The sequence below is a fragment of the Triticum aestivum genome, chromosome 5D, assembly GCF_018294505.1.
Source record: "Triticum aestivum cultivar Chinese Spring chromosome 5D, IWGSC CS RefSeq v2.1, whole genome shotgun sequence".
Lineage (NCBI taxonomy): Eukaryota > Viridiplantae > Streptophyta > Magnoliopsida > Poales > Poaceae > Triticum > Triticum aestivum.
Window position 1 is genome coordinate 563,910,047 of NC_057808.1, and position 72,089 is coordinate 563,982,135.

At 44.3% G+C, this 72,089-nt stretch overlaps 1 protein-coding gene across 2 annotated transcripts; it reads right to left on the reverse strand.

The window, feature by feature from the left end:
- Positions 1–23,617: 23,617 nt before the first annotated feature.
- Positions 23,618–27,809, reverse strand: LOC123123942 (probable WRKY transcription factor 14). 2 transcript variants are annotated; one of them, XM_044544596.1, is made up of 3 exons: positions 27,055–27,809; positions 26,405–26,590; positions 23,618–24,279 (listed from the first exon to the last, which is right to left on the reverse strand). In XM_044544596.1, exons 1-3 carry the CDS (start codon positions 27,486–27,488, stop codon positions 23,799–23,801), a joined length of 1,101 nt encoding a protein of 366 aa, XP_044400531.1. In that variant the 5' UTR covers positions 27,489–27,809; the 3' UTR covers positions 23,618–23,798. The 2 variants fall into 2 exon arrangements, with proteins under 2 accessions (XP_044400531.1, XP_044400532.1); XM_044544597.1 differs by having other exon boundaries at positions 26,405–26,551; positions 27,055–27,808.
- Positions 27,810–72,089: the final 44,280 nt, after the last annotated feature.

Genomic DNA, 72,089 nt, shown 5'->3' on the forward strand with positions numbered 1-72,089 from the left:
AAAGGTGTGCCTATATAAGCCAACACTTAAAAAATTGTATGTATGTAGATGTTCAAAATGTATGAATATATATGTCAAAAATGTTTTTTTGTTCATAGAAAGTTTTTTGTTCATATATAGAAAGTTTTTATATATGACAATGGATATATATTCGATATATATGAGAAATGATGATCCATGGAAAAGTTTTATATATGCAAAAGTTACAATTTTAGAAAAGTTTTATATAGCTAGGAAGGGAAGAAGAAGAAAAAGAAGGATAGGAAAGAAGAAAATAAGAAGAGGAAAGAAAGAAGAAGAGGAGAGGAAGAAGAGGAGAAATAAATAAGAAGAGGAAAAAAGAAGAAAAAGAAGAGGAGAAGAAGAAAGGAATAGAGGAGAAGAAGAAAAAATAGATATTCTATTTTTTCTTCTTCTCCTCTATTCCTTTCTTCTTCTCCTCTTTTTTTTTCTTCTTTTTTTTTCTTCAATCCTCTCCTCTATTCCTTTCTTCTTCTCCTCTTTTTATTTCTTTTTCGTTTTCTTATGTTTTATCGGGTCTGTCGTCATCGATATATACCCCTCCCGATAACTTCAACACGAGGGGGGATAACTTCAACACGAGGGGGGTCGATATACCCCCTCCCCGATAACATTATTTTCCCGTGTATATATGTCATCGTTGTCGATATAACCCCCTCCTGATAACTTCAACACGTGGGGGGGTCGATATACCCCCTCCCCGATAACATTATTTTCTCGTGTATGTATGTCGTCGTTGTCGATATTACCCCCTCCCGATAACTTCAACACGAGGGGGGGTCGATATACCCCCTCCTCGATAACATTATTTTCCCGTGTATGTATGTCGTCGTTGTCGATATAACCCCCTCCCGATAACTTCAACATGTGGGGGGGGGGGGGTCGATACCCCCTCCCCGATAACATTATTTTCCCGTGTATGTATGTCGTCGTTGTTGATATATATAACTCCCTCCCAGATAGCTTCGACATGATGGACGGTCGATATGTATACCCCGTCTCGACCGTGATAACTTATACCACGGGAGCACCCCCCCGGCCCTCTCGCTCGACCAAAACTCTCGAGGACACCCAAACCCTAGAAAAAAACGATGTCGGTCTCCTACCCCCTCCCGCCGCGCCCCTACCCTTGAAGCGTTGCCTAGGCCACCCCAAACCCGGAATAAGCTAGGTCTACGTTTGCACTAATATATCCACCTGCTGTCATGTTTGTGTAATAATTGCCATGTTGTAATATTTGCAGAAACAATGGAGCACGGACGAGATGAGCAAGCAGAAGAGGTGTTGGGGGACATAATCTTAGCCGGAGGTGATATCTTGTCGTATCTTAACGACAATGATGGTCTGGAAGAACAGGGTGAAGACGCAGGCTACGGTGATCGAAGAGTGGAGGAGGAAAGACATGATTATGATGGCTCCGGTGACCCAATGCTGGTGCAAGAAGGAGCCCGTGGTGACGGCTCCGGTGACCGAACAGAGTCTGGCCAGGTAAATATATTAGTTAAGCCTGTGCTGACTAGCTAATTGATGCATTCATTGTTTTGGTATGTACACATATTAATTAACACTCGTCTTTCTTCTTTTTTCTAGCCCTTCGGATCGAGCACAACTTTGGTAAAGAGACGAGGCCTGAAGAGAAAGTTGCGCTCGGATGAAAGGTTTGAGATCACAGCAATCGCGCGCGACGGCCAACCGATTGAACCCCTCCGGACAAAGGATGCTTTTGCTGCTCAGTGCGGGGTTCTAGTTAGGGACAAGATCCCGATCAGCATCCACCAATGGTATAAGCCTAAGAAGGAAGACCTTGAGGTGTCTTATGTCAATGATATGCAGAAAGATGATCTTTGGACAGAGCTGAAGGCAAATTTCACCCTACCGCCAGAGGAGGATCCGGAGAAGCCAGTTATAGAGCAATTAATCAAGTCTCATGCTCTTAAGAAGATGGCAGACCTATTCAGGAGGTGGAAGAATGAGCTGAAAACGTTTGTCGACAAAGAAGAGACACCAGAATTCATCGGCCGGTATGAGAAGATCAGAGATCACTGGCCAGCATTTGTGGCCCACAAGACATCGGAAAAGAGTAAGAAGATGTCAGCGACAAACAAGAAGAATGCTGCGAAGAAGAAGCTTCACCATCCCACGGGGTCAGGTGGCTACCTCAAATCCCGGCCTAAGTGGGCCAAGTCTGAGAGGGATCTGCTTGATAAAGGGATCGAACCAGAGACAGTGAACTAGCCAGACCGTTGCCGGACTTGGTTCTTCGGGGCTGGCGGAACCTTGGACCCTGTATCAGGGAGGTGTCGTTGGACGGACGAGCAACTTGCAATACCCATCAAGAAGCTTAAGCACTATATCGATGCAGCGCAGCAAGGGACGTTCGTTCCAGACAGAGAGAACGACGAGCTCACAATGGCCCTCGGGAATCCTGAGCACCCTGGACGGACACGAGGCATGCCAGGCTCCGTTCCGTGGAAGGCTGGTTTTCCGGACGCGGGCGGTTACAAAACCCAGGAGAGGAGGAAAAAAGTGGAGCAGATCCAAATTCAGAAGCTGCACGAAAGGGTTCAAGCGCTAGAGGAACGAGACGGCAATCGAGATGCCGAAACTGCCCCCGAAGCTACACCGCCATCTCAGCGGAGAAGCAGCGTGGCTTCCACCGAGCTGCTTCGGCTAGAGCATGCGGCTCCTGCTAGCTACCCCGTGGATGCTATCACGGAGTCTCAACATTGCCACCTTATGGCGGAATGGCAGAACTTCAAAGTCAAGGCGGCTGTTGGCTCTGTTTTACCTACTGAACCCGGCGCAACCTACTGTTGGTAATCATAGCATAATTTTAAAATTTTCCTACGCTCACCAAGATGCATCTATGGAGTATACTAGCAACGAGGGGAAAGGAGTGCATCTACATACCCTTGTAGATCGCGAGCGGAAGCGTTCCAATGAACGTGGATGACGGAGTCGTACTCGCCGTGATCCAAATCACCGATGACCGAGTGCCGAACGGACGGCACCTCCGCGTTCAACACACGTACGGTGCAGCGACGTCTCCTCCTTCTTGATCCAGCAAGGGGGAAGGAGAGGTTGATGGAGATCCAGCAGCACGACGGCGTGGTGGTGGATGTAGCGGGATGCCGGCAGGGCTTCGCCGAGCTTCTACGAGAGGGAGAGGTGTAGCAGGGGAGGAGGGAGGCGCCCAAGGCTGAGATGTTCCTTCCCTCCCTCCCCCCTTTATATAGGCCCCCTGGGAGGGGGGGGCGCCGGCCAAGATCCCATCTGGATGGGGGGCGGCGGCCAGGGGGGGTGCCTTGCCCCCCAAGGCAAGTGGGAAGCCCCCCCACCATAGGGTTTCCAACCCTAGGCGCATGGGGGGGCGCACAGCCCACTAGGGGCTGGTTCCCTTCCCACTTCAGCCCATGGGGCCCTCCGGGATAGGTGGCCCCACCCGGTGGACCCCCGGGACCCTTCCGGTGGTCCCGGTACAATACCGGTACCCCCGAAACTTTCCCGGTGGCCGAAACTTCACTTCCTATATATAATTCTTCACCTGCGGACCATTCCGGAACCTCTCGTGACGTCCGGGATCTCATCCGGGACTCCGAACAACTTTCGGGTTTCCGCATACACATATCTCTACAACCCTAGCGTCACCGAACCTTAAGTGTGTAGACCCTACGGGTTCGGGAGACATGTAGACATGACCGAGACGCCTCTCCGGTCAATAACCAACAGCGGGATCTGGATACCCATGTTGGCTCCCAGATGTTCCACGATGATCTCATCGGATGAACCACGATGTCGAGGATTCAATCAATCCCGTATACAATTCCCTTTGTTAATCGGTATGTTACTTGCCCGAGATTCGATCGTCGGTATCCCAATACCTTGTTCAATCTCGTTACCGGCAAGTCTCTTTACTCGTACCGCAATGCATGATCCCGTGACTAATGCCTTAGTCACATAGAGCTCATTATGATGATGCATTACCGAGTGGGCCCAGAGATACCTCTCCGTCACACGGAGTGACAAATCCCAGTCTCGATCCGTGCCAACCCAACAGGCACTTTCGGAGATACCCGTAGTGCACCTTTATAGTCACCCAGTTACGTTGTGACGTTTGGCACACCCAAAGCACTCCTACGGCATCCGGGAGTTGCATGATCTCATGGTCTAAGGAAAAGATACTTGACATTAGAAAAGCTCTAGCAAACGAAACTACACGATCTTTTATGTTATGCTTAGGATTGGGTCTTGTCCATCACATCATTCTCCTAATGATGTGATCCCGTTATCAATGACATCCAATGCCCATAGTCAGGAAACCATGACTATCTGTTGATCAACGAGCTAGTCAACTAGAGGCTTACTAGGGACACGTTTTGGTCTATGTATTCACACATGTATTACGATTTCCGGACAATACAATTATAGCATGAACAATAGACAATTACCATGAACAAAGAAATATAATAATAATAACCATTTATTATTGCCTCTAGGTCATATTTCCAACAGTCTCCCACTTGCACTAGAGTCAATAATCTAGTTACATTGTGATGAATCGAACACCCATTACGTCCTGGTGTTGATCATGTTTTGCTCTAGGGAGAGGTTTAGTCAACGGATCTGCTATATTCAGGTCCGTATGTACTTTACAAATATCTATGTCTCCATTTTGAACACTTTCACGAATGGAGTTGAAGCGACGCTTGATATGCCTGGTCTTCCTGTGAAACCTGGGCTCCTTCGCAAGGGCAATAGCTCCAGTGTTGTCACAGAAGAGAGTCATTGGGCCCGACGCATTGGGAATCACCCCTAGGTCGGTAATGAACTCCTTCATCCAGACTGCTTCCTGTGCTGCCTCCGAGGCTGCCATGTACTCCGCTTCACATGTAGATCCCGCCACGACGCTTTGCTTGCAACTGCACCAGCTTACTGCTCCTCCATTCAAAATATACACGTATCCGGTTTGTGACTTCGAGTCATCCAGATCTGTGTCGAAGCTAGCGTCGACGTAACCCTTTACGACGAGCTCTTCGTCACCTCCATAAACGAGAAACATATCCTTAGTCCTCTTCAGGTACTTCAGGATATTCTTGACCGCTGTCCAGTGTTCCATGCCGGGATTACTTTGGTACCTTCCTACCAAACTTACGGCAAGGTTTACATCAGGTCTGGTACACAGCATGGCATACATAATAGACCCTATGGCCGAGGCATAGGGGATGACACTCATCTTTTCTATATCTTCTGCCGTGGTCGGGCATTGAGCCGTGCTCAACTGCACACCTTGCAATACAGGCAAGAACCCCTTCTTGGACTGATCCATATTGAACTTCTTCAATATCTTGTCAAGGTATGTACTCTGTGAAAGACCAATGAGGCGTCTCGATCTATCTCTATAGATCTTGATGCCTAATATATAAGCAGCTTCTCCAAGGTCCTTCATTGAAAAACACTTATTCAAATAGGCCTTTATACTTTCCAAGAATTCTATATCATTTCCCATCAATAGTATGTCATCCACATATAATATGAGAAATGCTACAGAGCTCCCACTCACTTTCTTGTAAACACAGGCTTCTCCATAAGTCTGTGTAAACCCAAACGCTTTGATCATCTCATCAAAGCGAATGTTCCAACTCCGAGATGCTTGCACCAGCCCATAGATTGAGCGCTGGAGCTTGCATACTTTGTTAGCATTCTTAGGATCGACAAAACCTTCCGGCTGCATCATATACAACTCTTCCTTAAGGAAGCCGTTAAGGAATGCCGTTTTGACGTCCATCTGCCATATCTCATAATCATAGTATGCGGCAATTGCTAACATGATTCGGACGGACTTCAGCTTCGCTACGGGTGAGAAAGTCTCATCGTAGTCAACCCCTTGAACTTGTCGATAACCCTTAGCGACAAGTCGAGCTTTGTAGATGGTCACATTACCATCCGCGTCCGTCTTCTTCTTAAAGATCCATTTGTTTTCTATGGCTCGCCGATCATCGGGCAAGTCAGTCAAAGTCCATACTTTGTTTTCATACATGGATCCTATCTCGGATTTCATGGCTTCTAGCCATTTGTCGAAATCCGGGCCCGCCATCGCTTCTTCATAGTTCGAAGGTTCACCGTTGTCTAACAACATGATTTCCAGGACAGGATTGCCGTACCACTCTGGTGCGGAACGTGTCCTTGTGGACCTACGAAGTTCAGTAGTAACTTGATCCGTAGCTTCATGATCATCATCATTAACTTCTTCCCCAGTCGGTGTAGGCACCACAGGAACATCTTCCCGCGCTGCGCTACTTTCCGGTTCGGAAGGGGTGACTATCACCTGATCAAATTCCACTTTCCTCCCACTCAATTCTTTCGAGAGAAACTCCTTCTCCAGAAAGGACCCATTCTTGGCAACGAAGATCTTGCCTTCGGATCTGAGGTAGAAGGTATACCCAATAGTTTCCTTAGGGTATCCTATGAAGACGCATTTTTCCGACTTGGGTTCGAGCTTTTCAGGTTGAAGTTTCTTGACATAAGCATCGCATCCCCAAACTTTTAGAAACGACAGCTTAGGTTTCTTCCCAAACCATAATTCATACGGTGTCGTCTCAACGGATTTCGACGGAGCCCTATTTAAAGTGAATGTGGCAGTCTCTAAAGCATAGCCCCAAAATGAGAGCGGTAAATCGGTAAGAGACATCATAGATCGCACCATATCCAATAGAGTGCGATTACGACGTTCGGACACACCATTTCTCTGAGGTGTTCCAGGCGGCGTGAGTTGTGAAACTATTCCACATTTCCTTAAGTGTGTACCAAATTCGTGACTTAAATATTCTCCACCACGATCTGATCGTAAGAATTTTATTTTCTGTCACGTTGATTCTCAACTTCACTCTGAAATTCCTTGAACTTTTCAAAGGTTTCAGACTTGTGTTTCATTAGGTAGACATACCCATATCTACTTAAATCATCAGTGAGAGTGAGAACATAACGATATCCTCCGCGAGCCTCAACACTCATTGGACCGCACACATCGGTATGTGTGATTTCCAATAAGTTGGTTGCTCGCTCCATTGTTCCGGAGAACGGAGTCTTGGTCATCTTACCCATGAGGCATGGTTCGCACGTGTCAAATGATTCGTAATCAAGAGACTCCAAAAGTCCATCTGCATGGAGCTTCTTCATGCGCTTGACACCAATGTGACCAAGGCGGCAGTGCCACAAGTATGTGGGACTATCGTTATCAACTTTACATCTTTTGGTATTCACACTATGAACATGTGTAACATCACTTTCGAGATTCATCAAAAATAAACCATTGACCAGCGGGGCATGACCATAAAACATATCTCTCAAATAAATAGAACAACCATTATTCTCGGATTTAAATGAGTAGCCATCTCGTATTAAATGAGATCCAGATACAATGTTCATGCTCAAAGCTGGCACTAAATAACAATTATTGAGGTTCAAAACTAATCCCGTGGGTAGATGCAGAGGTAGCGTGCCGACGGCGATCACATCGACCTTGGAACCATTCCCGACGCGCATCGTCACCTCGTCCTTTGCCAGTCTCCGTTTATTCCGTAGTTCCTGTGAGTTACAAATATGAGCAACCGCACCGGTATCAAATACCCAGGAGCTACTACGAGTACTGGTAAGGTACACATCAATTACATGTATATCACATATACCTTTGGTGTTGCCGGCCTTCTTTTCCGCTAAGTATTTGGGGCAGTTCCGCTTCCAGTGACCACTTCCCTTGCAATAAAAGCACTCAGTTTCAGGCTTGGGTCCATTCTTTGACTTCTTCCCAGTAATTGGTTTACCGGGCGCGGCAACTCCCTTGCCGTCGTTCTTGAAGTTCTTCTTACCCTTGCCCTTCTTGAACTTAGTGGTTTTATTCACCATCAACACTTGATGTTCTTTTCTGATTTCCACCTCCGCTGATTTCAGCATCGAATATACCTCAGGAATGGTCTTTTCCATCCCCTGCATATTGTAGTTCATCACAAAGCTCTGGAAGCTTGGTGGAAGCGACTGAAGGATTCTGTCAATGACCGCGTCATCCGGGAGATTAACTCCCAGCTGAGTCAAGCGGTTGTGCAACCCAGACATTCTGAGTATGTGCTCACTTACAGAACTATTTTCCTCCATTTTACAGCTGAAGAACTTGTCGGAGACTTCATATCTCTCGACCCGGGCATGAGCTTGGAAAACTAATTTCAGCTCCTCGAACATCTCATATGCTCCATGTTTCTCAAAACGCTTTTGGAGACCCGGTTCTAGGCTGTAAAGCATGCCGCACTGAACGAGGGAGTAATCATCAGCACGCTGCTGCCAAGCGTTCATAACGTCTTGGTTCTGTGGGATTGGTGCATCACCTAGCGGATGAGGATGATCCTCAGGTTCCGGACCCAGTCCGTATAGTTGCTGCCATCATCTTTCAGCTTGGTTTTCTCTAGGAACGCGTTGAAATTGAGGACAACGTTGGCCATTAGATCTACAAGACATAGTGTAAAGATTTTAGACTAAGTTCATGATAATTAAGTTCATCTAATCAAATTATTTAATGAACTCCCACTCAGATAGACATCCCTCTAGTCATCTAAGTGAAACATGATCCGAGTTAACTAGGCCGTGTCCGATCATCACGTGAGACGGACTAGTCAAGATCGGTGAACATCTCCATGTTGATCGTATCTTCTATACGACTCATGCTCGACCTTTCGGTCCTCCGTGTTCCGAGGCCATGTCTGTACATGCTAGGCTCGTCAAGTCAACCTAAGTGTATTGCGTGTGTTCCGAGGCCATGTCTGTACATGCTAGGCTCGTCAACACCCGTTGTATTCGAACGTTAGAATCTATCACACCCGATCATCACGTGGTGCTTCGAAACAACGAACCTTCGCAACGGTGCACAGTTAGGGGGAACACTTTTCTTGAAATTATCATAAGGGATCATCTTACTTACTACCTCCGTTCTAAGCAAATAAGATGCAAAAAACATGATAAACATCACATGCAATCAAATAGTGACATGATATGGCCAATATCATTATGCTCCTTTGATCTCCATCTTCGGGGCACCATGATCATCTTCGTCACCGGCATGACACCATGATCTCCATCATCATGATCTCCATCATTGTGTCTTCATGAGGTCGTCACGCCAACGATTACTTCTACTTCTATGGCTAACGCGTTTAGCAACAAAGTAAAGTAATTTACATGACGTTATTCAATGACACGCAGGTCATACAAAATAATAAAGACAACTCCTATGGCTCCTGCCGGTTGTCATACTCATCGACATGCAAGTCGTGATTCCTATTACAAGAATATGATCAATCTCATACATCACATATATATTCATCACATCTTCTCGCCATATCACATCACATAGCACTTGCTGCAAAAACAAGTTAGACGTCCTCTAATTGTTGTTGCAAGTTTTTACGTGGTTTGTAGGTTTCTAGCAAGAACGTTTCTTACCTACGTATGACCACAACGTGATTTGCCAATTTCTATTTACCCTTCATAAGGACCCATTTCATCGTCCGTTCCGACTAAAGTAGGAGAGACAGACACCCGCTAGCCACCTTATGCAACTAGTGCATGTCAGTCGGTGGAACCTGTCTCACGTAAGCGTACATGTAAGGTCGGTCCGGGCCGCTTCATCCCACAATGCCGCCGAAACAAGATAAGACTAGTAGCGGCAAGAAGAATTGGCAAACTCAACGCCCACAACTGCTTTGTGTTCTACTCGTGCATAGTAACTACGCATAGGCCTGGCTCATGATGCCACTGTTGGTAATCGTAGCATAATTTTAAAATTTTCCTACGCTCACCAAGATGCATCTATGGAGTATACTAGCAACGAGGGGAAAGGAGTGCATCTACATACCCTTGTAGATCGCGAGCGGAAGCGTTCCAATGAACGTGGATGACGGAGTTGTACTCGCCGTGATCCAAATCACCGATGACCGAGTGCCGAACGGACGGCACCTCCGCATTCAACACACGTACGGTGCAGCGACGTCTCCTCCTTCTTGATCCAGCAAGGGGGAAGGAGAGGTTGATGGAGATCCAGCAGCACGACGGCGTGGTGGTGGATGTAGCGGGATGCCGGCAGGGCTTCGCCGAGCTTCTACGAGAGGGAGAGGTGTGGCAGGGGAGGAGGGAGGCGCCCAAGGCTGAGATGTTGCTGCCCTCCCTCCCCCCCTTTATATAGGCCCCCTGGGAGGGGGGGGCGCCGGCCAAGATCCCATCTGGATGGGGGGCAGCGGCCAGGGGGGGTGCCTTGCCCCCCAAGGCAAGTGGGAAGCCCCCCCACCCTAGGGTTTCCAACCCTAGGCGCATGGGGGGCGCCCAGCCCACTAGGAGCTGGTTCCCTTCCTCCGGGATAGGTGGCCCCACCCGGTGGACCCCCGGGACCCTTCCGGTGGTCCCGGTACAATACCGGTAACCCCCGAAACTTTCCCGGTGGCCGAAACTTGACTTCCTATATATAATTCTTCACCTCCGGACCATTCCGGAACCTCTCGTGACGTCCGGGATCTCATCTGGGACTCCGAACAACTTTCGGGTTTCCGCATACACATATCTCTACAACCCTAGCGTCATCGAACCTTAAGTGTGTAGACCCTACGGGTTCGGGAGACATGTAGACATGACCGAGACGCCTCTCCGGTCAATAACCAATAGCGGGATCTGGATACCCATGTTGGCTCCCACATGTTCCATGATGATCTCATCGGATGAACCACGATGTCGAGGATTCAATCAATCCCGTATACAATTCCCTTTGTTAATCGGTATGTTACTTGCCCGAGATTCGATCGTCGGTATCCCAATACCTTGTTCAATCTCGTTACCGGCAAGTCTCTTTACTCGTACCGCAATGCATGATCCCGTGACTAACACCTTAGTCACATAGAGCTCATTATGATGATGCATTACCGAGGGGGCCCAGAGATACCTCTCCGTCACACGGAGTGACAAATCCCAGTCTCGATCCGTGCCAACCCAACAGACACTTTCGGAGATACCCGTAGTGCACCTTTATAGAAACCCAGTTACGTTGTGACGTTTGGCACACCCAAAGCACTCTTACGGTATCCGGGAGTTGCACTTTCGGAGATACCCGTAGTGCACCTTTATAGTCACCCAGTTACGTTGTGACGTTTGGCACACCCAAAGCACTCCTACGGCATCCGGGAGTTGCACGATCTCATGGTCTAAGGAAAAGTTACTTGACATTGGAAAAGCTCTAGCAAACGAAACTACACGATCTTTTATGCTATGCTTAGGATTGGGTCTTGTCCATCACATCATTCTCCTAATGATGTGATCCCGTTATCAATGACATCCAATGCCCATTGTCAGGAAACCATGACTATCTATTGATCAACGAGCTAGTCAACTAGAGGCTTACTAGGGACACGTTGTGGTCTATGTATTCACACATGTATTACGATTTCCGGACAATACAATTATAGCATGAACAATAGACAATTACCATGAACAAAGAAATATAATAATAATAACCATTTATTATTGCCTCTAGGGCATATTTCCAACACCTACCACTGCCGGCCGATTCCAGAAGGATATGCTAGGGTGATGGTGGATGAAATAACGGAGGGATTTGAGGAGCTCCAGCTTGACCACCCTACCGGTGAAGGGGAGACTCGGCTGGGTTCTGCTCTGAAGACTCCATGCCTATGGTGGAAGGAGCTCATCAAGCTTCCGAACTGGACGGCTCCGGCGAGTAAGGGCACTCCGCCTCCTCCTCCGCCTCCTCCTCCGGCGAGTGATCAGGGCACTCAGCCTCCTTCTCCGGCGCGTGGCGGCACTCCGCCTCCTTCTCCGCCAGCGCCGGCGCGCCAGAGCAGCCAGCCTCCTCCTTCTCCGCCTCGTCAGCAAGGGCGGAAGAGACCCGCCGCCGCTGCGGCTGCTCCGGCGCGTCGTAGTCCTTCTCCTCCGCCTCGTAAGCAAGGAAAGAAGACAGCCGCAGCCGCTCCGTCTGCTCTGCCGGCGTCTAGCAGTACAGCTGCCAGAGGCAGGAGGCAATACAGATTCGGTCCTTCTTTGAAGACTCCAAAGAAGTTACCATACGAGAGGACCGAGGAGGAGAACACGAAGATCGTGCGAGCCGAAGTGAAGAACTTCTTTGAAGGGGTGAAAGCAAAGAAACATCCACCTCCGGAGGAGAAGGTAGATCCGGTGAAAGCAAAGCGCACTCTGGCTGCCCTGACAAAACCACCAAAGTCTCCGCCGAGAGGCAACTATGAGCGCGTTCTTGCAAAGACATATGCCGAAGTGGAGCTGTCGGGAAGTACTGTCAGTGATAAAAGGATGAAAGAACGACGAGCTGGGAAAAAAATTGCCCAGCTCGGCGAACAAGCGAACCAATCGTGCCCCCCGCTCAAGGTGTCAAAAGACATCGTCGCTAATGATCCGAGTATGGTGCCCGGTTATAGCAATCTTGGAGATTACCTGCCCGACGATGTACATTATGAAATCATGGAGGTGGACGAACACAAATACCATTACGGGAAGCCTCTCGTCAAAGATGAAAGATCTCTAAGCACGATGATGAGAAGACTACATGATTGGTACATGAAAACCTGCAGAGAGTCTGATGGGATGGATACTTTGACGCTGAGAGTTAAACCGGAGCATGACCTCGTTGGAATTGATCTGCTGAGTGTTCCATTTGAGGATTTCTTCCAGTTTTACAATCAAAAGGCCCTCGATAAAACAACGATCACTTGCTACTGTCTGTAAGTAGTACTACTTCTGTCATTAAGTCTCTCTATATAGGTCAGCTCTTTCATTGCATGTATTTATACTTATCCTCACTATATTATGCAGATTGAAGATCGCCGAATTGAAGAAAAGACAAATCGGTGATATTGGGTTCATTAACACAAATCTCATATATGCATATACGGTTGAAAAACATCCCAAAGAAGCCGAGGCCAACTTGCTACTATCGTTGGTATTAAATCAAAACAAAGATATAATACTCTTTCCTTACAACTTCAAGTGAGTGTTACTGTCTTGTTCATATTCGGTTTCCCTTATTAGTCCAGTTTATGGTAATGTAATTGATGACTTATGCATGCATGCGCAGCTTCCACTATATTCTCCTAGAGATTAAGCTTGAGCAGGGAGTAGTAACCGTCTTAGACTCGAGACGAAAAGATCCCCAGGACTATGCGAACATGACTCAAATGCTCGAGAAGTAAGTTAAATCGATCATTATCTACCATATCAGCAACTTTGTTCATTTCCTGATATCAAGTAATTGTTTTCTTTGTCTGGCGGGGTTTGGAGAAAATTCACCTCAAAAGCTCCGGGACTGCCGAAGAAGCTGCAATTTAATCACCCGAAAGTAAGTACTATAGTAGCATGTTCCGCGCATCTCCTAGTGATTCAAGCGCTAGTTTCATCAATACCATTTAGAATGCTTGCTTATCAGTTTGATTGACCTCTATTTCTTGTAAAGTGGTTGTGGCAGGAACCCGGGAATAATTACTGTGGATACTACGTTTGCGAGTCCATCCGCTACACGACCTGTGAGCGGGGCTACACTGAAGAACAATATGAAGTGCGTAAGCAATAATATTCACAATTTTATTTGATTACCATCATTTGTGTTGAGTTTCATTTATTCATATATATATGTATTGACCCCCTTCTTCAAATTAGATGTTTCGGAAGCGGGATGAACTCCTAGCAGAAGATCGTATGCGAGGAATTCAAGAGGAATTGGCGGCATTCTTCCTTGACCACGTGATCGCTGAAAACGGAGAATACTATGTGGACCCTGTGTTCCTACAATTTAATTAGGAGATTGTATTGTAAGAGATAATTATTGTATATATGTAGCCGGTAGTGTCGGATAGATATACGAGAACTTGTTGTTCGACCAATATCTCGGAGAAGGAGAGGTGGTCGATATCACTTCTCTCTGTATGCATATGTTCATGACGATCTTCTGTTTCCTTCATTTGATTACTAGCTAGCGTGTCTACTCCTCTCCATACGTATATAGTACGTAGCGTCGACCAAGCACGGAGATAAGAGAGGACACTTCTCTCTATTAATTAGCTAGCTAACACAATATATGAAACACCTAAATTAACATCCCAAAACCCCTAAACCACCCCCTTTCAAAAAAAACAAAAACCTCAGCTCTTGCCAGCTGCTGACGCGTGGATGCCTATTGGTCCCGGTTGGTGACACCAACCAGGACAAAAGGCCCTGCCTATTGGTCCCGGTTGGTGGCACCAACCGGGACCAAAGGCCCTCCTTCCTGGGCTCCCCGCACCGGCCACGTGGACGGCCTTTAGTCCCGGTTCGTGTAAGAACCGGGACTAAAGGTCTAGGGCATTAGTAACGACCCTTTAGTCCTGGTTCCAGAACCGGGACTAAAGGCCCTTATGAACCGGGGTAAAAGCCCCTTTTCCTACTAGTGGTTGTTTAATTTGTAGGATTAAATTGCCTTAATAGTTTTCTACTCATCAGAATACATTTTGTAGGAATTTTCTATGGCTCCGAAAGCGTTTGCGAAAAAGTGAAAACTTTGGTATATACTAAATTAATTAACCTGGTTCGTCGAGTTCAAGTGATCATCGTGTTACGGCTCCATTTTTTCTGTTTTCCTGACAGGGAATCGAGTTGGCTCTCTCGTGGGGTCGAGGTCAATCGTGACAAGGCGAGAAACTGAAACGATTCTCAAATGAGCACACACGACACGAATTACAGAGAGGACAGACGTGGTAAAGCTAGGTCGAGTCAGGCATGGCTGTTCTACAGCTTTGTCTTGTTTGGTCAATTGCATGCATGAGCGATTCCTGCACCTGTACCAGTATACCGTACGTGTGCATGCATGGCCGCTACACAGTGCAGTTCTTCCTCACATTCATGGCCTTGCCAGTTCACTGCCACTTCCTCTGACCCAAAGACATGGTTGCATGCATGCCAAAAGCAAAGCAACACATATGTGTACACAGTACCGATCTGATTCAGAGACGGCAGGAGAGAGAGAGGGGAGTGAGAGAGAAAGGAAGAGAGAGAGAGAGGGAGAGAGAGAGTGAGAGAGAAAGATATGTGAATACATGTAGAAAATGGTTAGTTGCACCAGGAAAGTGCTTGAGTTATCCTTAGAGTTCATTACGTGCAATGTTGTAGTTAAATGCAGATTAGACTCATGCCAATACTACTTTGGAGTTGAGTGCAAAAGGTTATTATCATGCAATCAAACATGAAACATCACAGAATAGCGAATAATTCATAATATCATGTACTCCCTCCGTCCCATAATATAAGAGCGTTTCCATGGGACGGAGGGAGTACTAGTACATATAATCATAATATTAGTAACTTAAAAAACATATTTTTAGTTTTGAAAAAATGTTCAAAGAATCCATGCATGTAGAGCACACCTGCATGACAGTTTTGGTAGAACACGCAAATCATTTTTGGCATTTGCTTTACTATGTGTTTATATATTGTACACATTTGGGTTTTTTCCATAACTTCTTTTGTAATTTATAGATATGATCTTCACCATGTTCATGTATCTTATCATATGATACTGGTCCGAAAATTATGTTCATCAAACAGCACCTCTGTAGAAAACTTTCGTACATATTGAAAACTAGCTACAAAATTTATTTCAAATTGAATCAAAGAGGGAGTTAAAGTTAGTGCGCACGCTAGGAAAATGAACAATGTAAACTGTAAAAAAAAGGACTTGTATTGTCACATCGCCAACCGTTGACGTGCACTTTACTCGTTTCTGTCCACTTTAGATTGATCTTGCAACCTGGGGTCTACCACAGATCTGCATGCCGGCCGCTAGGCACCAGAACGTCACTGTACATGCATGTACACATGTCTATGATGGATTGACTCTGTCGTCTCCTCAATCCTCATCATGCGGGATGCATTTGCGGCCAACAACCCAAAAGAAAAGAGCAAGAATGGCTCCTCGACATTGCTCGGTAGTAGTACTACAAGTCAAGTTTTCAACTCTCAACTCAAGGGTTATTTATCTCTAACTTTTCATTGGCTCTAAGAGCAACTTCACTCGTTCGCCCCCCCCCAGCGTATAGGCCTGCGTTATTTCGGACAGTGTATAGGCCTGCGTTATTTCGGACACTCGCCCAGCGATTTTTAGGCTCCAGGGGCGATCTAGGTCCCAGCCACGCCCCCAGGTGCCGCCCCCAAGGCGTCGTAAATTCAAACTTGTCCATTCCCGCTACCCAAAAAACGCCACAAGTCCGGCGATCAGCGCCACAAAGTCCCGGCGATCGGTGATCACCTTTCCACAGTTCGGCGATCAATAAAAAGTTCGGCGTGCAAAAGAAAAGACGCGTAGGGCAATGCATCAAACGATGGCGGCGGCTTCCGGCGTCGGAGGAGTCGGCGTGCGCGGGCTGGTCGGCGTTGGCGCGGCTTCTCAGCAGGGCGTCGTGGAGGCATCGTCGCTCGGGCTTGGCGGCGGCGTTGGGGTTGGCGTGGGAGTTGGCGCCGCCGTCGACGACATCTGGTTCAGTATGAGGCCACACTCCGCCAGGTACCACCCCTTCACCTGCTCGTCGTCGGTCCGGACCATGCCCCCCAATCAGGAAAGACAGGTCGGTGTTCCTCTTCTTCGCGGCGACGTTGGTCCGGAGCAGGTCGAGCTTGACGGCGCTGTTCGTCATCACTGCCGACCATCACGCCTCTGTTTTCTCTTCCCTCTGGGCGGCGGTCTGGGTGTCGGTGATGCAGTGTTCGATGGACTCTTGCAAGCGCACGGTAGCCGGCGCGGCGTCCTTCGCCGACTTGGCTCGCTTGTTCCCGTCCGGGCCCATCGGACGCACCCGGCATCGGCGCGTCCGGCTTGTATGTCTCCTTGGCCTTGGAGAGGGTGCGCTGGACTTCCGCCCACTTCTCGCACTTCTCGATCCATGAGAACACGTGGAGGTGCTTGAAATCTTGGTCGGTGCTGCTGTCCTGGCGATACATGGTGAACATCCGCACCATCTGTGCCAAGGAACAACAGTCGGCGGCGCACCACACCAAAATAATGAGCGAGAGAACGCCGTGTCATACCTGACCCTCGATGTTGGCGCCACTCTCCGGACGAGCCGCGGTCTCACGATCCCATGTCATTTGTTGCACGCCGTTTGGATGAGCACCCAATGATTCGCCATGGCCTTCGAGGCGCGCTGCATGTGGACGCCCTTGAAGTAGGGGTCGACGAGCTTGCGCTCGTCGAACTCGGACTTTATGCGCTCCAAATAGGTGTCGACGTTCTGGTTCGTGCCAGTGATTGGGTTGCGGCAGATGATTTTCCACGCTTCGGCGAGGCACTCGTCCTCTTTGGACGCCCACTTGACGCGCGGCTCGCCGGTCCTGGCCGCCCGCTTCTTCTTTTTCCATTTCCTCGCCGGAGCAGGCGCCGGCTCCTCATCCTCCTCCTCTGGCTCCTCCTCGCCATAGTCGAGCTCGCCGTCCATGTCGCCGTTGAGGTCCATTGTATCATCTTGGGCAGTGAACCCGGGGGAGGCGGCGATGGCGGCCGAGCCGGTCGTGATGATGTCGAACATGTCGGCCTCCATCGTGTCGGTGTCACCGAGATGTGACGAGGAGGCTTGTGAGAAGAGCAGCGCGCCACGACGCAGAGGTGGCGCCGGGGAGGATGCGTAGGCCGGCGACAAGTAGGTGTGCGGGGGGGTACAGGACGCCGGCGAAAGTGGGCGAGGGCGTGCGCTGGGCCCGGTGACCATGTGGAAAGGTGATGTTGGGGTTGAGCCCGCCGTGCGCGTCGCCGTCGGCGTAGCCCGGTGAGGGCATGCAGCCCCAGGTGTGTGGCGACGACGAGAAGCCGGCCGGAGACCCGACGCTCTGCTGGCTCCAGGACACGTACGGGCCGTGGCCGCCGGGTGGATACATTATCCCCGCGCGAGACGCGTCGGCTTGTTCGGCCGTGCGATCTGCCTGCTCCGCCACAGCCGCAGCCGCCGCCGCCGCCAGCGCCACCCTGTCCCGGGCCTTCTTGGCGTTGGCCCTGTTCGGCCGGTCGGTGGTGACAGCCTCCCGGCGTTGAACTTTCGCTTTCCAGTCGGCGTTAGACATGCCCGGGGGCTTGGACGGCGGCGCCCTCTGCTTCCTCTGCTTCGGCTGGGTGGTGGTGGTGGCGTTGGCATCCGTAGCGGCGCGGGGGCCACATACTTCTTCGGCGGCATGGCGGCCGGATGAGGGGAGGGGGAGGAGAATGGCAGGAGGAAGGGGAAATGGAGGGAAATGGAGGTGGGAAAAGCGGGGGGAAACGGCGGGAAAAGGGCCTTATCTCGCCGACAGAGCGGACCACGCCCCTTTTCGCTTCGACCAACGCCCCCAGGCGACCCCCGGGGACTTGGGTTCGGCTCGGGTTCGCCGGCTCTTATTTCGGCCCAAACCGGCGCTAAACGAGATCCTGGGGACGCGACTGGGCCGATTTTCAGGCGTTGGCGCTACAAAATCGCATTGGGGGACCTGTGGGGGCGCGGCTGGAGTTGCTATGAAGGATGCATAGGAACTCAGAGCACATCTCAAAAAGCCGGCCGGCACTCAAAGCATTTGAGATGTACGGGCGGTTCACTAGGTAAAATAAAATATTTAAAAGTTCCGTTTTTTTTACTCAAAGCACATACTCCCTCCGGTCCTTTTTACTCCGCATATTAGATTTTTGTCAAGTCAAACTTTGCAAAGTTTAACCAAATTTATATTAAAAAGTATCAACATCTACAATATTTGATAGATATACTATGAAAATATATTTCCTAATGAATCTAACAATGTTGATTTGACATTGTGAATGTTAATATCTTTTTTCATAAGTTTGGTCAAAGTAGAGATACCTTGACTTCGAACAAAACTTATATGCAGAATAAAAAGGACCGGAGAGAGTAACATGCATCAGGAAGCTGAGTCCGGTGCATCTTAGCTACGCAGACCCCGGACATGTGCTCATTGTGTTTTGTATCCTTTTGATGCTCCATTTTGAGCAAATAAAATCCAGCCTTTGTCAAAAAAAAAGTAATCTGAGTCCGGCGGACACTCGGCGCACTAGACCATTTGAGATGTACTGGGGTTCACTAGGTAAAGGAAAAACAAGATTTTGAAGTTTTGGTTTTTTTAAAATGTGACATATAGATGATGGATATGTACCATCCTACAAGATTCCCAGTCTTAACTAGATTCACAAATTGATAGGCAGGAAGAAAAAACAGGTCGTGAATAGTGTCACGTTCAATACTGAACTGAATAGTAACTCAAAACTGAATTGAATAGTATCATAATGGTACTATTCACATCAGATTTGTTTTTTGCTTCTTGAGTTATGTATTGAATTTGGACCTTAAAATTTTGTAAGGTGGTATATAAATATTGTATGAGTGTTACCGAATTTCCTTGAGATTTTGCAATCCATATCAAATTTGAAACATAGGGCTTAGTACACTAGTACACCTCGAGGTGCTATATGTCCTCGCGGACGCTCGACAAAAAGATGTCATTGCTATTTCTCTCTTGAGAACTGAAAAGCTTATATATACTATTGATGTATGGATGAGATTTTGAGCGAGAAGGTCAAAAAATATCATTATGTTCAAACATTTGAAAATAAATATACAAGGCACATGATATTTAATAATGAGTAAATAGCATAAAACTACTAGTTTACAAGCTATGGTTCCAAAAAACTACCACTTTTTAATTTTTCTCAGAAACCTACCAGTCGCGCGGTCCGCTGTTTCAAAAAACCCAAAATCTTCGTTGTTAAAAAATTAAACAGGTTTATGACAGGTCGGGCCCGCACCTAAACAATCCGTTAGTTGACCGTTTTGTTTGACCGTTAATTTATTGTGGTCGCGCCCGAGTCCGGCGGGATCTGCCGCGGCATCCCGGGGGGCACCCACACCTCCAGCCCTCCTCTCTCCTTCTCTCCCTGCTCCATGGACGAGCGCCTCGAGCCGCCTCCCTGTGGACATGGACGACGGCCGCGGCGACCCCTACCGGACGCTGCTCCGGGAGGCCACGGCGGCGCTGCTCAACGCCTACTACAACGCGCCGGGGTCGCCTTCCTGTACCCCACCACCGCCAGCGTCCTTGACCACCTCAACGGCGCGCTCCTCAGCTCCGCCCAGCGCGTGCTCATCGAGGGCGCCCGCTTCCGCCGCGCCAACACCGGCGGTGGGGGGCCTGCCGGCCGGACCAAGCTGCCGTGAGACTTCACCCCGTGCGCCGCCACCAACACCACCTCGCACGGGAGGTCGATGACAAGCCGGGAGTGGAGCCAGCAGCAGCAGGACGTCGTCGGGTGCGCCAGGACCAGGACGTCACCGGCCACCTACTGACCGGCGAGCACCACCGCCGCCTCACGCCGGCTGCTGGCGCACGGCCACGGGGAGGGACCCAATTGCTTTTTTTAAAAGTTTGCAGGGACCCGATTGCGTTTTGAAAAGTTTTGCAGGGACCTGATGGCATTTTTGAAAAGTTTATAGACACTGCCATGTGGGACCCACATGTCAGTTAACGGTCAAACAAAACGGTCAACTCACGGATTGTTTAGGTGCGGGCCCGACCTGTCATAAACCTGTTTAATTTCTTAACAACGAAGATTTTGGGTTTTTTGAAACAGCGGACCGCGCGACTGGTAGGTTTCTGAGAAAAATTAAAAAGTGTAGTTTTTTGGAACCATAGCCTGTAAACTAGTAGTTTTATGCTATTTACTCTTTAATAATAGGGTTTTTATAATTTATGCCACTAGTTGTGTCCCACTACTCAATTTTGCCATTAAAAATTACAACCGCTAAAAAATGCCATCGTTTTGTGAGATGCTTGCTCAGAAATGTCAACATTTGATAACTGTACACATGTCTATGATGGATTTGACTCTGTCGTCCTCTCACGCAGGATGCATTTGCACGCAACAACCCCAAAAAGAAAAGAGCAACCAATGGCTCCCTAAATTGTTGTACACTACAAGCCTAGTTTGTAGCTGAAGGATTATTCATCCCTAACTTTTTATTGCCCCGTGAAAATGCATCTCTAAAGCTGGTCTACACTCGGCGCACTAAACCATTTGAGATGTACTGACGGTTCACTAGGTAAAAATCAATATCTAGAAGTTCTGAATTTTTTTAATGGGACATACAAATGATGCATATATGCCATCCTACAATATTTCGAGTCCTAATTAGATTCACGAATTGATACACAACAAGACAAAACAGACTGTAAATAGTATCACATTCAAAACTATATTGAATATTATCATAATGATACTATTCAAAACAGAATTTTGTTTTCTTTGTTTCTTGAGTTATGTATTGGCAACAAGTTACATACATATTGTATGTGTGTTGTCGAATTTCCATGCATAAACCCAGAATAAAAACCAAAAAAGAAATGGCTCCTTCGAGATCACGGAATAATACAAGACCAGTTTTCAGCTCAAGGATTATTTATCTCCAACTTTTGTCATTGCCTCTACAAAATGCATGGGAACTCAAAGCACATATCATGCATCTTGAAAGCTGGCCAACACTTCGAGCACCAGAACATTTGAGATATATTGGCGGTTCACTAGGTTAAGATTCATAGCTAAAACTTCCGATTAAAAAATCAGAACATATAAATGATGCATATGTGCACTTACCATCCTACAAGATTCCAAGTCTTATTTCGATTCACAATTTCATACGCAATCAGACAATACATGGCGTGTATAGCATCATATTTATAACTGAACTGAATAGTATCTAATGGTAGTATTCACATCAAAAACTATTTTTGTATTTTTAAATTATGAATTGAATTTGCATATATTTTTTCTAGCATGGTATCATATATATACCTAAATAGTCGATCCCCACTAACTCAATTATCTTGACATGCAACTATGCAAAATCATCATGCCACCATGCATGCATGCCCCACTAAATTTAATTCTCTGAACATGCAACTATGCAAACTCATTACGCCACTATGCATGGGAAAAGATACATCTTAACATGCATCATGCATGTTACTTATATTAAATAAATTTTCTACAACTATAAAATAATCAAATATATTAAACTACATGTGCTTGAGTTTTAATTCTCAGATTGTAATTAGAATACTAGAGTTGCTACCACCAAATCTCATAGAAATTACTGCATCCAATTGCCGCTGCAACGCACGTGTATCATCTCTAGTATACATAATGTATGTGTGTTTTTGTATTTCCTTGAAAATATTCAATCCATAGTAAATTTGTAACAAAGGGCTTAGTACAATAGCACACCTTGATGTGCTAGTGCACCCTATATGCACCCGCCGACACTCGGTACAAAGATGTCATTACTATTTCTCTCTTCAAAACTGACCCTTAGACTATTTATTTATGGGTGAGATTTTGAACATTAAGCTCAACAAGCATCATTGTGGTTTAATAGTTGACCAATAAATATATAAGGAAATTCTATTTAATACTAATATAGGTAGATTTGCCAGCATTTGATAATAGACTGAGTTTAAGTGGTTAACCAATGTTGTTTACCTTATTTTAGTCTCGTTTGAGTGCAAAATTATATTTTGCTAGCAACGGCGATATCTTGCTCCAATGATGGCTAGCTTACATATACTTCACCATATGATGTTTTCGAAGGAATAAGACAATATTTGACTCATACAGGCATATAATAAGTGAGATCGTCACTTGATAGAGTTAATTAATTAATTATATTCCTACGGAATTTTCTGCAACATTGTGCTAAGATGTATCAAATAGGAAAAAAGAGATTATGACTATATTAGTGCACACTCTAAAGTTAAGTGTTATTATTATTAAAGTACATGCACACTATACAATTATAGAAATAAACCATAACAGTACAAGGATTTTAACTACATGAACAATTTTATGCATTCAGTAAAACTTGAAAATTATGAAGATCAGTATTTTCTACATTTCAAATAATATGATGAGATTGATTATATTATTAGAGTAAAATAACTAGAAGAACTGAACGGAATTGATCCACGCACATATTAAAAAGGCAGTCAGGCCAACGTACATCCTCCCAAAATTTAGGCCACTCAACCATTTCACTTCGGATCATGAATATATGCACACAGGTCCAGAAACTAAGCCTTTTTTCATCTTGTTGTAAGCTAGATCCTCCATAAAGAAATAATTACTGCTCCCTCAGTCCTAAAATAAGTGACTTGGTTTAGTTGGGACGGAGGGAGTAGCATCCACAACATCAAATGTGTATTACTAGATCTAATTCTTAAATAGTACTCTTTTTGTTTCTAAATATAAGACCTTTTAGAGTATTCGATACAGACTACATACGGATTTATACAAACACATTTTAGAGTGTAGATTCACTCATTTTGCTTCATATGTAATTTGTATTGAAATCTTAAAAAAAGCTTATATTTAGGAATGGAGAAAGTAGTTACTATGCATTTGTAATACTATCAATTAATAATATGGAAACTTTGTTAGCGATAGGAGTAGGCACATGACACATGCAGATATTTCTCATGATTAATTACCTCGTAAATATACGGATATGTACACTCTTAGTTTTATCATCATATATTGGCGGAAACAAATATATTAGTTATCCTGTTGTACAAATAAAGGAAAAAAACATGCGTTTTAAGATATGTATGATCTTCTTAGTCGAGCATGCATATATGTATCACAGCCGCCCTGATCGATTGATTAGCTAGAAGCATCGTGATTAGAATTTGTGCCACTCGTAGTTACTACTTACCCCCCTGGATCCGTAGACGTTTGCACTTGTCATCACGGGATTATTATGAGTCTCCAACTCCTCCAGCTCTGCAAAGACCTCGTCAGGCTGGATGCCTTCAAACAACAGGCCACCACCATCTCCGGCAGTGGCCGTGCTATCCGGCATCTTGCAACTGACGGGCAGCTGGTCGACGCAGATCGGATTGATCTGCTCGACGTGGAAACTGTTGATGGAGGACGAGCTCGCGGCATTATCAGCGGAGCTACTGCTGCTGATCTTCTGCTGCTTCTTGGCAGCGGCGTGCGTGTGAGCACGAGCGTATCCAGCAAGAACGTTGCGCTGCATTGGCCATGGGTGGTTGTGCTCCGCCGTGTAGGTGATAACCAGCATGTTGGGGTCGCTGCGGCTGCGCTCCACCTGCTTCCGGGCTAGGCACCCCTTGGAGCTGCTGCATCTGTAGTAACCCCTGCATGCATGCACCAAAAATATTCCATCGTCATTGTATACTTATTAACACGTATGCGTTATTTTTTTCCCTTTACTTAAGAATTGATTTCTAAGTGGATTAAGTTAATTACACAGCATAATCCTTAAGCTGCAAACTGTCCTTTTGTGTGCGTTACCGCAAAAAAAAAGACAAGTTCTGTGTTTAAATTTAATTTGGTGTGCTCGTGTGCAGGTGACAGATGCACAATTTCACAGCTATTAGCTAAGGCAAAATGTGCAACTACCCAGATAAAGAAATCAACAGCTAGAAATAGATAGCCACACAATTCAGTAATTCACCAGCCAAAAGGGAGACATCAATACATACAAATATGTTTAATTGTATATATGTGTGTAGAATGATTGTGTTTTGGTTCTTTAGTTAATTACCCCTGCAGTTTAGACGTTTTGGACATGTCTTAGTTCAAACATTGAGAATGTTAATAAAAAATATTGTCTTAAATATTTGGGTAATTGTTTTTATAAAATGATGCACGTACTATTTTAGAATGTCATCATCCCGTTGTTAGAGCCGATTGCATAATGAAACAACTCATGAACTGACCAATATTTGAATATAAACAATGCCTTGTTGAATTATGAAATAGATTATTGATTTTGAGAACAGAATGTCAAAGATGGCATATAAACCGACTCAAAAAGTCAATGATTTCTAAGTTTGACCAAGAAAATATACAAAAACATGAAGATAAATAATAACAAATCAATATCAGTATATGCACCATTAGATATATTTTCATAATGTACTTATTCAATTATTATAGTTGTTAATAGTTGTTTCCATATATTTGGTCAAACTTAGGAATAGTTGATTTTTTGATAGAATTTATACAACAAATATTTGGCCTATAGGTAACCTTATTTTCTTTGTACATACTTGTTGGGTTTGAATAAAGAGCCAAACCTGCTTGTTCCAGGTAAATGGCACCAATCTCAATTTGTCATTTATCATTTATATTCTATAACTTATCTTAGAGATACGACAGGCAAATCAACACGGCGAAGAACGAAAATCAATCAGGGGACACGAGATTTAACGTGGACAACCCCTCCAACATGAAGGGGGAAAAACCACGGGCGCCAGCCAGCAAATCTTCACTATATCGGGGGAGGTTACAAATGCCGGGGATTACAACTGATCAACTTATCCCGTGTGGTGGCTTACAAAGGATATATATAACACAGGTGATCTAGATCAAAACTGATCTGTACCACTTCGGCCCAAGCCTACCGACGACGGTCCTCGCTCCGCTCGCTCGTTAGAAGTTAGCCTTTCTCTTTATACTTGAATTTGGATCACAACATAACAATTTATATTATTGATAAATGACTTCCCTGGTTGATATGTTTTGCAGCGACAAGACCCACCTCCCACAAATTAAAAGTCAATTTATACACACGCCCTACGTCACACTTCCACACACTCTATTGCTCCGTCTCGCTGGCTCTCTAACCGGACGGCTAGGAAGTAGTATCCAACATGTTACACCATTTTTAACTTTCCCTCGCACTCTTGGTGCAACCCCAACCCATCTTACACCATTTTTAACTTTCCCTCGCACTCTGAACGTGCAATTCCACCCTCGCCTTAGTGAAGAAATTGGCAGAGGGTGTAGCATTGCGTGCTACTCTCCGCCTCAGCTTTTACCTTGTTCACCATATCATAGTAGGTCCATCCATGTATCCCACCGACCCAAATCATCCACATGTTCCTTAACATCCCTTTCCTAACATTGAAACGCTGCAACAAACACTAACGATGAGTAAACGCAACAAACACCAGTTTTAATATTGTGTTTTCCGTCCAATCCACAAGGAAGATGCTGAGATGTCGCTGTTTTTCCTTTGGTCAAATCATAAATTTCCATGTCGATCAAATGTGGAAAACTTGGCGAAATTTGAGTTGACAGCAAAACAGTAAGCTCGTTCAAATTTATACGACCAGTCGACCTAATTGGAACAACCTACTGAAAAAACCAAACGAGAGTAATTAATGTGAGGCATGTACTTATTCGGATACAGCACCAAACTAAGACATCAGGTGTTAATTATAAACTACAACTGGATCATGAAAACAATAGTACCTTGGATAAGGAGAGCCCTTGATGGGTTTCTGGCCATACTTTCTCCATGCCCATAGATCAGATGGAATCACCTCCCCTCCCCCTCCTGCCCGGTTGCTCATCACCGGTGGCGCCGGGATGCAGACCACCTTCCTCACATCGTTCTTTCTGCAGTATGGTATATGCGTGCAAGCCATGCCGCAATAACTTAATGTAGTGAATGCCAGAGCAGTTAGAGCTTTTGAAGAACAATTAAACATCATGAAAGGAATGAAGAAGCCTGATTTAATTAGAGGGGGGGGGGGGGGCATGCAGCTCTATATATTCATGCATCAAATGACAGGAATTGAAAACTATGAACTGTGGAGTTAACTCATGGTATAGCTGACACAGAATGACAATTTCACAGATATGAAGAAGTATTAAAGATGATGCTGAAATGTACCAATGGAAATGCATAGAAATAACTAAAGGTTAGATAGAATAGAACCAGAGAAAATTACATAGGAACATGCATGAACTCATGAAACTGTAAGGGAAGGGGAAATTTTAGTAGAAGAGGGCAAATGACAAATAAAATACTGAAGCAACAAAGAATAGGCCAGATCAAGTCTCTTAGCTAAGAAAGAAATTAGGATGGATCGAAGGAGAATTAATTAAGAGTTAATAACCTGGTGATCATCTGATGATGAGGAGCCGGTTGTGGTGGTGGTGGCGAGATCCTCATGGGGTCGTCGCTGTCGGCGGCGGCGCAGCACGCATGCTCAGAGATCTGGAAAGCGAGCAGTTGCTGGTGCTGGTGCTGGTGCTGCTGTGGCAGCCCATATCCACCAGCCGCCGCCAGAAGGTACGGGTCGACCACAACGGTTGACGGCGGTGCCTCAAAGGTAACCTCGCCGCCGCCGCAGGCGACGTTCGCAGGCCGCCGTTGTCTCTCCTCCTCGTAGGGGATCATGACGCGAGCTGCCGCAGAAGGGGGAGGTGGTGGCGCTTGGCGACGGGCTCCGGTGGAGTAGGCCATTGCGTTGGCACGGGCCACGACGTCGGCGAGGTCGCCTTCTCGCGCAGCAGTGGCGGCGGCGTTGGCCTGCTCCTTCATATCCATAGTGGTCTTGTGCTCTCTGCTGTATCTTTTCTTGTTTATACTATTACCAGCCTATTCTTTGCTACTCCTAGCTTAGCCACACACACACATGCAGCCAGCTTGCAGGAGCTGTACACACACACTCACACTGCCCTGCATCTCTCATTCATGAGCTATATCCAGGTAGCTATAGGTGACAATGGAGCACAATTTGGCAGGGAGATGGATACGCTGCTGAGGTGCAAGGCAATCTTTTCATGGACTAACCACATGAGGAGATACGCGATCTGATGGCTATGAGTCTAGTCTTTGTATGGTGAGGGTGAGGCGGGCCGGTCGGATGTGTAGGACGAAATAAGCGACCTGCACTTATTTTGAGCTCAGGACACACTGTTGGCGCCAACTGTGGGCAGCTTATTGCACCACAGAACAGCGGTCAGGACATTACGGCACTCCCTCCATCCGTCTCTCTGCAAGGACTACTGCCTTTGTCCCCCTTATTTAGAGAGAGGAAAGCGACAATGGGACAGGGACATGGTGGCACTTATGAGAGAGAGAGAGAGAGAAAGAGAGAGAGAGAGAGAGAGAGAGAGGAGTAGGGCTTGGTAAGCTTGTCCTTTCCCACTCACCGGCTTCTTTTCACCACTCCTCCAGTTTTTTTGGGAGAATCTAGTGAATGAACGTTCGCTCTTCAGTCTTAGGGAGAGCACGTTCCCGCGCGTCCAATCTGGTCGCATGTTGCCGTAAAAGAGATGAAGAGGAATCGGGAGGAGGAATTACGCCCTCTCGCCACGGATTAGATGGCATGGCTGTATGGGGTCTGACTCCTAGCCTCATCATAGGTGTTGGTCAAAGTATGAGGAAACGGGGTCGGTGGAAAAGTGACAAAAGGAGGAGTTGGCGTGAGGAAGAAGGGAAGAGAAGTGTCTAGGTAAAAGAGGAAGAAGAGTGGAGCGATGTTCACGCAATTGGAGTACATAGTGAACACCTCGCTGTAGAAGCATCCTTAGATACATCTCAGGACAGTCTCAACGTGCTATTTATCACTAGAGATGGTTGAGTAGGGTTTTACCAAGAAGATTTTATGGTAAAACATGGAAAAAATAAAAGCAGCATTGTGGGTAGCCTATTACATCCACCATTTATTTGGTCACCAAACTATTGATACCAGGCAAATTTAGTCCTCACTCCATGTGAAACCGTTTTTACACAGGTGTGGCGCTCGTTTTATACACATGACAACCTAATCAAATATATATGAGAAACAAAAAAAATAGAGAAGGTCAATTGTATCAACAAATTCGACAAAATTGTAGAAATCATGGATAATTTATCAAAAGTTATGGAAAATTTAAATTTAGACATGTTATAAAATAGAGTTATAAAATATATAGTCCTTTAAGAAAACTGCAATTTTATTTGTTTTTATAAAAATGTGAGGGGAAAAGGATTTGGGGGATAAATGACAAAACTATAATTGTAGAATATTCCATGTATGTTACTAACAAATTTAAAATCATTTTAGTAACTTTGAATTTATTTGAGTTTAGTAAATTTTCCTTGAAATATTTTATTCTTCATGACTCCAATAGATTATTTAATCTCTCCACTCCAAAGTAAGTGTCACGGTTTTGAACTAAGGTTGAACTAACCTTAGTTCAACGCTGCGATACTTATTTTGGATCGGAGGGAGTATTATGTTTTTCTTCAAAATTGTTAATTTCCCAAATTTTGTTCAAAAACTCATACATTTTCTTGTTTGTCCCTTTTTGGTGTCAAATGTGTTTAATTATGAGTACGCATCTGTGTGCTTAGGGGTCCAAATCTGACAACTAGAGTTGCAAAGTTGAAGAAATAATCAAACTTTTCAGTTGCATGTATCATTTTTTTCCACAATGAAAATGATAGATGAGGCCCCTACATACATGAGGACTTGAACCCAAATTGTTGGATTGTACTTCCACTTCCCTAAAAAGTTGTGGTGGATTATGATAACTCTGGTTGTCCAAGCAGAAATTTATTCCCCCTATTTTAGTGTTTGTTTAACTCACTTTTGTCTACTTTTCTACCTAATTTTCTGCACTAAAATATAAATTGAACACATCATGCCACATTTCAGTAACCGCAAATAGAGCCTTAGTCCCAGGCAACAATCGAAGTATGATGGCAGCTAAGTATATTCTTTTATTAACTGCAGACCAGAGGTGTGCCTCCTATACTATATTGGAGACGTGTTGCAGGGAAATACCCTTTGGCTATCGGGTGTATATGCACCTGGTATGGAAAAATAATACTTTAGTAATTGTAACAAAAGTAAAAATTTGAAAAAATTCAGAAACAAACTTAACCTTCTGTTCTACTTGTATAAAAAAATTCCGCTAAAGAAAAACTCCCATCGATTTAGGGCGAAAATAACAATTTTTCGAGAACAAAAAGTGTGAATAGTAACTTGTACATAGTGTTGATATTTTTCCACGTAGAATACCATGAAAGTCAAGATTGTTTTCAAAAAAGATTTAGACTTTTTAACTTTCTTTGCAATTACTAAATTATATTTTCATATCAGGTGCATATACACCTGAGAACCAAAGGTGTTTGTTCCCCTGTAGCATGCTCTTACCGTCACCGGGCAGCAAAAAACTAAATTATAACACAAGTGTGAGGAATACAACCTGTGCAATCAGACCGGCCTGCTGTTCATGAGAAACATACCGTGCTGAGCAACATATTTAATTAGATTTTGTGTTCCCCCTTGTCATATATGTGTGCACGTACGTATGCCTATGTGCATGTACAGTGCAACTTTTGACTTAAGTTTAACTAACATTGTCGTGTCACTTTCTACCGATCGTGAGCATTGATCCATTGATCATTTTATATGCGGCATGCATGAACAGCCAGGCCTGTAAAAAGATGCTTATTTGTCAAGTTACCAACACTCCCACGGGCAAGCTATGGCATAGTACTACATGCAAAAGTAATGAATTCTTAGAAGCGTAAAGTCAAAATTCCCTATCTTTGCCAGCTAAATAATATATAGATTTTTTGGGAGAAAAAACGTATAATTAGATTCTTCTGAAAATTAGTTTCATAAAATGTACTTTAATAATTATTTACTTACATGTTGATAGAAACATTAGTGGTCAAATGCTCCGCCTAAAAAAATCTAAAATATTGAATATTATTTTGGAATGGAGGGAGTATACATCATATTAGCTCATCGAAGTGGGTAAATAATGCATACACTAAATTTCAAACAGATTTCGACAAAGGGTAATATATAGTACCGAGATGAAACAAATTACTCCCAGCCTTTACAATAACACAATTTCAAGACCTAATCGAGACATTGAGTATGTACACCACCAAAAAGATAAAAGGAAGAAGAAGGGAAAAAATTGACGCCACAAACCATGCATAACAAACAGACAACAACATCATTTCCCTTCATTGACAACACACGAACACCAATTTTCGTGTTTTAATGCATTCGGATTATTCCTATCTGCTAATGGAATATGTTGTTTTCCTACACGTTTCTTTTACAAATTAGCTCGGGCATGTAATGTTAAAAAAAAGAATAACGGATTTAAATTTGGAAAATCTGCACCGTTGTCAATAAGTTGTGATTGCGGGACAGGGTTTTGGACATTTCCAATGCATGATGACAAGGGAACATGGTGTTGCGTCAGGTTAAAATATCATGACCCCCCAAAAGGACAAGCATGTTTCACTCTCGCATGTATATGCACCTTTTATTGAAAAACTTATAATTAATTAAAAAGTCAGAAAAACTGAGAATATTTTTGAAATAAACTTGACTTTCCTTTGTACTTGAAAAAAAGCCACGAAAGAAAACCCACCATTGACTTCAGGACCAAAATAGTGTGAATGGCGACTGGTATATAGCAATAATTTTTTTTGCCTTGAAGTCAACTGTGAGTTCATATTCGCGAATATATATATATATATATATATATATATATATATATATATTGGTGCAAAAGAAAGTCAAGTTTATTCCAAACAGTTTTGCTAAAGCACATCTAGATGTGCTCTAAGTATTGCACATATAAGTCTTATGTCATTGATTTTACGCTATTCCAAAAAGGCTCCTGAATTTTTTTACTTTTTAAATTATTAAATTGTATTCCCCATATCAGGTGTACATACGTTTGAGAACCAAAAGGACCCCCCCCCCCCCCCCAACACCCCCCGAAGGTCCTTTTTTAGCACCAACAAAATAAGTCCCTTTTCTAGGGAACTGGGATAGGCAAAAGCCGGGATGGACCATTCTTTTTTATAAAATACCTACATAGCCTTTTTTTGCAGGAAAAATTCCTACATAAACAATATTTGTAAAGACAACTCGTTGTGTGCATCCTCCATGTGACTTTGAAGGAAAATTTTCCAAGGGCCTAACTTCGTGCTAGAATTTCCTAGCTTAGAAATCAACCCATAGAAAATTTTAAGGTTCACTGTTCTGGTACAGAACTGTCAATTCTCCCTCTAGATCTAACAAGTGAGCTGGTGTATGGTGAGGTAGGAGAAAGAAGAATGAGATCGATGAATATGATTCGATGCGGATGGGTGGCAGCAAAGTCTCAGAGGGTGATGTGATGGATCAAGCGACAAAGGAACTTGCTTGGGACGCTACCTAGCATACCAGACAGTACTCTCTCTCTCTCTCTCTCTCTCTCTCTCTCTCTCTCTCAACAACTATGCATACCTGTATCCTCTCTCTCCCTCTTATATGTGGTTCTGTCATTCTGTGGTGCTGTATGGAGGAGCGCAGAGGCAGGCAATTAAGCATGGCGGCAGCCTTCGGTGGATTTGCCTCGAATCAAACAAAGCCCCAGAACATCCAACTGTGCCACTGTGTGGCACTAGTGTCGATCTGATCGGTCAATGGCCTCCCGTTCATGATTCAAAAGATATTTTTCGCAAAAGGCTTGAACAAAATGATCACACATTACATGAATATATACCATGTTAATTGTTTGATGTTACTTGGGACTATTTCGTAAGAAACCCTCCATTCATTGGCATTTAATTCCGGTGGAATTCCCGTGATTTTATGGGTTTTTTTTTCAACATGTCTCTTTTCGACGGGATATGGTTAGGCCGCTTGGATAATTATATATTCACATGACTTAGCTCTAGTGTCCTATTTGCTTTGAGTAGGGTTTGATTTTTCTCGTTCATAACTTGTTTTTCCTTGCTATGTACACACACGTGCACGTTCCCTTGTACGCGCTATGAAACACGCCGTCGCACTTCTATTCATGTTGTATTCTTCGTCAACCTCCTCTGAGCCAGGATCGTCATAGAGTATTTATTTTTAGGGTCTTTTACATTTGTGTCCTTAACTCGAACCCACTACTTAGATTTACCTCTAATTTTGAAGTATGCTTAAATTTGTCTCTCTGCCGTTAACTAACCTTACAGAAATGCCCTTCTGTTCCGTTTTCGTCTGGTCAAAAAGGTTTGACCATCTACAGGGCGTTTATTGGACATTTTGCCCCTGCCTCCATGTGTCACTTACATGTGGGACCTAGTCAGAAAAAATAAAAAGGAAAAACTCTTTCTCTCACCCCTCTCTCACACACACTTACATGTGGGCCCCAAACAAAACAGAGAAATAAAAAAAGAAAAAAATCCCTCCCACCTCTCTCCCCTACCTCACATCCTCTCTGTCTCACCTCCGGCGAGCGCTGACTGCCCTGGACTGTGCGCCGCTGCCAGTAGCTCGCCACGTGTCGCGGCCCTCCCTCCATCCCATCCTCCTTCTCCCTCCCACCCTTCCTCTCGCTCCCTCTCCCTGGACCGTGCGCTGGACTGGCGGCGCGCTCCGGTGACCAAAGCCACGGCGGCGATGGCCGGAATCGCAACTCCGGCGACCAACTGGTAGGAGGAGAGTAAAATTTGGACGAGTGCGATGATGCATGCCCAGTGGTACCAACAGAGCATGCAGGGGTGGTCGGAATCAACCGCAGCGACGAGCTAGGCGGCGGCCGGCGGCGGGGCTTGACGGATTCAATAAGGCGGGCATGGATCCAGTGGTTTGAGGGGCTCGACGACATCTTAGGGGCACCACGAACATGACAGGGACATTGATTTGTGGTTTAGCGGCAAAGGGGTGACGAATTGACAATGGCGCTCCGGTGGCCGTAGACGAGGAAGATAGTCGATTCGGTCATGTTTGGGAGGTCCTGCTCGAGATGCTCCTAGGAGAAGATGAAGTCGAGGCGTGCGCATCTCCTGGACAGCTTTTCCAGCCGTCTGTGAGGACGATAGCCACGAAAATGACGAAGGTCATGACGACGGCCGTTCTGGAATGCGTCTGAGGAGAGGAGATCGAGAGGGGGAAGGGAGGGAAAGTTAGCTAAGGTTTTCCAGGGGCCTGCGGGCGTCGCTAAGTAGCCCTACTCGAGGTACTACGGCGGCAACTGTCAAACAGTGACCGTGGTGGTGCGCGCCGGCGCGTGCGCAGTCGGTGAGCATGTATATCCACATGTATGTAAACAATTTTCTTAATCTATGACTATTTTTAAATACATGAACTTTTTCAACACATGGATACAACATTTCCCACTAAAAAATACTTGTCCGTAACTTGTGCTTGTGAAACCTTGTTATTTCTTTGTACAAACAATATCTTCGTGAAGCGAACATCATTGATCACGCGTTAGCTAGTCTTGCCAGAAGGGTTCATACACATATCTTTTGGTTGATATAAACCTGTTCTCAAGTAAATAACTAGGTGATTTTCTACAAATTATCAGTTGAACCATCATAAAAGTCAAGTCCATCTTCAGAAAAAAAAAAATCGTTTTGGTTTTTTGCAACGTGACTAAGAAAGAATTGGTCCAAACACCGTTCCTTGTTTCACAAGAATCATGCAAGAATTCGTGGCCCTTTAACTATAAGATTGTTAATTATAGAGGCTTGTCGCCAATTTACTTACCTGTGGTGTGGAAGCTTAAGGTCCTTGCTACATCCGCATAATTTGTTTGGGTAGTCCAGCAAACAAGTATTTTTTTTCAGTTGAGAATCAATGTTTATCGAACTAGTAGGAACTATTGGAAATATAGTCAATGATCGGTACATGCACACGATTAAAAAACTTCACTTGTCCCCAACTTGGCCATGAAGGTTGTCAGTCTTCCGGTCTTGCTAGTTATAAGAATAAATTATGTATATTGTGGAAGTAATTGATGATTGCAAGTAACTAAAGAAACGGACCAGATTGTAAACAATATTAAAAGCAAGCGAATGAGGTTGAAAGTAATGAGAATGAATGAATTGGGACCCATAGTTTCACTAGAGGCATCTCTCGAAACAAGATGACATAGGTGTGTTATGAACAAATTATAGTTGTGTGTCAATTAAATTACAATTGTTGTGAGTATGATCATGCGTGCAATGATTGCACATACGCATTACGTCCTTATATCTGTAGACTGTTATTCAACTACCTCTATAGCTAATACTCCACCCCAATATGGCTATCCAGCATTATATCAGAGTATTAAGTAAAACAGAGTATTGTTTTAAGCAGTGTAGCATAATGTTGATAGTATATTGTCTTTACCTCGAGTTCATCACCAAGACAACTACACAACTATCTATTTATCTTTAGTGGCAACACTACAATACAAGTAATTTTTCCCCTTTATGTCATCGCGGTGGTTCATTTACAAGATTGAACCCAACCAACATACATGACTCCCTTTTCAGGATCAGTCATTTAAACACGACCAGTGCAAGACTAGTAGATCGAAGAGCATGAATGTATGTAAATCATACAACAAAGAAACCAAAGAATTCTCACAAGAAATCATGAATAGATTTGATCATAAAGTGAAAATTCAACACACCACAATAAACACACCAAGATGTACATCATATTGATCACTAGTAGGGAAAATCTTATACATAGAATCTTACCAGTAGCACGGTTCAAAATAAGGCGCTACTGCTATTTAGCAGTATAGCAGTAGGGCGTGTAGAAAAACAGCGCTACTACTACCCTCGTAGCAGTAGCGGTTAGCAAAAAACAGCGCTACTACTACAAATGCCACGACGTTGCCGTCGGAGTAGGTTTAGTAGTAGCGCCTGTTTTCTAAGAGCGCTACTGCTATTGAACTTAGCAGCAATGCTTTTCGCCCACACTCGCTGCTGCTAAGTTTAGTCCACTCGTTGCAACTAATTTAGTCCCACCTCGCTCCGCGAACAGGGTGTTTACTACCTTAAATACGTTACTTCTCAAACCATCACAACCACTTGGTCTTCGTTGAACTCTATGTGTAGGATCTGTGGCCGCAATAGGAATCTTCACCGGTTCTTAAACCAAGGAAGATTCCTATTGACAATTTAGATTCTACACAAAAAGATCATTGATGAGCAATGTATTTTTGATTTTTTTAGATGCTTAGCCTTACCAGTAGCACGTTTTCCCACAAGGTTCTACTGCTAAAGGGATAGCAGCAGCGCTGCTCTGGTAGACCGCGCTACTGCTAACTAGATAGTAGTAGTGCTGGGCCTTGGCCCACGCTACTGCTAACCCAGCCTTATCCCCGCCCCGGCCCGCCCGTTTCCTCACTCTCCCTGTCTCACTGTCACCATCGCGTCCGCCCTCCTCCTACCATCGCCGTCGTCGCTGCATTGCCGCCGCCGTCGCCGCCATCCCCCAACCTCGGTAAGCCTCCTCCTTTTCCTCTCCCTCCTCCGCCCACTCCTCCTCCCTCCTCTGCCCACTCCTCCTCCCTCCTTCGCCCCACTCCTCCTCCCTCCTGCGCCCCACTCCTCCCTCCTCTAGCCGCCTCTCCTCCTCCCCTCATCCATCCCCTTGCTACTCCCTCCTCTAGCCGCCCCTCCTCCTCCATCAACAGCCCATCCTCCCTCCACAACCCCTCCTCCCTCCCCCTCCTCCATCCACAGCCCATCCTCCCTCCCCTCGTCCATTCACACAGTTAGGGTTTAGTTGATAGCTTATCGTGATTAGATTTAGTTGATATGTAACACTTTGATTTAGTATGCTTCTAGGGTTTAGTTGATAGCTTATAGTGTTTAGAGTGAATTAGTAAAAATTCAAACATAGTTAGTAGATTTAGTTGATATGTAACACTTTGATTGTAGAATTTAGGTTTTTGAATAGTATAGGTAGGTAGAATTTTGTTGTAGAAGGTAGATATAAATTTTTAGTAATACAAAATTTTAGTAATATAAATTTTTAGGTATAGAAATGTATTGGAATGCTATATGACAAATTTTTAGGTATCAAATTTAGTAATAGGAATTTCAGCAATCAAACTCTAAGTTATATTGTGAAATTAGGGCATTTTTCTATGGTTCAAGAAGTAGACAGTAAGTTATATTCAAATTGGATATTTACTTGATAGCTTATAGGGTTTCACTAAGTCCTAAAATGAGGATAATAATGTTTTTGTTTATATTGTTTTTTGCAGAAATCAAGGAGCCCTGCATCATCCCCGCTGTCCTCCCCATCACCGACCCCCTCCGACCTCGAGGTGAGACCAGCCAAATCCCCATGTTGATGACGATGTAGATGTTTTGATAGATGTAGTAAAGTAGTAGATGAGTAGCTGTGACAATTTCCATGGAATAGAAAATTTTCAATGTAGGTCTTTCAAATATGATGGAGATTTAGACATGCCATATGTAGTGTTGTGTACTACTAGTGCTTGCCCAAGTGGCCTATGTTTGCAGGAAACACCTCGGAGTGGGCTATGTTTTGCTGAAGTGTTGATTCATTTCTGTTCCGGTAAATTTCAGGCGCTCGATATGTCCTATTTTAGCAAAGGTCATGCCGGATTTTTCCGTGAATTTAAGCATGACTTGTGCTAGAATATATAGGAAATATCGAGTGCCTCGGATTTGCTAGAAAGAGAATTAAACGACATTTCGAGCTAACTTTAAGTCTGTCGGGGCTCCATACATGACAGTCAAAAACTCGGTGAGGGAGAGTCTCCACCATATATGAGAGAAGAAGAATGCCGACTGTTGTCGTGGGGGTCGCTTCTCCTTCTTCTCTTTGTGCTAGACCTTTGTTATGCACTAGGGGAAGAAGGAGTAGCGACCATCATTGACGGTCGAAAAATCGGTGAGGGAGTGTCCACCATATATGAGAGAAGAAGAATGCCGACTGTTCTCGTGGGGGTCGCTTCTCTTTCTTTTCCTTGTAATGCACTAGGGAAAGGAGGAGTAGCGACCATCACCGACGGTCGCAATATCAGAGAGGGAGTGCCCACCATATACGTGAGATGAGAGTTTAGGAAGGAAGACTCGACAGATCTAAAGTCAACCCGTTGCATATTGAGTAATAGTGATATGTGTGTTGAGTTTCCTGGTAGTTTCCTTCGATCGATTTTCGATTAATGTTTCAGCTATGAACATAGGAAATGTCTAACGACGAAAAGGATTTCGGTATGTGTGAATACTGCGAAGACGAGCGCGACCTGTGCGATAGGCCTCACCTAGTTGGTGGTAGGCGCTTCAGCATCAAGCTGGATGAGACCTTCGAAGTGGATACAGTAAGTCACAACGACAAGTCTTTTTGCGTAATTAAGCATGACTTCTGCTTCTTTTGCTTCAACTTATAATTTTAAATTTTTACTATTCTATTAGTGTATCCCCTGCCATGCAAGAATGTATGTCTTGGATAAGGTTGGTTTCAGTACTATGGAAACTATGGAGGTAAAGAGAGTTCACTTGAGGACCGAGCATGGTTATTCTTTTGCCGTAAAATTATACAATGCAGACACCTACACCTATTTTGAATGCAAAAATTGGAGAGCACTATGCATGGCTTATGCATTTGAGCCTGGTATGCTTATCACCTTTGATATTCGTCCGGAAGATGAAGTTGAAGGTAATATTGACATCTGGGTCGATGTGCAGACGCCTCCAGTTCTACCATTATGTGAGTTTCTCAACCATATTTGTGTCTTGGGATATTGTTTATTAAAAAATAGTTGACAACTAATAGAGATCCGAATCGAATACAAAAGATCGGAAATGTCCGTTCGTTCTTCTCCACCTGATGACGAAGTGCCCGGTCTTTCTATTGACAACTTATTTCCATTCAAGCAAACATGTCCGGCGCTTGGTAGACATGACCTACTACTGTCCCGGGGCTGAACTAAACTGCGAGGAGATAAGTCATTATGTTTCATGGCTTGAGGATCTTGATACTGTCAAGACAGGTTATTTTCCTGGACTTCAAAATATTAGTACTCAAACATGCGACCACTAGCGTGCGTATTGAACTACGGTCACATCTATTTAGGAAAGATGGTAAGATTTTTACTATTTGTCCTCAATGCATCTTTTGCATACATTATTTTTTAAGCTAAACTTCATTGCTAAGTATGTTACTACGATGTTCTTCAACAGGGACTCTCGATGATAGTTGTGCCTCATTGGATCGAGGCTAAAGGTCGCATGAAAATGGTTAGCTTAGGGCCAAGACATCCTACATTGCACATGAGTGCATTCAGGATTTCTAAAAGCGAGCAAGTCTTAATAGTCAAAGACCGGAGCAAAATTGTGAAGGGTCACAGAGAAGTACTAGGGGGCAGCAATCAGAAGCGTAGCCCACAATTAGGAGACAGGTTTATCTGCATGCTCCAATATGATGAAGCAGGAGTGCTACACATGTTCTATGCTATTTTACCTGAGAGAGAGCAACAGGAGTGATTAGCTAGCTAGAATGAGTTTGAAGATGATGATGTGCTACACTATGACTATGATGATTAAATAGCTAGTGTTGGTGGTAATGACTATGATGATTATTATTAACTAGTGTTGGTGGTGATTAGATAGCTACACTATGACTATGATGATTAAGTAGTGTTGGTGGTAATGACAATGATGATTATTAGCTAGTGTTGTTGGTGATGATATGATGCAATAGTTTTTATATTAATATGATGATGATGATGATGATGATGATGATGATGATGATGATGAGTTATTATATCATTGGGTGAAAGAACCGCGGATTAGTTTCAAGTGGATGGATCCTAAGTGACCAAGTCATGGATTATCGTGATAATCCATGACTTGGTCATTTAGGATCCATCCACTTGAAACTAATCCGTGGTTCTTTCACCTAGTGATTTAATAACTCATTATAATGTAAAAACAATCTCTAAATTTCTACTGTATGAAAACTTGTATAAAGGTGTATGAATACAACATAAAATAAAAAAGAAACAAAATACGGAATAATAGTAGTAGCGCGGGCAGTGAGACGCGCTACTAGTAATTACAAGTAGCGCCTTTTGCAGAAGCGCTACTACTAAGTAGATATAGCAGTAGCGCGGGTGAACAAACGCTACTGCTAACCTTTAGTTGTAGCGCCGTAGCAGTAGCGTGGTTACCCGCCTACTGCTAGGCCAAAAACCCGCACTACTGCTAGGCTTTTCCCTAGTAGTGGATCTCCATCATGTAGTGCATCTCATGAGATCTTTGCATTGAAGAACAAGGAAAATAAGATGCCGTATAACTACTACTATGGACCCATAGTCTAAGGAGGAATAATCACACAAGGTCATAGTGGCGGCAAGCTTGATGAAGATATCTCCGGCGATGGATCCCTCCTCCGTCAAAATACAAGAACAGGCCTTCAGACTGGATCTTCGCATAACAGAGATGTGCGGTGAGGGAACAAAATTCTCGATAAATATGAAGGATGTTTTTGGGGGTATATAAAGGCAATGACGAAAATATGGTGGATACGATACCCATGGGCCCCACCCAACCCTTTGTTGGACACGAGCTAGGGTCGTGTGGGCACCATGAGGGTCCCTTCTCGTGGCTTTGGTTCCCTCCTTAAGCTTCCTGATCTAGAACTTCATGTTGTATTTTTCCTGTTTTTTTCTATCTGTAAAATTGATTTTCTAAGAAAGTCAAGAAGTAGCAGAAAACAACAAGTGGCTTTGGGCACTAAATTAATAGGTTAGTCTAGAAAAATGAGAACAATACTATGCAACTATGATATAAAATTAGCACGAGACAAGCAAAAAAATATAGATACGTTTGAGATGTATTAGTTCTTTGAAGATACACATTTTCATGTGGTTGTTTTGATCCAAATAAAATTATGACTAGTGATGACCTTTGGATTGTGTGTTCTGCATAGATTTGGAATTTGTTCAACACCTTGTGATTGATTGTATGGTTGCAAGAAATATTTGAAAACAATTCACGGAGTGCTTTGGTGTGGGTGTTTTTCATGTGTAGCGAAGAATTGGGTGGTTTCTCTACAATCCATTCAATATTGGTAGTTATGCGGTCTTCTGGGGGTCCGTGGAATAGTATAAATGGTATGGTATTTACTAAGATTGTTGGATAAATATCATACATGTTCGGAGCTGTATCATGTGTGATATTAGTTAGTGGTTGTTGATGTGTATAGGAGGGACTCAAAACAGGTTGGATAGCTCTGCATCATTCGCTGTCGATACCATGTGGGCTTCGCTCGGTTTGACAATCGTGATCCATTGCCTTCTCTGAAGTACTCATGTCAAATAAATGAAGGAAATATGCCCTAGAGGCAATAATAAAGTTGTTATTATATATTTCCTTATTCATGATAAATGTTTATTATTCATGCTAGAATTGTATTGATCGGAAACCTAAATACATGTGTGAATACATAGACAAACATTGTGTCCCTAGTGAGCCTCTACTTGACTAGCTCGTTGATCAAAGATGGTTAAGGTTTCCTGACCATAGACATGATTTGTCATTTGATAACGGGATCACACCATTAGGAGATTGGTGTGATGAACAAGACCCATCCGTTAGCTTGGCATATTGATCGTTCAGTTTTATTGCTATTGCTTTATTCATGTCAAATACATATTCCTTCGACTATGAGATTCTGCAACTCCCGAATACCAAAGGAATGCCTTGTGTGCTATCAAAAATCACAACGTAACTGGGTGATCATAAAGATTCTCTCTAGGTATCTCTGAAGGTGTTTGTTCGGTTGGCATAGATCGAGATTAGGATTTGTCACTCCGAGTATCGGAGAGGTATCTCTGGGCCCTCTCGGTAATGCACATCATAAGAAGCCTTGCAAGAAAAGTGACTAATGAGTTAGTTGCAGGATGATGTATTACGGAACGAGTAAAGAGACTTGCCGATAACAAGATTTAACTAGGTATGAAGATACCGATGATCGAATCTCGAGCAAGTAACATACCCATGGACAAAGGGAGTAACATATGTTGTCATAACGGTTCGACCGATAAAGATCTTCATAGAATATGTAGAGCAAATATGAGCATCCAGGCTCCCCTATTGCTTACTGACCGGAGAAGTGTCTCGGTCATGTCTACATAGTTCTCGAACCCGTAGGGTCCGCACGCTTAACGTTCGATGACAATTTTGTATTATATGAGTTATGTGATTTGGTGACCGAATGTTGTTCGGAGTCCCGGATGAGATCACGGACATGACTATGAGTCTTGAAATGGTCGAGAGGTAAATATTGATATATAGGATGAAAGTATTCAGACACCGGAAGTGTTCCGGATCGTACCGGGTAATTATCGGAGTTCTGGGGGGGTTACCGGAACCCTCGGGGGAAAGATATAGGCCATATATGGGCCATAAGAAGGGAGCACACCAGCCCACAAGGGGTGGCGCGCCCCGACTTAGGCATGTGTCCGAATTGGAGAAGAAGAAAGGGGGGTTCGGCCCCCCTTCCTTTCTCTCTTCCCCCTTCCCTTTCTTCTCCGGTGGAAAAAGGAAAGGGGGCGCCACTTGGGGAAACCCCAAGTGGGATTCGGATCCTACTTGGGGTGCCCCTGGCTGCCTTTCCTCCCCTCCCACCTATATATATGTGGGGAAGGGCGTCGCTAGAACACACACCAACAATTGTTAGCCGTGTGTGGCACCCCCCTCCAAAGTTTACGCCCCCGGTCATATTCTCGTAGTGCTTAGGTGAAGCCCTGCGTGGATCACTTCATCATCACCATCACCACGCCATCCTGCTGACGGAACTCATCTAAAACCTCGACACCTTGCTGGATCAAGAAGGCGAGGGACGTCACCGAGTTGAACTTGTGCAGAGCTCGGAGGTGTCGTACGTTCGGTGCTCGATCGGTGGAGCTCGAAGAAAGTTCGACTACATCAACCGCGTTGTCAAACGCTTCCGCTTTCCGTCTACAAGGGTACGTAGACACACTCTCCCCCTCGTTGCTATGCATCTCCTAGATAGATCTTGCGTGAGCATAGGATTTTTTTTGAAATTGCATGCTACATTTCCCAACAGTGGCATCCGAGCCTGATCTATGCGTAGATGATATGCACGAGTAGAACACAAAGAGTTGTCTGCGGTGATAGTCATACTGCTTACCACCAATGTCTTATTTTGATACGGCGGTATTGTGGGATGAAGCGGCCCGGACCAACCTTACATGACCACGTACATGAGACAGGTTTCATCGACAGACATGCAGCTAATTTTGCATAAAGGTGGCTGGCGGGTGTCAGTTTCTCCTACTTTAGTTGAATCGAAATTGACTACGGCCGGTCCTTGTTGAAGGTTAAAACAGTAAACTTGACGAAACACCGTTGTGGTTTTGATGCGTAGGTAAGAACGGTTCTTGGTAGAAGCCCGTAGCAGCCACGTAAAACTTGCAATAACAAAGTAGAGGACGTCTAACTTGTTTTTGCAGGGCATGTGTTGATGTGATATGGTCAAGACATGATGTGATATATGTTGTTGTATGAGATGATCATGTTTTGTAAAAGTTATCGGCAACCAGCAGGAGCCTTATGGTTGTCTCTTTATTGTATGAAATGCAAACACCATGTAATTGCTTTACTTTATCACTATGCATTAGCAATAGTTGTAGAAGCAATAGTTGGCGAGACGACCACGACGCAACAATGGAGATCAAGGTGTCGAGCGGGTGACAATGGAGATCATGACGATGCTTTGGAGATGGAGATCAAAAGCACAAGATGATGATGGCCATATCATGTCACATATTTTGATTGCATGTGATGTTTATCTTTTATATGCATCCTATTTTGCTTAGTACGGTGGTAGCATTATAAGATGATCCCGTAACTAAATTTCAAGGTACAAGTGTTCTCACTGAGTAAGCACCATTGCGACAGTTCGTCGTGTTGAGACACCACATGATGATCGAGTGTGATAGACTCTACGTTCACATACAACGGGTGCGAGACAGTTTTGCACATGCGGAATACTTGGGTTAAACTTGACGAGCCTAGCATGTACAAACATGGCCTCGGAACACTGGAGACCGAAAGGTCGAACGTGAATCATATAGTAGATATGATCAACATAGAGATGTTCACCATTGATGACTACTCCATCTCATGTGATGATCGAACATGGTTTAGTTGATTTGGATCACGTATCATTTAGATGACTTGAGGGATGTCTATCTAAGTGGGAGTTCTTAAGTAATTTGATTAATTGAACTTCATTTATCATGAACTTAGTCCTGATAGTATTTGCATATCTATGTTGTAGATCAATGGCCCGTGCTTCCGTTCCCCTGAATTTTAATGCGTTCCTAGAGAAAGCTAAGTTGAAAGATGATGGTAGCAACTACACGAACTGGGTCCGTAACTTGAGGATTATCCTCATTGCCACACAGAAGAATTGTGTCCTTGATGCACTGCTACGTGAAAGGCCTGCTGCAGGAGCAGATGCTAATGTTATGAACGTCTGGCAAGCTCGATCAGATGACTACTCGATAGTTCAGTGTGCCATGCTTTACGGCTTAGAATCGGGACTTCTAAGACGTTTTGAATGTCATGGAGCATATGAGATGTTCCAAGAGTTGAAATTAATATTTCAAGCAAATGCCCGAGTTGAGAGATATGAAGTCTCCAACAAATTCTATAGCTACAAGATGGAGGAGAACAGTTCTATCAGTGATCACATACTCAAAATGTCTGGGTATCATAATCACTTGACTCAGCTGAGAGTTAATCTTCTAGATGATAGTGTTATTGACAGAGTTCTCCAATCACTGCCACCAAGCTTCAAAGGCTTCGTGATGAACTATAATATGCAAGGGATGGAGAAGACAATTCCCGAGCTCTTCGCAATGCTCAAAGCTGCGGAGGTAGAAATCAAGAAGGAGCATCAAGTGTTGATGGTTAACAAGACCACTAGTTTCAAGAAAAAAGGCAAGGGAAAGAATGGAAACTTCAAGAAGAATGGCAAGCAAGTTGCCACTCCCGGGAAGAATCCCAAAGCTGGACCTAAGCCTGAAACTGAGTGCTTCTACTTCAAAGGGACTGGTCACTGGAAGCGGAACTGCCCCAAGTATTTGGCGGATAAGAAGGATGGCAAAGTGAACAAAGGTATATTTGATATACATGTTATTGATGTGTACCTTACTAATGCTCGTACTAGCGCCTGGGTATTTGATACTGGTTCGGTTGCTCATATTTGTAACTCGAAACAGGGGCTACAGATTAAACGAAGATTGGCCAAGGACGAGGTGACGATGCGCGTCGGGAATGGTTCCAAGGTTGATGTGATCGTCGTCGGCACGCTACCTCTACATCTACCTTCGGGATTAGTTTTAGACCTGAATAATTGTTATTTGGTGCCAGCGTTGAGCATGAACATTATATCTGGATCTTGTTTAGTGTAGACGGTTATTGATTTAAATAAGGGAATAATGGTTGTTCTATTTATATGAGTAATATCTTTTATGGTCATGCACCCTTGAAGAGTGGTCTATTTTTGTTGAATCTCGATTGTGGTGATACACATATTCATAATACTGATACCAAAAGATGCAAAGTTGATAATGATAGTGCAACATATTTGTGGCACTGCCGTTTAGGTCATATTGGTGTAAAACGCATGAAGAAACTGCATGCAGATGGGCTTTTGGAATCACTTGATTATGAATCATTTGATACTTGCGAACCAAGGCCTCATGGGCAAGATGACTAAAACTCCATTCTCCGGAACAATGGAGCGAGCCAATGACTTATTGGAAATAATACATACCGACGTATGCGGTCCAATGAGTGTTGAGGCACGCGGCGGGTATCGTTATTTTCTGACCTTCACAGATCATTTGAGCATATATGGGCATATCTACTTAATGAAACACAAGTCTGAAACATTTGAAAAGTTTAAAAAAATTCAGAGTGAAGTGGAGAATCATCGTAACAAGAAAATCAAGTTTCTTCGATTTGATCGCGGAGGCGAATATTTGAGTTACGAGTTTAGCCTTCATTTAAAACAATGTGGAATAGTTTCACAACTCACGACACCTGGAACACCACAGCGTAATGGTGTGTCCGAACGTCGTAACCGTATTTTATTAGATATGGTGTGATCTATGATGTCTCTTACCGATTTACCACTATCGTTTTGGGGTTATGCATTAGACACAGCTGCATTCACGTTAAATAGGGCACCGTCTAAATCCGTTGAGACGACACCGTATGAACTGTGGTTTGGCAAGAAACCTAAGCTGACATTTCTTAAAGTTTGGGGTTGTGACACATATTTCAAAAGGCTTCAGCCTGATAAGCTCGAACCCGAATCGGAGAAGTGCGTCTTCATAGGATACCCTAAGGAAACAATTGGGTACACCTTCTACCACAAATCCGAAGGCAAAATATTTGTTGCCAAGAATGGAACCTTTCTAGAGAAGGAGTTTCTCTTGAAAGAAGTGAGTGGGAGGAAAGTGGAACTTGATGATGTAATTGTACCTTCTCTCGAATTGGAAAGTAGCTTATCACAGAAAACCGTTCCCGTGATGCCTACACCAACTAGAGAGGAAGCTAATGATGATGATCATGAAACTTTAGATCAAGTTACTACCGAACCTCGTAGGTCAACCAGAGCATGATCCACACCAGAGTGGTACGGTAATCTTGTTCTGAAAGTCATGTTACTAGACCATGGAGAACCTATGAACTATGAAGAAGCTATGATGAGCCCAGATTCCGATAAATGGCTTGAGGCCACGAAATCTGAGATAGTATCCATGTATGAGAACAAAGCGTGGACTTTGGTGGACTTCCCCGATGATCGGCGAGCCATTGAGAATAAATGGATCTTCAAGAAGAAGACTGACGCTGATGGTAATGTTACTGTCTACATAGCTCGACTTGTCACGAAAGGTTTTCGACAAGTTCAAGGAGTTGACTATGATGAGACTTTCTCACCCGTAGCGATGCTTAAGTCTGTCCGAATCATGTTAGCAAATGCCACATTTTATGATTATGAAATCTGGCAAATGGACGTCAAAACTGCATTCCTTAATGGATTTCTTAAAGAAGAGTTGTATATGATACAACCAGAAGGTTTTGTCAATCCTAAAGGTGCTAGCAAAGTGTGCAAGGTCCAGCGATCCATCTATGGACTGGTGCAAGCATCTCAGAGTTGGAATATATGCTTTGATGAGGTGATCAAAGCATATGGTTTTATACAGACTTTCGGAGAAGCATGTATTTACAAGAAAGTGAGTGAGAGCTCTATAGCATTTCTAATATTATATGTGGATGACATATTTTTGATTGGAAATGATGTAGAATTTTTGGATAGCATAAAAGGATACTTGAATAAAAGTTTTTCAATGAAAGATATCGGTGAAGCTGCTTATATATTGGGCATCAAGATCTATAGAGATAGATCAAGACACTTAATAGGACTTCCACAAAGCACATACCTTGACAAAGTTTTGAAGAAGTTCAAAATGGATCCGTCAAAGAAAGGGTTCTTGCCTGTGTTACAAGGTGTGAAATCGAGTCAGACTCAATGCCCGACCACTGCAGTGGATAGAGATAAAGTGAAAGTCATTCCCTATGCCTCAGCCATATGTTCTATCATGTATGCTATGCTGTGTACCAGACCTGATGTGTGCCTTGCTATAAGTTTAGCAGGGAGGTACCAAAGTAATCCAGGAGTGGATCACTGGACAGCGGTCAAGAACATCCTGAAGTACCTGAAAAGGACAAAGGATATGTTTCTCGTTTATGGGGTGACAAAGAGCTCTTCATAAATGGTTACGTTGATGATAGTTTTGACACTGATCTGGATGACTCTAAGTCACAAACCAGGTATGTATTTATATTGAATGGTGGAGCTGTCAGTTGGTGCAGTTCTAAGCAGAGCGTCGTGGCGGGATCTACGTGTGAAGTGGAGTACATAGCTGCTTTGGGAGCAGCAATGAAGGAGTCTGGATGAAGGACTTCATATCCAATCTAGGTGTAATACCTAGTGCATCGGGTCCAATGCAAATCTTTCGTGACAATACTGGAGCAATTGCCTTAGCGAAGGAATCCAAATTTCACAAAAGAACCAAACACATCAAGAGACGCTTCAAATACATCTGTGGTCAAGGCAAGGAGGGAGACATAGAGATTTGCAAAATACATACAGATCTGAATGTAGCAGACCCGTTGACTAAGCCACTTCCACGAGCAAAACATGATCAGCACCAAGACTCCATGGGTGTTGGAATCATTACAATGTAATGTAGATTATTGACTCCAGTGCAAGTGGGAGACTGAAGGAAATATGCCCTAGAGGCAATAATAAAGTTGTTATTTTATATTTCCTTATTCATGATAAATGTTTATTATTCATGCTAGAATTGTATTGATCGGAAACCTAAATACATGTGTGAATAGATAGACAAACATTGTGTCCCTAGTGAGCCTCTACTTGACTAGCTCGTAGATCAAAGATGGTTAAGGTTTCCTGACCATGGACATGAGTTGTCATTTGATAACGGGATCACATCATTAGGAGAATGATGTGATGGACAAGACCCATCTCTTAGCTTTGCATATTGATCGTTCAGTTTTATTGCTATTGCTTTCTTCATGTCAAATACATATTCCTTCGACTATGGGGTTGTGCAACTCCTGAATACCGGAGGAATGCCTTGTGTACTATCAAACGTCACAACATAACCGGGTGATCATAAAGATGCATTACAGGTATCTCCAAAGGTATTTGTTGGGTTGGCTGAAGGAAATATGCCCTAGAGGCAATAATAAAGTTATTATTTATTTCCTTATATCATGATAAAAGTTTATTATTCATGCTAGAATTGTATTAACCGGAAACATGATACATGTGTGAATACATAGACAAACAGAGTGTCACTAGTATGCCTCTACTAGACTAGCTCATTGATCAAAGATGGTTATGTTTCCTAGCCATAGACATGAGTTGTCATTTGATTAACGAGATCACATCATTAGGAGAATGATGTGATTGACTTGACCCATTCCGTTAGCTTAGCACTTGATCGTTTAGTATGTTGCTATTGCTTTCTTCATGACTTATACATGTTCCTATGACTATGAGATTATGCAACTCCCGTTTACCGGAGGAACACTTTGTGTGCTACCAAACGTCGCAACGTAACTGGGTGATTATAAAGGTGCTCTACAGGTGTCTCCGAAGGTACTTGTTGAGTTGGCGTATTTCGAGATTAGGATTTGTCACTCCGATTGTCGGAGAGGTATCTCAGGGCCCACTCGGTAATACACATCACTATAAGCCTTGCAAGCATTGTAACTAATGAGTTAGTTGCGGGATGATGTATTACGGAACGAGTAAAGAGACTTGCCGGTAACGAGATTGAACTAGGTATTGAGATACCGACGATCGAATCTCGGGCAAGTAACATACCGATGACAAAGGGAATAGCGTATGTTGTTATGCGGTCTGACCGATAAAAGATCTTCGTAGAATATGTATGAGCCAATATGGGCATCCAGGTTCCGCTATTGGTTATTGACCAGAGAGGTGTCTCGGTCATGTCTACATAGTTCTCGAACCTGTAGGGTCCGCACGCTTAATGTTCATTGACGATATAGTACTATGAGTTATGTATGTTGGTGACCGAATGTTGTTCGGAATTTCGGATGAGATCACGGATATGACGAGGAACTCCGGAATGGTCCGGAAGTAAATATTGATATGTGGATAGTAGTGTTTGATCTCTGGAAGGGTTCCGGAATCCATCGGAAGGGGTTCCGAATGTTTCCCGAAATGTTTGGGCACGAGAACACTTTATCTGGGCCAAAGGGGAAAGCCCACGAGGTTTTTAGAAAGCGCAAAAGGAAGTTTTGCGGAGGTCTAGGGGCCAGACGCCGGGAACTCTGGCGTCTGGCCCTGGAGTCCGAGAAGGACTCTTGCCTTTCGGGTGAAACCGACTTTGTGGAGGCTTTTACTCCAAGTTTCGACCCCAAGGCTCAACATATAAATAGAGGGGTAGGGCTAGCACCCAAGACACATCAAGAAACACCAATCCTCCGTCATAGTTTTCGTAGTGCTTAGGTGAAGCCCTGCGGAGATTGTTCTTCACCAACACCGTCACCACGCCATCGTGCTGCCGAAACTCATCTACTACTTCGCCCCTCTTGCTGGATCGAGAAGGCGAGGACGTCATCGAGCTGAACGTGTGCTGAACGCGGAGGTGCCGTACATTCGGTACTTGATCGGGACGGATCGTGAAGGTGTACGACTACATCAACCGCGTTGATAAACGCTTCCGCTTACGATCTACGAGGGTACGTAGACAACACTCTCCCCTCTCGTTGCTATGCATCACCATGATCCTGCGTGTGCGTTGGAATTTTTTTGAAATTACTATGTTCCCCAACAGTGGCATCCGAGCCAGGTTTATGCGTAGATGTTATATGCACGAGTAGAACACAAGTGAGTTGTGGGCGATACAAGTCATACTGCTTACCAGCATGTCATACATTGGTTCGGCGGTATTGTTGGATGAAGCGGCCCGGACCGACATTACGCATACGCTTATGTGAGACTGGTTCTACCGACGTGCTTTGCACACAGGTGGCTGGCGGGTGTCAGTTTCTCCAACTTTAGTTGAACCGAGTGTGACTACGCCCGGTCCTTGAGAAGGTTAAGTAAACTACTCACACTTCATCGGAGAGGCTATGGTGTTGATGTAGAAGCCCTCCGTGATGGATGCCCCCTCCGACGGAGCTCCGGAACATGCCCCAAGATGGGATCTTGTGGGTACAGAAGGTTGCGGCGGTGGAATTAGGTTTTTGGCTCCGTCTCTGATCGTTTGGGGGTACGTAGGTATATATAGGAGGAAGGAGTATGTCGGTGGAGCAACAGGGGGCCCACGAGGGTGGAGGGCGCGCCCCCCTACCTCGTGGCCTCCTCTTTTGTTTCTTGACGTAGGGTCCAAGTCTCCCGGATCATAATCTTCCTAAAAATCACGTTCCCGAAGGTTTCATTCCGTTTGGACTCCGTTTGATATTCCTTTTCTGCGAAACTCTTAGGAAAAAAATAGCAATTCTGGGCTGGGCCTCAGGTTAATAGGTTAGTCCCAAAAATAATATAAAAGTGAATAATAAAGCCCAATAATGTCCAAAACAGTAGATAATATAGCATGGAGCAATCAAAAATTATAGATACGTTGGAGACGTATCAAGCATCCCCAAGCTTAATTGCTACTCGTCCTCGGGTAGGTAAATGATAAAAACAGAATTTTTGATGCGGAGTGGTACTTGGCATAATTTCAATGTAATTCTTCTTAATTGTGGTATGAATATTCAGATCCAAAAGATTCAAGACAAAAGTTTAATATTGACATAAAAATAATAATACTTCAAGCATACTAACAAAGCAATTATGTCTTCTTAAAATAACATGGCCAAAGAAAGTTATCCCTACAAAATCATATAGTCTGGCTATGCTCTATCTTCACCACACAAAATATTTAAATCATGCACAACCCCGATGACAAGCCAAGCAATTGTTTCATACTTTTGACATTTTCAAAACTTTTTCAATCTTCACGCAATACATGAGCGTGAGCCATGGATATAGCACTATATGTGGAATAGAATGGTGGTTGTGGAGAAGACAAAAAGGGAGAAGATAGTCTCACATCAACTAGGCATATCAACGGGCTATGGAGATGCCCATCAATAGATATCAATGTGAGTGAGTAGGGATTGCCATGCAACGGATGCACTAGAGCTATAAGTATATGAAAGCTCAATAAAAGAAACTAAGTGGGTGTGCATCCAACTCGCTTGCTCAAGAAGACCTAGGGCATTTTGAGGAAGCCCATCATTGGAATATACAAGCCAAGTTCTATAATGAAAAATTCCCACTAGTATATGAAAGTGACAAAATGAGAGACTCTCTATCATGAAGATCATGGTGCTACTTTGAAGCACAAGTGTGGTAAAAGGATAGTAACATTGTCCCTTCTCTCTTTTTCTCTCATTTTTTTATTTGGGCCTTTTCTCTTTTTTTATGGCCTCTTTTTTTTCGTCGGAGTCTCATCCCGACTTGTGGGGGAATCATAATCTCCATCATCATTTCCTCACTTGGGACAATGCTCTAAAAATGAAGATCATCACACTTTTATTTTCTTACAACTCAACAATTACAACTCGATACTTAGAACAAAATATGACTCTATATGAATGCCTCACTACTAGGATCCGGGTCTATTACAACAAAATTGTTCGTCGCAATACATGCTGATTTGTAGCGATAAGTACCTATTGCCACGAAACAACATTCGTTGGCAGCCATTGTGACTAGACACATGGTAATAGGTTATTGCCACAAAAAAGCAATTGTGGCAATAAAGTGTGCTATTGCAACAGCCATGTGGGAAGTCACCACATGTTTTCCTATGGCAACACTCATCTGATGCCACAATTTGCTTTGTGGAGATAGTTTTAATGCAACATGTAACGAATCATGGCGACTGATAACTCGTGGCAATAGACATTTGTTGCAACAACCTATGCCAACGACGCATGTTTCGTGGTGCATACTGTTCCGTGGCAATAGTAAATTGTGGCAATAAACTATGGCAACAATCCTTGTTTTCATGGCATTAGGCATTTTGCCACGAACCGCTACATTTGTGGCATTAATTTATGGCAACAAATATTCCAGTCGTCGTAATAGGAAATTGCAACATACTAGTTCTGGCGGTAATAAATAGGTATCACAACGGGTGAAATGTTTGTAGCGAGAAACTATTGCGACAATTTAAATTTTCGTGGTGCTAACATGTGGCAACCAAAAGTGGGTTGTGGCAATAGCCTATTGCAACCTTAAAAAAATACAGACATTGTTGTGACTCGATGCAGCAACAATGCATGGTGAAAGAGAAGAAACAACTAGCTAATTATGAAGGCCAATGACATGCTCACTTGAAAGTGGACCATGAGTTTCAGTTTCTTTGTTTTCAACATCTTAGACGTGCTTTGTCCTAAAAACGGAAAGAACAATTATAGGTGCGGCATCAATATTGACACTATAAAAGATGAAACAAGAATAACACGATCCAACGCATGAATAATCCCAGCTGATGCAGAAGCATGCCGAATGCACATTGTTGAATAACTATAGAATAACCAAAAGTTAGTGTACTCACGTAAACATTCTGGGACTCTGTGTCAGGCCATGTTCCATTCTTCGTGTGGGTGAGTTCACACAGAGCAATACAATCTGGCTCTTCTCCATTTTCTCTGCAAGTAATATAGCAATGAGATGCTTGAAACATGAAATCATAGTTAGCAGCAAGGCATCATATTTAGTTAGACACATACCTTCTCAAAACTTAGTTGCGAGTAAGATTTTGATCCAAATATGTGTTTATCTTCTATTTCTTACGACTATCGGTGTTCTTTTGGCTGCATTCCTATCAATTCATCGAAACCAAATATAACCAAACAGAAAAGCAATTTCATCTTAACACATATAGTAGACAAAGAGTGATCTTAGAGATAACCTGAAATTCTGAATCAGTGCCAAAGTACTCAATCATCCATTCCCACTCTTCTGGCTGTAAATCTTCTAGCAGATTAGCCAATCTAGCTGCATCTGTTTGGTATGCCTTGTAAGTGGAGCTTAGAGTTGATCGCCAGCCTCTATATCGTCTTCCGCACTTTTGAGAACTTTTTCTTCAGTTTCTGGTGTATCTATCGGGTCTCATCTATCCTGTAAAGCATACAACAAATGAATATACATCAGCAGTGCATTATCTCTGGTAAAATAACATAACGCAAGTGAAAAGGTTGTATGCACTATGATATCAGCAACAATGAGTCGATGGATGGTGGGGTGAATGTCCGACCACGTCCTCACTCCAATGAGCGGTCTTGAAGGTTTTGCAGTTTAACCCACACCAGGATTTTATGCATTATAACAAATGCTAGAGACAGCTTAAATGACATAAAAAATTTACCAGATTTGGGTTCTCCACGTTGGTTTGTGTATGTTGTTATGCTTTCCATCCTTGTTGAGACAGTCGAGCCTTTCCTTCCTGTTAAGACAACTTAGCATTAACAAAGCATTGATGTTGTGCACCATTCGGATAGGTGATTATGAAGTAAGGATGTTGTGTACCATGAGCATCCTCCATAGAATTCATCATTGTTCCCTGGTGTAGGTAATATCAGAATTTGAGTCCATTTAAGAAGAAACGCAATACGTAAAGCAGGCATAAAATCATATCAGTTTAACAAAAAATTAGAAAAAAAGGAAAAAAAAAACTACATTGGGAACATGCAACGAAATAACTACAAGGCCCCGTCTCACGGACATCTCCTCCTCACTTCTCTATGTTCTCTTTCTCTTCTGGAGCAGATCCATTTATCTCCGCATGATCCAATCGCACCACCAAAGGTCCTGATTGTACCACAATGGGTCAATTCCTTCTCACTTTTCTCTCAATTTTCTCACATCTCTCCTCTGCTTATTTGAGTCCAATTGTTTTGGGTGAACAATCTTCAGTTAACCTCCACAGTACACAACTTGGTTCTATGGATGGCGGGCCAATAATTAATAACTATTGTTTTGATTTAAAATTATCCATTAAGACGATTATGCAGAACAGAATCATACAGACACATATTAACGGAAAACACATCTATGGAGTAGATGGAACTTTATCTAATCCTCACGACACGAACTTCAATTCAGCCTAGGCAATCTAATGAAAACTACAGAGAGATGCCGGTTCAGGTCCGAGGAACTTAGGGTAATACAAGCTGCAGCCTAATTGGCTCCCAATTGAAGCAAGGGAGTAGGAAATACAAAGATGCTTCAAAATTTTGATTCATCAGCCTACACTATTATTGTCCTATAGTGGCATCTGGTAGGACTAGGGTTCCTACCGGACCTCCGGCGTAGATTGTATGGACAAGGGGGAGGAGGACGAGGGCTGGAGCGGGCGCGCCGGCGATGAGGCGCCGTCGCGGCTAGGGTTAGGTGCGGCGGCTAGGGTTCCGGCTCCTTGGGGAGCCGGGCAACAGAAGATTATAATATCTTTATTGCTTGCCTCAAACGGTGTCTTACAACTAGTATTTATAACTTTAGCCTAAGATAACTTGTCTAAGATAACTTGTGGGTCAAGCCCCTAATACTAATGCCCGATGGGCCTCTTTCTGGTATAGACCAAACCGGTCATAACATCTCTCCCCGCCTGCGTAAACAGCTCGTCCTCGAGCTGAAAGTCTGGATAGTGTTGGCGGAATTTGTCACGCTGCTCCCAAGTAGCCTCCTCCTCCAGAAGGCCCGCCCACTGAACGAGGACGAACCAGACGCCACGACGGAGCTGCGCCTGCAACACCTTTGCCAGCTCGGGAAGAATGCGACCACCGGCGAGTGGAGGAAGCGCCGGAGGAGCCGCCGGTGGCTCGCCACGGAATTGGCGGAATTTTTCACGCTGCTCCCAAGTAGCCTCCTCCTCCGGAAGGCCCGCCCACTGAACGAGGACGAACCAGACGCCACGACGGAGCTGCGCCTGCAACACCTTTGCCAGCTCGGGAAGAATGCGACCACCGGCGAGTGGAGGAAGCGCCGGAGGAGCCGCCGGTGGCTCGCCACGGAAAGGCTTGAGCAGCCCAACATGGAAGACGTCGTGAATGCGAGCGCGGGCTAGAAGCTGAAGACGATATGCCACCTTCCCAATGCACTCCAAGATAGGGAAGGGCCCGGCGTAGCGAGGGCCGAGCTTGCGCTTCGCGCGCGGGTCGAGTGACTGCGTAGAGCGGTGGAGGAGACGCAGCCACACCCAATCACCCACCCCGAACTCCGCCTCGCGATGATGATCGTCGTAGTAGTGCTTGGCCAGCTGCTGTGCCTGAAGGAGACGCTGAAGAACCTTAGCAAGCATCTCGTCACGAGTGCGGATAAGGTCACCCGCAACCTCCGTCCGAGCCGTCTCCGGGTCCACCGAAAGTATAGGCGGGGGTGGTCGACCATAGACCACCTCAAACGGCGTCGTGCGCAGGGCGGAGTGATAAGACGTATTGTAGCAGTACGCCGCCCAAGAGAGCCAATCCACCCAAGCACGAGGCCGATCACCTGTCACACAACACAAATACATGGCAATGACCTTGTTAACCACCTCGGACTGACCATCTGTCTGAGGATGGAACGCCGTACTCAGGCGGAGTTGGACACCCGCCATCCTGAAGAGAGCGCGCCAGACATGGCCCATGAACATTGGGTCCCGATCACTGACGATCGAAGCAGGGAACCCGTGGAGACGGACGATGCCGTCGAAGAAGGCCCGGGGCACTGACGCCGCCGTGTACGGATGGCCGAGCACGATGAAGTGGGCTTACTTGGAGAAGCGGTCGACCACCGTGAGAATGACTGACTTGCCGCCCACCTTGGGAAGGCCCTCGATGAAGTCCATGGAGATATCCGCCCAAACCTGAGACGGCACCTCCAAAGGCTGAAGTAAGCCAGCCGGCCTCAGGGTCTCCGTCTTGTTGCGCTGGCATGTCTGACAAGACCGAACCCAGTCGCGGACCAGGGCGCGATCGCCAGGGATGTAGAAGTCGGCGCGAAGACGATGGAGGGTTTTCTGCACACCCTCATGACCCACCGAGTGGGCGAGCTGTAACACCTGGTGACGGAGATCATCATGCGCCGGAACAAAGATCCGGCGCCCATGGAGAAGCAGTCCGTCAGAGAAGCGCCAAGGCCCCTCCAGGTCGCCGGCCGTGAGCTGCTGCTGAAGAAGGACGGCGTCGTCGGCCGTCATAGTGGCGCGGCGAATGTCGGCGAAGAGACCGAACGTCGGCCCGGAGCGGATGCACAGAGCCGCCCCGGCGGACTCGTCGGTGGAGGAAGCAAGGTCGGAGTCGCGACGGGACAGCGCGTCGGCCACGATGTTAAGACGGCTCGGCCGATACTCAACGGAGAAGTCGAAACCGAAGAGCTTGCTGATCCACTGGTGCTGCGGCACGGTCGACAACCGTTGGTCCAGCAAGAACTTCAGGCTGTAGTGGTCCGTGCGAATGTGGAAGGACCGTCCCCACAAGTATGGCTGCCAATGATGAACGGCCTGTACAAGGCCAATGAGCTCCCGCTCGTATGCCGCCAGCTTAAGATGGCGTGGAGCGAAAGGCCGGCTGAAGAAAGCGAGGGGCCCATCGCCCTGATGAAGCACGGCGCCGAACCAGGCGCCCGAGGCGTCACAGTCCACCATGAACGGGCGGTCGAAGTCGGGCATCTGGAGGACGGGGCCGTCGTGAGGGCCCCCTTGAGGGCCTCGAACGCCGTCGTCGCCTCGTCGTCCCAGGCGAAAGCGTCGCGGCGAAGCAACCGCGTGAGGGGCGCCGCGATGAGCCCGATCTCCCGGATAAATTTCCGGTAGTAGCCAGCGAGGCTGAGGAACCCGCGGAGAGCCCGTGGCGAGTGAGGCGTCGGCCAGGCAGAGACGGCCGCCACCTTGTCGGCGTCCATAGCCACCCCGTCGGCCGAGATGGCATGGCCGAGGTAGGCGACGGTAGGTGTCCCGAACGAGCACTTCGAGCGCTTATGGTGGAGGTGGTGCGCCCGAAGCTCGTTGAAGACGATGGCGACGTGCTGGAGGTGCTCGGCCCAGGTGGCGCTGTAGATAAGAATGTCATCAAAGAAAACAAGCACAAACCGCCGTAAGTAGGGTCGAAGGACGTCGTTCATCAGGGCCTGGAAAGTCGCCGGGGCGTTGGCGAGGCCTAAGGGCATCACCAAGAACTCGAAGTGGCCATGGTGGGTGCGAAATGCCGTCTTGGCGATGTCGTCTGGATGCATGCGCACCTGATGATAGCCCGACTGGAGATCGAGCTTGGTGAAGAAGCGCGCCCCATGGAGCTCATCCAAGAGCTCGTCGACCACCGATATAGGGAACTTGTCCTTGAGCGTGAGCGCGTTGAGGGCGCGATAGTCGATGCAGAAACGCCACGTGCCGTCCGACTTACGGACGAGAAGCACCGGCGCGGAGAAGGGCGACGTGGAGATCCGGATGATGCCTGCCGCGAGCATAAGGGCACACTGTTGCTCCAACTCATCCTTCTGGAGCTGAGGGTAGCGGTAGGGCCGAACCGCCACGGGGGTGGAGCCCGGTACGAGGTGAATATGATGGTCGTACACCCGGGCGGGTGGAAGACCCCGTGGCTCGTCGAAGAGGTCGCCGTGCTGCTGCAGAAGGGGATCCAGCAGGGGGTGCTCGGCCTCCTGGGACGCGGCGGCCAGCTGGAGGTGTGGCACGGCTGGCGCGGCGCCCCCAAGGCCGTCCCACCGGATGCGGCAGCCCAGCCGCCAGAACGTCATTGAGAGTGCGTCGAAGTCCCACAGGATGGGCCCGAGGGTCCGGAGAAAATCCACCCCGAGGATGAAGTCGAAGCAGCCAAGGTCGATGCCTGCACATGTAATGGAGAAGTGCTCGCCACCGATGGAGATGGGAACGTCGCGGGCGAGCCCATGGCACCGGAGACGATCGCCGTTTGCCACCGTGATCCGCAGGCGCTCCCCCCCCCCCCCCCCCCCGTGGTCGGCAGTGCTAGCCGACGCATGGTCGCCGCGGGCAGGAAGTTATGGGTGGAGCCAGTATCCAGCAGGGCCACCAGCCGCTCGCCATGGACCGTCACCGGTAACAACATGGTCCGCTCGCCACGGATGCCGGCGAGAGCATGGAGGGAGACGACGCACGCCGTCTCCGTGGAGTCCGCGGGCGTGTCCGCGGCCGCCGCGGGTGGCTCGTCGGTCGAGTCGTCCGCCTCGGTGTAGTCGACCGTCTCCAAGTAAAATAGGCGGGGGCAGACATGGGTCGGCGTGTAGGGCTCGTCACAGTTGAAGCAGAGGCCCTGGCGGTGACGCTCCTGCTGCTCGGCCGGTGACAACCGACGGAAGGTCCGGGTGGCGGCCGGAGGTGCGGTCGTCGTGGCTGGAGGAAGCCGGCCCGGTGATGGGGGAGTCGGCGCTGGTCGACTGGGATGGCGGCCGCCCCGGCCGGCCGGTTGCTGCAGTGCCTGAGCCCGTTGTTCGAAGGCCCGGGCGTAGTACATGGCCATCAGTATATATCATTTCCAACAAATCTGCTACTCGCTCCATTGTTCCGGAGAACGGAGTTTTAGTCATTTTGCCCATAGGGCATGGTTCGCAAGCATCGAGTGATTCACAATCAAGTGATTCCAAAATTCCATCAGCATGGAGTTTCTTTATGCGCTTTACACCAATATGACCTAAACGGCAGTGCCACAAATAAGGTGCACTATCATTATTAACTTTGCATCTTTTGGCTTCAATATTATGAATATGTGTATCACTACGATCGAGATCCAACAAACCATTTTATTGGGTGTATGACCATAGAAGGTTTTATTCATGTAAACAGAACAACAATTATTCTCTAATTTAAATGAATAACCGTTTTGCAACAAACATGATCAAATCATATTCATGCTCAACGCAAACACCAAATAACACTTATTTAGTTTCAACACTAATCCCGAAAGTATAGGGAGTGTGCGATGATGGTCATATCAATCTTGGAACCACTTCCAACACACATCATCACTTCACCCTTAACTAGTCTCTGTTCATTCTGCAACTCCCGTTTCGAGTTGCTAATCTTAGCAACTGAACTAGTATCAAATACTGAGGGGTTGCTATAAACACTAGTAAAGTACACATCAATAACATGTATATCAAATATACCTTTGTTCACTTTGCCATCCTTCTTATCCGCCAAATACTTGGGGAAGTTCCGCTTCAAGTGACCAGTTCCTTTGCAGTAGAAGCACTTAGTCTCATGCTTAGGTCCAGACTTGGGCTTCTTCACTTGAGCAGCAACTTGCTTGCCGTTCTTCTTGAAGTTCCCCTTCTATCCCTTTGCCCTTTTTCTTGAAACTAGTGATCTTGTTAACCATCAACACTTGATGCTCTTTCTTGATTTCTACCTCTGTCGATTTCAGCATCACGAAGAGCTTGGGAATCGTTTCCGTTATCCCTTGCATATTATATTTCATCACGAAGTTCTACTAACTTGGTGATGGTTACTAGAGAATTCTGTCAATCACTATTTTATCTGGAAGATTAACTCCCACTTGATTCAAGCGATTGTAGTACCCAGACAATCTGAGCACATGCTCACTGCTTGAGCTATTCTCCTAAATCTTTTAGCTATAGAACTTGTTGGAGACTTCATATCTCTCAACTCGGGTATTTGCTTGAAATATTAACTTCAACTCCTGGAACATCTCATATGGTCCATGACGTTCAAAATGTCTTTGAAGTCCCGATTCTAAGCCGTTAAGCATGGTGCACTAAACTATCAAGTAGTCATCATATTGAGCTAGCCAAACATTCATAACGTCTGCATCTGCTCCTGCAATAGGTCTGTCACCTAGCGGTGCATCAAGGACATAATTCTTCTGTGCAGCAATGAGGATAATCCTCAGATCACGGATCCAATCCACATCATTGCTACTAACATCTTTCAACCCAGTTTTCTCTAGGAACATATCAAAATAAAACAGGGGAGCTAAACGCGAGCTATTGATCTACAACATAGATATGTTAATACTACCAGGACTAAGTTCATGATAAATTAAAGTTTAATTAATCATATTACTTAAGAACTCCCACTTAGATAGACATCCCTCTAATCCTCTAATTGATCACGTGATCCAAATCAACTAAACCATGTCCGATCATCACGTGAGATGGAGTAGTTTCAATGGTGAACATCACTATGTTGATCATATCTACTATATGATTCACGCTCGACCTTTCGGTCTCCGTGTTCCGAGGCCATATCTGTTATATGCTAGGCTCGTCAAGCTTAACCTGAGTATTCCGCGTGTGCAACTGTTTTGCACCCGATGTATTTGAACGTAGAGCCTATCACACCCGATCATCACATGGTGTCTCAGCACGAAGAACTTTCGCAACGGTGCATACTCAGGGAGAACACGTATACTTTGATAATTTAGTGAGGGATCATCTTATAATGCTACCGTCAATCAAAGCAAGATAAGATGCATAAAAGATAAACATCACATGCAATCAATATAAGTGATATGATATGGCCATCATCATCTTGTGCTTGTGATCTCCATCTCCGAAGCACCGTCATGATCACCATCGTCACCGGCGTGACACCTTGATCTCCATCGTAGCATCGTTGTCGTCTCGCCAATCTTATGCTTCTACGACTATCGCTACCGCTTAGTGATAAAGTAAAGCATTACAGGGCGATTGCATTGCATACAATAAAGCGACAACCATATGGCTCCTGCCAGTTGCCGATAACTCGGTTACAAAACATGATCATCTCATACAATAAAATTTAGCATCATGTCTTGACCATATCACATCACAACATGTCCTGCAAAAACAAGTTAGACGTCCTCTACTTTGTTGTTGCAAGTTTTACGTGCCTGCTACGGGCTTACCAAGAACCGTTCTCACCTACGCGTCAAAACCACAATGATAGTTTGTCAAGTTGGTGCTATTTTAACCTTCACAAGGACCGGGCGTAGCCACACTCGGTTCAACTAAAGTTGGAGAAACTGACACCCGCTAGCCACCTCTGTGCAAAGCACGTCGGAAGAACCAGTCTCGCGTAAGCGTACGCGTAATGTCGGTCCGGGCCGCTTCATCCAACAATACCGCCGAACCAAAGTATGACATGCTGGTAAGCAGTATGACTTATATCGCCCACAACTCACTTGTGTTCTACTCGTGCATATAACATCAACGCATAAAACCTGGCTCGGATGCCACTGTTGGGGAACATAGTAATTTCAAAATTTCCTACGCACACGCAAGATCATGGTGATGCATAGCAACGAGAGGGGAGAGTGTTGTCCACGTACCCTCGTAGACCAAAAGCGGAAGCGTTAGCACAACGTGGTTGATGTAGTCGTACGTCTTCATGATCCGACCGATCAAGTACCAAACGCACGGCATCTCCGAGTTCAGCACACGTTCAGCCCGATGACGTCCCTCGAACTCCGATCCAGCCGAGTCTTGAGGGAGAGTTCCGTTAGCACGACGGCGTGGTGACATGATGATGTTCTACCGACGCAGGGCTTCGCCTAAGCACCGCTACGACATTATCGAGGTGGATTATGGTGGAGCGGGGCACCGCACACGGCTAAGAGATCAAGAGATCAATTGTTGTGACTATGGGGTGCCCCCATGCCCCCGTATATAAAGGAGCAAGGGAGGAGGAGGCCGGCCCTAGGAGGGGCGCGCCAAGGGAGTAGGATTCCTACTCCTAGTTGGAGTAGGTTTCCTCCTTTCCTAGTCCAACTAGGAGAAGGGGGAAAGGGGGAAGAGGAGAAGGAAGGGAGAGGGGGGCCGCGCCCCAAACCCCTTGTCCAATTCGGACTGGGCTTGGGAGGGGCGCGTGCCACCTCCTGGCTGCTGCCTCTCCTTCCCACCAAGGCCCATTAAGGCCCAATACTTCTTTCCCGTATTCCCGTAACTCCCCGGTACTCCAAAAAATACCCGAATCACTCGGAACCTTTCCGATGTCCGAATATAGTCGTCCAATATATCGATCTTTACGTCTCGATCATTTCGAGACTCCTCGTCATGTCCCCGATCTCATCCGAGACTCTGAACTACCTTCGGTACATCAAAACACATAAACTCATAATATAACCGTCATCGAACTTTAAGCGTGCAGACCCTACGGGTTCGAGAACTATGTAGACATGACCGAGACACGTCTCCGGTCAATAACCAATAGCGGAACCTGGATGCTCATATTGGCTCCCACATATTCTACGAAGATCTTTATCGGTCAGACCGCATAACAACATACGTTGTTCCCTTTGTCATCGGTATGTTACTTGCCCGAGATTCGATCGTCGGTATCTCAATACCTAGTTCAATCTCGTTACCGGCAAGTCTCTTTACTTGTTCTATAATACATCATCCGCAACTAACTCATTAGTTGCAATGCTTGCAAGGCTTAAGTGATGTGCATTACCGAGTGGGCCCAGAGATACCTCTCCGACAATCGGAGTGACAAATCCTAATCTCGAAATACGCCAACCCAACAAGTACCTTCGGAGACACCTGTAGAGCACCTTTATAATCACCCAGTTACGTTGGGACGTTTGGTAGCACACAAAGTGTTCCTCCGGTAAACGGGAGTTGCATAATCTCATAGTCATAGGAACATGTATAAGTCATGAAGAAAGCAATAGCAACATACTAAACAATCGAGTGCTAAGCTAACGGAATGGGTCAAGTCAATCACATCATTCTCCTAATGATGTGATCCCGTTAATCAAATGACAACTCATGTCTATGGCTAGGAAACATAACCATCTTTGATCAACGAGCTAGTCAAGTAGAGGCATACTAGTGACACTCTGTTTGTCTATGTATTCACACAAGTATTATGTTTCTGGTTAATACAATTCTAGCATGAATAATAAACATTTATCATGATATAAGGAAATAAATAATAACTTTATTATTGCCTCTAGGGCATATTTCCTTCAGTATGCAGTCCGATGAGTGTTGAGGCTCGCGGCGGAAATCATTATTTCCTGACCTTCACAGATGATTTGAGCAGATATGGGTATATCTACTTAATGAAACTGAAACAGTTGAAAAGTTCAAAGAATTTCAGAGTGAAGTGGAGAATCATTGTAACAAGAAAATAAAGTTTTTCTGCGATTTGATCGCGGAGACGAATATTTGAGTTACGATTTTGGCCTTCAACTAAAACAATGTGGAATAGTTTCACAAACTCATGCCACCTGGAACACCACAGCATAATGGTATGTCCGAACGTCATAACCGTACTTTATTGGATATAGTGCAATCTATGATGTCTCTTACCGATTTACCACTATCGTTTTGGGGTTATGCATTAGAGACAGCAGCATTCACGTTAAATAGGGCATCGTCTAATCTGTTGAGACGACACCGTATGAACTATGGTTTAGCAAGAAACCTAAGCTGTCGTTTCTTAATGTTTGGGGTTGCGATGCTTATGTGAAAAGGTTTCATCCTGATAAGCTCAAACCCAAATCGGAGAAATGTATCTTCATAGGATACCCAAAGGAGACAGTTGGGTACACCTTCTATCACAAATCCGAAGGCAAGACATTAGTTGCTAAGAATGGATCCTTTCTAGAGAAGGAGTTTCTCTCGAAAGAAGTGAGTGGGAGGAAAGTAGAACTTCATGAGGTAACTGTACCTACTCCCTTATTGGAAAGTAGTTCATCACAGAAACCGGTTCCTGTGACACCTACACCAATTAGTGAGGAAGTTAATGATGATGATCATGAAACTTCAGATCAAGTTACTACTGAACCTCGTAGGTCAACCAGAGTAAGATCCGCACCAGAATGGTACGGTAATCCTGTTCTGGAGGTCATGTTACTTGACCATGATGAACCTACGAACTATGAGGAAGCGATGATGAGCCCAGATTCCGCAAAATGGCTTCAGGCCATGAAATCTGAGATGGGATCCATGTATGAGAACAAAGTATGGACTTTGATTAACTTGCCCAATGATCGGCGAGCCATTGAGATTAAATGGATCTTCAAGAGGAAGACGGACGCTGATAGTAGTGTTACTATCTACAAAGCTAGAATTGTCGCAAAAGGTTTTCGACAACTTCAAGGTGTTGACTACGTTGAGAGTTTCTCACTCGTATCTATGCTTAAGTCTGTCCGAATCATGTTAGCGATTGCCGCTTTTTATGAAATCTGGCAAATGGATAAACAAAACTACATTCCTTAATGGATTTATTAAAGAAGAGTTGTATATGATGCAACCAGAAGGTTTTGTCAATCCTAAAGGCGCTGACAAAATATGCAAACTCCAGCGATCCATCTATGGACTGGTGCAAGCATCTCGGAGTTGGAATATACGCTTTGATAAGTTGATCAAAGCATATAGTTTTATATAGACTTGCGGTGAAACCTGTATTTACAAGAAAGTGAGTGGGAGCACTACAGCATTTCTGATAAGTATATGTGAATGACATATTGTTGATCGGAAATAATGTAGAATTATTCTGCAAAGCATAAAGGAGTGTTTGAAAGGAGTTTTTCAAAGAAAGACCTCGGTGAAGCTGCTTACATATTGAGCATCAAGATCTATTGAGATAGATCAAGACGCTTGATAAGTTTTTTCAATGAGTACATACCTTGACAAGATTTTGAAGTAGTTCAAAATGGAACAGTCAAAGAAAGAGTTCTTGCCTGTGTTATAAGGTGTGAAATTGAGTAAGACTCAAAGCCCGACCACGGCAGAAGATAGAAAGAGAATGAAAGTCATTCCCTATGCCTCAGCCATAGGTTCTATAAAGTATGCCATGCTGTGTACCAGATCTATTGTATACCCTACAGTAAGTTTGGCAAGGGAATACAATAGTGATCTAGGAGTAGATCGCTGAACAGCGGTCAAAATTATCCTTAGTGGAATACGGATATGTTTCTCGATTATGGAGGTGACAAAAAGGTTCGTCGTAAACGGTTACGTCGATGCAAGTTTTGACACCAATCTGGATGACTCTAAGTCTCGATCTAGATACATATTGAAAGTGGAAGCTATTAGCTAGAGTAGCTCCGTGCAGAGCATTGTAAACATAGAAATTTGCAAAATACTTACGGATCTGAATGTGATAGACCCGTTGACTAAAATTATCTCACAAGCAAAACATGATCACACCTTAGTACTCTTTGGGTGTTAATCACATAGCGATGTGAACTAGATTACTGACTCTAGTAAACCCTTTGGGTGTTGGTCACATGTCGATGTGAACTATGGGTGTTAACCACATAAAGATGTGAACCATTGATGTTAAATCACATGGCGATGTGAAGTAGATTATTGACTCTAGTGCAAGTGGGAGACTGAAGGAAATATGCCCTAGAGGCAATAATAAAGTTATTATTTATTTCCTTATATCATGATAAATGTTTATTATTCATGCTAGAATTGTATTAACCGGAAACATGATATATGTGTGAATACATAGACAAACAGAGTGTCACTAGTATGCCTCTACTAGACTAGCTCATTGATCAAAGATGGTTATGTTTCCTAGCCATAGACATGAGTTGTCATTTGATTAACGAGATCACATCATTAGGAGAATGATGTGATTGACTTGACCCATTCCGTTAGCTTAGCACTTGATCGTTTAGTATGTTGCTATTGCTTTCTTCATGACTTATACATGTTCCTATGACTATGAGATTATGCAACTCTCGTTTACCGGAGGAACACTTTGTGTGCTACCAAACGTCACAATGTAACTGGGTGATTATAAAGGTGCTCTACAGGTGTCTCCGAAGGTACTTGTTGAGTTGGCGTATTTCGAGATTAGGATTTGTCACTCCGATTGCCGGAGAGGTATCTCTGGGCCCACTCGGTAATACACATCACTATAAGCCTTGCAAGCATTGTAACTAATGAGTTAGTTGTGGGATGATGTATTACGGAACGAGTAAAGAGACTTGCCGGTAACGAGATTGAACTAGGTATTGAGATACCGACGATCGAATCTCAGGCAAGTAACATACCGATGACAAAGGGAACAACGTATGTTGTTATGCGGTCTGACCGATAAAAGATCTTTGTAGAATATGTAGGAGCCAATATGGGCATCCAGGTTCCGCTATTGGTTATTGGCCAGAGAGGTGTCTCGGTCATGTCTACATAGTTCTCGAACCTGTAGGGTCCGCACGCTTAACGTTCGTTGACGATATAGTACTATGAGTTATGTATGTTGGTGACCGAATGTTGTTCGGAGCTTCGGATGAGATCACGGATATGACGAGGAACTCCGGAATGGTCCGGAAGTAAAGATTGATATATGGATAGTAGTGTTTGATCTCCTGAAGTGTTCCGGAATCCATCGGAAGGGGTTCCGGATGTTTCCCGAAATGTTTGGGCACGAGAACACTTTATCTGGGCCAAAGGGGAAAGCCCACGAGGTTTTTAGAAAGCGCAAAAGGAAGTTTTGCGGAGTCCAGGGGCCAGACGTCAGGGTCCCTGGCGTCTGGGTCGAGACGCCAGGAACCCTGGCGTCTGTCCCTGGAGTCCGAGAAGGACTCTTGCCTTTCGGGTGAAACCGACTTTGTGGAGGCTTTTACTCCAAGTTTCGACCCCAAGGCTCAACATATAAATAGAGGGGTAGGGCTAGCATCCAAGACACATCAAGAAACACCAAGCCGTGTGCCGGCAACCCCGTCCCCTCTAGTTTATCCTCTGTCATAGTTTTCGTAGTGCTTAGGCGAAGCCCTGCGGAGATTGTTCTTCACCAACACCATCACCACGCCGTCGTGCTGCCGGAACTCATCTACTACTTCGCCCCTCTTGCTGGATCGAGAAGGCGAGGACATCATCGAGCTGAACGTGTGCTGAACGCGGAGGTGCCGTACGTTCGGTACTTGATCGGGACGGATCATGAAGGTGTACGACTACATCAACCGCGTTGATAAACGCTTCCGCTTACGGTCTACGAGGGTACGTAGACAACACTCTCCCCTCTCGTTGCTATGCATCACCATGATCCTGCGTGTGCGTAGGAAATTTTTTGAAATTACTACGTTCCCCAATATTGGCATAGATCGAGATTTGGATTTGTCACTCCGAGTATCGAAGAGGTATCTCTGGGCCCTCTCGGCACATCATAAGAAGCCTTGGAAGCAAAGTGACTAATGAGTTAGTTGCAGGATGATGTATTACGGAACGAGTAAAGAGACTTGCCGGTAACGAGATTGAACTAGGTATGTGGATACCGACGACCAAATCTCGGCCAAGTAACATACCGATGGACAAAGGGAATAACGTATGTTGTCATAACGGTTCGACCGATAAAGATATTCGTAGAATATTTAGGAGCCAATATGAGCATCCAGGTTCCGCTATTGGTTATTGACCGGAGAAGTGTCTCGGTCATGTCTACATAGTTCTCGAACCCATAAGGTCCGCACGCTTAACGTTCGATTGTTAGCCGTGTGCGGCGCCCCCTCCACAGTTTGCACCCTCGGTCATAGTTTCGCGGTGCTTAGGCGAAGCCCTACAAGGATCACTACACCATCACCATCACCACACCGTCGTGCTGACGGAACTCATCTACAACCTCGACACCTTGCTGGATCAAGAAGGCGAGGGACTTCACCGAGCTGAACGTGTGCAGAACTCGGGGGTGTCGTACGTTCGGTACTCGATCGGTGGAGCTCAAAGAAAGTTCGACTACATCAACCGCGCTGTCAAACGCTTCCGGTTTCGGTCTACAAGTGTACGTAGACACACTCTCCCCCTTGTTGCTATGCATCTCCTAGATAGATCTTGCGTGAGCGTAGGATTTTTTTTAAATTGCATGCTACGTTTCCCAACAGTAAAGACCCTTGGGACAACAGCATGTGATGGAGACCTGAGGGAACGTCATATGTAGACAACGCAAAAAATGAAGATGTGACTTTTGCTCTTATGTGAGCATGTATCAATCATAGTTTGATTCATGCAAATGTTGTTTTTCTGCACTTCTAATTTCATACTCTAGCTATTGAATTCATTTTGAGACAACATTTAGCTGTTGGGTGAATATGTAGGTTGTTTGGTTTCATTAATGCAATGGAACCGAGAAGGAGATCCCTTGTTTTTAGTTGTATATGCATCGAAATGTTGACAACACGCACAGAGCACTCGTCTGTCAACACACCAATTGAGCACTCCCTGCCCCTTTACCGATGCTAGCTTATAGTGATATTCCTCTTTTTCCCTCTTGTCTGTTTTGCTCCAACTTTCCTTTCTTTTCTTTCTTTTTTGGTTTTCCATTTTACGTGTATATTAAGTTTGTGTTTCTTAATTGAACATTTTATAAATTTGATAACATTTTATAAGAGGCATGACCATTTTTAAAACAAGGTGGATATTTTTTTTCAAAATTCCTGAAAACATTCAATCTTGAACATGTTGCAAACTACATATAATATTTTATTTTCCATTTATCACATTAATTACGTTTGTGTGTTTTTATTAAATTTGAGATCTTTTTTATAAAAGGCATGAACATTTGTAAAACAGGTTGAGTATTTTTCAAATTTCATGAACATTTTTTGAATTTATGAACATTTTTAGTCTTGAACATTTTTCAAACTACATATAATATTTGTACAAAAATTAAAAGAAAATTTTAAGAAAACAAAAGGCAAAAAATCCAAAACAAATCAGAAGATAAACAAGAAACCGTACATCAGAAAACCGGAAGAACGACTCTTCTCAAGGATACAAAAGAATAGGTACCATAAACTAGTAAAACGGGAAAAATCGCTAGCCCTACCTTCTACCGGGCCTGGACAACTGTTTGGTGCCTGTTAGCGTTAAATAGTCTAGGCCACACATGAATCGAAGCGAATGGACGACCAAGCTGCAATGGTAGTTACCCTCACGGTCTCATATAGTACATGATTAACATTTTTTCAGTATATGTTTTGATATCTAATTTCTTAATACATGTTTAACAATTTTTAAGTAAACGAAGATTATTTTTAAAACTTTACTTTTTAGTTTATATTTTTTCCATACACATTGTGCATGTGTATAAATCAGGAAATAATTTATATACATGTTTCACATTTTCCACATACATGATTAGCATTTTGGAAAAAAAAAATTTGCTGTCTGTTTTTTCCATTCACATTTCTTTTGTATACATCATGAACATTTTTCATACACACATTGAACATTTTTTTCAATACATGATTAACATCTTTTATGTCGACTTTTCTTACAAACATTGTATAATTTTTGTATACATCAGGAACTTTTATTTGTAAACGTTTATTATTTTTCAATTACATGTTAAACATTGTTTTCATATATATGTTACGGTGTCTGCTTTTTTATACACATTTTACTATTTTCATATCCATTAGTAACGTTTTCCTATAAATGTTTAACATTTTTGAATGCACAATTAACATTTTCAGTTTTGTATATAAGGTGATTATTATAACAGATATATTCATAATATTTTGAAACACAAGAAAAAGTAAACATATTTCATGCAAAAAAAGAATGCAAAAATATGAAAAAGAAACCTGCATACACCAGAGGTAACGCTACTAAAGATCGGAAGAGGTGGGCCGCGTGTCCCATAAACGAGGGCCATGGGCGAGGGTGGTTTCCAACTAGCTATAGGTGAGGCATACTTTACAGATAGGGGTGGACCGCCATGCTTGGTTAGGGCACCCCGGTGATCTTATGTTCGTCAATGTTTAACATTGGTGACAATATAAATAAGGCCCCGCGAAATTGTCTTAAAAAACTAGCTATAAGCGAGGTATAGGCACAGGGCACGCCTCTACCTCGCTGGCCGCGAGGTGTATGGCATGCTGGCCTACAGTGCCACCTCAAATGGGCCGGGACCAAATTTCCCCTATAATATAACTACACACGGTCCAACACAATGTGTCAGTGTTTTTTTTACTTTTTTTATATTTCAACAAATATTCATGCTATATCCAAAACTTCATTTAGTTAAAAAAAAACTAAAGAACATGAATTTGGAAAAAATGTTAACACGATATAAATTTTTATTGGCGCAAATAATAAAAGTCTTGATTACATTCAAAATATTGTGACATTTAATAAATATTCACGAGTTTAAAACCTTTAACAAGGCTTTAAAAAATGTTTTCACAATGTAAACAAATGATTGTGTAATTAAAAGCTGTTTGTACCATTCAAAAATGTACGCCACATACTAAAAAAAGTGTTAACACGTTTCAAAAATATGTTCGTGTAATTTAGAAAAATGTTTATGAAATTTTAGAAGAAATGTTTTCATATACCTAAAACATGTTTTTACCAGTAAAAAATGTACGTTACATTTGGAAAAATGTTCACGTGTTTGTAAAAATTGATTACTGATATTTTTTTCTAAATTTTTATATACAATGCAAAAAGTATTACTCGTATGTTTATTTTTTTTCTCGTTCAAAAAAATGTTTCAATGTGTATATTAATTTGAATTTTGGCATCAGCTTCTTGAAAGATGTTCAAGGTGTATCAAAATATCTTTCACATGTATAAGCAAAATTTAAAACGTGTATTGAAAAAAGTAGACACGTAGTAAAAAAAAGGAAAAGAGAAACTTAAATAAAACTGATGAAAACTGGAAAAAAACATGAGCTTTTAAAACCGGTCCGAACCGGACATAGAAGCTTCCCGAAAGCGCACTACTGGGCCGACTAACCATGGCGAGGTACAATGGAGCGCTAGAGGCGAGGCTATTGTTTCTCCCAGTCTGGTCGAGAAATAGCTTCCGATAATTATATCTGCAGTCAACCCAATAAGATGCCCCATGGACTCCTTCCTCGCCGCCTCTTGGGCAATGTACGAGCACATATGTGGCCCATTTCAAAAGAAAAAAGAGGGTATGTATTTGGAAAGCTCCTTGTTAGCGCATGGGGCTTGCGCCAGTAGGAGCTCCTTTATCTCGCTCAACGCGGGATGGAGAGCGCGGGCTATACCTCACTTGGTGTGAGAGGTACCACTGAGTGGCCTCAAGGAAGGCCGCTATTGGGATGGTACAGTAGGAACTGTCGCTTTGTCTTTTGGATAGTTTTTGTTATTTTCATCTTTCTCCCATTTTAATTTTTGTTTCGATTTTCGAAGTATTCTAAATATATATATTCCAGATTTAATCAAGTGTCTTGAAAAAAAATGTAATTTTTTTAAGAAACATCTGTACAATATCAATAAATGCCCATTAGGTTCTAAGATAATGTTACATACCATTCACATGACATCTGCAAATATGTTTACATGTTCCCAAAATATGTTCGTAAAATTTGAAATAAATTGATATAATGAAAAACAAATGTTCCTGTAAGATAAAGAGAAAACACATACCATTCAATAAAATGTTATATGTGTATTTGATTTATTTTGAAATTTATCTAAAAAAATATTCAAACAGTAATTTGGAAAAAATGTTTGTCATGTATTTGAAAATTTTCGATGATTATAAAAAATATACACATGTATATGAATAATATATAACATGTATTAAAAATAGAAATTTATTTCATTAACAAAAGAAACAAAGAAGAAAGAAAAGAACCAGTAAAAAAACCGAGAAGAAAACACATAGAAAGAAAATATAAACAGAAGGTTCTTAAACTGGTCCAATTCGATCCGTAAGTCCTTCCAGAAACCTTTCACTGCGCTGGCCCACTAAGGCAGAGCGCACCCAAGCAGCCAATAGAGGCTTCATGTGGGTTAATTTGGATTTCTGTATGTTTCTTCATATTTTCCAA

Bases quoted from the DNA above. Each gene is read 5' to 3' on its own strand.
- LOC123123942 (XM_044544596.1), bottom strand. From the start codon at position 27,488: ATGGATATGAAGGAGCAGGCCAACGCCGCCGCCACTGCTGCGCGAGAA. The intron at 26,591-27,054 runs GTTATTAACTCT...CACTACATTAAG, and splicing joins CATCATCAGATGATCACCAG to TTATTGCGGCATGGCTTGCA. The intron at 24,280-26,404 runs GTACTATTGTTT...GCATGCATGCAG, and splicing joins AAGGGCTCTCCTTATCCAAG to GGGTTACTACAGATGCAGCA.